Source organism: Wyeomyia smithii, chromosome 1, assembly GCF_029784165.1.
Source record: "Wyeomyia smithii strain HCP4-BCI-WySm-NY-G18 chromosome 1, ASM2978416v1, whole genome shotgun sequence".
Classification (NCBI taxonomy): domain Eukaryota; kingdom Metazoa; phylum Arthropoda; class Insecta; order Diptera; family Culicidae; genus Wyeomyia; species Wyeomyia smithii.
The window spans coordinates 140,409,206-140,481,294 of record NC_073694.1 but is presented as its reverse complement, the minus strand read 5'-3'; the positions used below and the strand labels follow the sequence as shown (position 1 = coordinate 140,481,294).

Genomic DNA, 72,089 nt, shown 5'->3' with positions numbered 1-72,089 from the left:
TCGCATATTTTCAAGGTTATTACTCGTCGATTTTTTCTTAATCGGTATCACTTTAAAAACTTTCTATTGCGCAAACGTTTGAAAATTTCATGTTGGCTTTCTAGTTTAAACGTTTTCCATTTTTGGTATGCTATGTTTCTATCTACAATCGCTTTGGAAATTTCAGAATTGTACCAAGGATTATATATTGATCTCTTTTTAAATGTTTTCAGGGGAACGCTTTGGTTATAAAGTTGTCTAATGTTACTGTTAAAGAAATCTACAAGAATTGTGGAATCTTTTTCTCTATAGAAATCATCCCATGGTATTCTGTTGTATAAATTAATGATTGTTGATGGATTTAAAAGTTTGTAGTCTCGATATTGAATGAATTCATTGGTGGTAGTTGTATCAATGTCTAGTGAAGCAAACAGCATTTCATGGTTAGACATAAAAGGAACACTGATTTGATTGAATCGTAAAACAAAATCTTTTCGATTTGATAACATCAGATCCATGTGTGAAGAACCCGTCCTATGACAGTGCGTTGGAAGAGTCCCAGAAGATACAAACGAAAAGATGGACATAAAACTTTCGAACCGTTTCGTTTTTTCTGAACTGGAAGGTTAGTATTAAAATCACCTAACAGAATAGTATTGGTATTGGTACTTGAAATCAGAAAAAAGATCGTTCATGTAGTTGGAGCAATCATTAGGAGGCGGGTTGTAAAACACACCTAATAGTACTTTGATGCTGTTTAAACTTATTTCTAATAAGATATGTTCGGTTAGCGTTTCATTATTGGACCTGTTCAAGACAAGAACTGCAATATACCTTTTTATATAGATGAGTATGCTGCCACCTAATCTGCCAACACGGTCATGCCGGATAATTGAATAACCATCGATTGTCAACACATCAGCTGGAATTTTATCATTTAGCCATGATTCATATATGCATACTATATCAACATTAGAAACAGCCATAATATTTCGTAGTTCTTCTATTTTAGAAAGCTTCCTCGCACAAATACTTTGGGAGTTAATACAACATAGCGAAAGTTTATTCTTCAATAATGCGGACTACATTACTATAGCCGGTATGCTCACATTTGTAGAGGTGTTGTTAACATTAGCCATTATAAAACAGAATGAATCTTAATACTAAAAGGGAACTTGTGTAGGGTATTTTTCTAATTATATATAACATCTCACTTAAACGCATTATTTCAAAAATTACTGCTTTTTACTATATAACCAAAATTGTATGATACAAGCTTCATTTTCAAACATTCTTCAACACTCCTCAACGATAATTAGTATCGGTAATTAGGCCGTTACGAATTTTATTTTCATTTTATGTCGCTCCCCCCCTTAAAAATCTTGAATATTGGAAGGGGAAGAAAAAAAAGCTCAAACCGTTTTTTTCATTTTATTGGTTTTCCGACAGCATGAATGCTTTATTTAGCAACAAACAAGTCCAGTGACAGTGAGAGTGTCGTCAAAAGGCAAGCGAAATATAAAATAATAATAATAAAGTGATATTTTCCAACATTTATTTGAGTGCAAGTTACAAACGTCATAACTTGCACACAAACTTTGATCAAAGATATTTCTTTTTTTTCGTCTCGGTGTTATTTATTTTTTGCCACCCCCTTTGCTAACTTTGATAACCTTGGACATAGAAAGAATTCGAATTTCGTATCAGCCTTATTGTAATTTTAAATTCAGCAGCAACCAACAGCAACAATACAAGCAGTAACATTCCTCCAAGTCAGTGCAACGAAGATTTGTTCGCTTTGCGCTCAGAAGACTTCCGTGGAACGACCCTTTTGACTACCTAGCTACGAACAGCGATGCAGACTCATCGACTTGGATACACTGCAAATCCGTCGGGACATATCCAGGGCAATATTCGTCGCGGACGTGCTTACCTCACGAATAGATTGTCCGGCAATTCTCGAGCAACTCAATATTTACGTTAGACCACGCATGTTGCGAAATAGCCTCTTCCTTCACGTTCAGAATAGGCGAACGAACTACAGTAGCTTCAGCACGATAACCGGTCTCCAGCGCCATTTCAATCGTTTCGCTACAAGCTTCGATTTCGACACCAGCCGCGAGATGCTGAAGACCCGCTTTCTGACTTTAGCACGTAATTTTTAGCATAGTATAATCATTTGGGCCACAAGGCCTGTTGATGTAATTTTTACAAATAAACAAATAAACAAATAAAAGAATAAACGATTTTCATCTGTAGCGATAATCCCAATAATCATAATTGATCACGTGTTTTTCAATTTTGACAACGTTCATTCTGTTACAGAGGCCGATTGGTGATTTAGGCCCGATGGAAACAACCCAACATGCCAGTCCGTAATATCTTGGCCCAGCAGCGGAACAAATTTAATATGCTGCTTACCTATGGCAATGAAAACCATCAAACAGCAAACCTGTGCTTTTAATGCAAAATATTCTAGCTTTAAGTGAGATTTAGTTTCAGCTCGTAGCCGGCAGCGAGGATAAAAAATTTGCTTTTAGTTATTAAGATACTTTAGAAAGTAAGCTACCAGATATGCTGAAAGCTGATACGCTGAAAGAATACCAGTAGTCTAGTTTTTGAAAAATACATTGAATCGGATAAATCGAACAGCTGGTACTCTTTGGATCTTTTACGTTTAAAACGTAAAAGAGATAAAAAGTACAAAAAATTTTGCAGAAGTAACGATAATAATGATTGGAATAGGTACACTGTCGCGCGTAATTTATATTCACGCGCCTTGAAAAAGGCCCGTTGTGAATATATACAGAGAAAGATCGATCAACATCAAAATAACAGCAAAGAGTTATGGAAAATATTAAAAACATTAATGAAAAATAAAGATAGTTTTCCGCAATCCATAACATTCGACGGTTTGAGAGAACAATCGGCGCGGGTAATAGCAGAGGAATTCAACAATTATTTCGTTGACAGTGTTCAATCGATCAATCAAAGCATTGATTCGGTCAATGAACCGGACGAAATAATACAGTCGATCAGTAATCACTGTAGCTTTGATGGTTTTCATCCTATTACTTTTGCAGAGTTAAAAGATATTTGTTTTTCTTTGGAAAGATCGGCTGGTATCGACAATGTCAACGCAAAGGTAATACAAGATTGCATTCATGTCATTAGACACGACCTGCTGGACCTTGTTAATGAATTATTACAAACGGGGCACGTGCCTGAAGTTTGGAAGGAATCGCTTGTGGTTCTTATCGCTAAGATTACTGGGACGGATAAAGCCAAAGAGTTCCGTCCCATTAACATGTTGCACACATTAGAGAAAATATTAGAACTTGTTGTAAAAGGCCAGCTGATGAATTATTTAAATAGTAATAACTTGCTTATCCCAGAGCAATCAGGTTATCGTGAGGGTCACTCTTGTGAATCTGCTTTGAATCTGGTGTTAGCAAAATGGAAAGAAAAAATCGAGGCTAAAGAAACTATTTTTGCGGTGTTTTTGGATCTAAAACGCGCTTTTGAAACAATTTCTAGACAGCATACAAATGGTTTGAAAGCTATTTGTGTGCTAGAACTCAGAAGACTCGTTTTAACGATTTTGATTCGGATTCCATTGCTAATACACTTGGTGTACCGCAAGGAAGTGTTCTAGGGCCCATTTTATTTATTATTTACATTAATGACATGAAGCGAGTTTTACGGTTCTGTGATATTAATTTATTCGCTGATGACACTGTTCTGTTCATTGCAGCGAAGCATCCGCTTGATGTTGTAGCACTTCTAAACCAAGATTTACATTATCTAGCGAATTGGTTAAAATTCAAGCAACTAAAGTTAAACATTAGTAAGACAAAGTACTTGATAATTTCTTCAGCCAACTCCAGACTAGACGTAAATATTGAAATTGATGGTGAGACGATTGATCGCGTAAACGAAATAAAGTATCTTGGAGTAATTATTGATGACAGATTAACTTTTAAGTCTCACATTGATAATGTCATCAAAAAATGGCCAGAAAATACGGTGTCTTGTGCCGGTTAAAGAATGAATTGACTGTTAGTAGTAAAATTCAATTGTACAAGTCAATTATTTCACCACATATAGATTTCTGCTCATCCATTTTATTCCTGGCAAACAATACGCAAATATTGAGATTGCAACGTTTACAAAATAGAACTATGCGATTAATATTAAAATGTAATAGATACACTTCCTCGAGTTTTATGCTGGACGCATTGCGATGGCTTTCTGTGAAGCAAAGAGTATATTTTTGACAATGGTGTTTCTATATAAAATTTTTAATAATATGTTGCCTCGATATTTGTGTGACCGAATTGATAGAGGAAGAGAATTGCACAGGTACAACACTAGAAACGCGGAAGATGCCAGAACACCAAATTTTCTTTTTGAAAGATCACAGAACTCTCTGTTGTACAAAGGAATGAACTTTTTCAATTCGATGCCCAGGCAAGTAAAACGTGCAGCAACAATGGCAGAGTTTAAACGGCTTTGTATTTCACACATAAAGTCTGTTTTGTAGACAGCATAGATTTTTTTTTTGTAAATTTATAAAGAAGATTGTAAAATTGAAATATTTTTTAAAATTTATTTGGTACATTAAGTTATTATGTTCATTGATGATGATGGATTTTTTGTTTGAATATAGTTATATAATATTAAATAGGAGAGTAAAAAAAGAGTCGGCTACACATGTTTGAGTCACGTGCGCGTAGACTGACATAGACAATCTTGATATTGAGTACATCAGGTTTAAACCCCTGAAATTGAAATAGAAAGCATATCGGGTTGACAAATTACTTTTTTGGTTTGTAATATTTTTGAAATTATTTTACTTTCTTTTTAACAATTCATCTGTTTTTACGATTTAAAATAGGGTTTGGAGCGAAAACTAAAAAGGCTTGAGTTTGCCTGTGATCTGTAGAGCTCGTTATCGAGAACTATAGTATCATTGGATCTCTCTCGTAGTTCTAGATCGTTATCTAGAACCAATTCTGATTTGTGAACGCTCTTAAACATTAGGTTCAATTCCTAATCAAGTCTTGATAATTTTCGGGTTGGAAACGTTCTGGATGAGCCTTGGATTGGATATTCGTCATATTTTTTTGTAAATTATTGGTATTCATTTGAAGGGTTACTATGTCTGAAATTAATAACCAGTCCGTTATTCGTTTGCCAACTGGTTACATTGCATGTTTTCAAAAATATCTCACATAGATAAATCGTCCAGCTCAAACTGATGTAGGGGTATGAGGTGGGACCATCATCATCATAATCATCATAACATTTAGTATCCGCGGAGGGCAGCAGGCAGCATCAGTGAAAAAAAAAATCCAGTATAGGGACGCATTGCATTTCAGCCCACAATGCAACTCCAGCAGAAACAGCTTCACCAATTATAACTTTCAGGAAGAGATATATGGAGAGCTGAGGATAGGAAAGGCGGAATTAGAGAAATATGCAAGGATAGGTTATAACTGATTGACTTTTAGGAGAGGAGACAAAGGAATATCAGGGACGGAACGGAAGGAACATTGACTATCATTAGGACAGGGGTTTTATGTTCTACTGTTTTTCTTTTAAGATGTATCTTGAACCAGCTCGTCTTCACAGTTAACAGGTTGATCTTGCTCAGCATTTGGCCACCTTACGAAAATGACACCCCCTCGAGAATAAACGTTTTGCAACTTTCCGTTACGCTTCAGTTCCATCGCCTTAGATTTTAGTTTTCTGGCAACCAGTGTTAGGTTTTCATTGACGTAGACTCATTGATCTGATTTGAAACCAATTTGTGAGAGGGTTAACGATCAAGCTCGTAAGTATTTTCCAAAAAAGTAATTTCGTTGATTGCTTATGGCAAACTGAATGAGAATAAAACTGGTACTTCCTTCTCGTACAGGTATTTTAGATAAACGGCGAGCATCAACCATCGGAATTGCAGCATCACTATAACCCAGTATTTGACACCAACAGCGAAAATAATGTAGCAAATCTTCATTCAACGTATATGGTACGCCACTAACGATGAGATCATTAGAAAGAAGGGCTCTGGATTTAGCATTTGTGTTTTCGTTCACTTTTTCGTTTGTATACGACAACCTCACATTCATTGTAGCGATATCTTCCTTGATCAAATCGAGTCCTTTGCCAAGCTCGCATCGAAGATCCGTGCCAAGTTTATTTAGTTGATCTTGCATAGTTCGACTTAGGTCAGCAATTATCGCAGCTAATTCATTATTTGTCAGCTCCTTTTGCGGAGAATCATGATCCGGCTTATTCCGTTTGTTATCGTTTTTTGACATTCTGTTGCTTTCTTCACTTCGGGACCACAGTTGACTAGTTCAGTCAAAAACCAACAAAATAGACTGTGGATTAGGCAGTAACACAAATAAACAATAGGCTTATACTGGCATGTGGCAAGACTAAAATATACGATATCCTCAGCTAGCAGTTGCTTATAAGCATGGATAACACTTGCTCAATATAACTCATATGAGTGCATTCCAAGCACATTAGCACAGCGTATACCGTACAACGCACGTGGTGTTGAAATAAACCGTTGCGTAGTTCAATCAATGGTCAATTAGAAAACAACATTCGAATAGTTGTTTAACACATGACATTAACAGTAGGGTGCCAATGGAAATCGACTTTTCTAGTTTCGTTCAGCGAGAGATTTAAGAACTTTCGTCTCTTCGAAAGGTCTTATCTGGCCTCTTTCCCAGAAACACATATAGACACAAATTTCCATTTCCACAGGCAGACAGACATTCGATACAACATTCCATTGCATAGTCTGAAATAGTATATTTTCCCGACATTTGGAATAAGGTGCTAATACTAGACACCTTGTTTCCCGTAGCAGAAACAACGACGATAAATATAGCATATTTTTTTCTTTTCTACGTGACAGGAACAATGCAAAGAAATTAAAAGTTAGAGTAGAACAGGGAAAAAAATCGGAGAAAATGTTTCTCTCCGGGGCTTAAGTAGAGTTTGTTTGGTAAAATCAATCTGGATTCCAGACGACCGTTATTTTCTCGGCACGAACTGGGACTTATTACAAGCCTCTGGCAAAGGTGTAGAAGATTAACTTAGTCTTAGAAATCGAACTTCCGGAAGTCGTGCCTCAAGACAGTCGAAGTTCTACTTTTTTTAAACCAAATGTCTTGAAATACATGAAACTTCGAGATCTGGTGTTGTCTCTATTATTTCAAAATTGGGATTCAGAGAGTTTCCGAACAGGGAAACTCTCCAAGAAAGTCGATTTTTCAAAAAAAATACACCAGAAGAACTTAATTTTAGCAATTTCATGAGAAATACAGTCTAACTTGTTTTTCTGCTAGGGATGGGGACCGAACAAAATAAATCGCAAAAAAAATCATTTGAAACTTCACGTATAGCTATGAAACAATGTTTCCACAACATTTTTAAAAAAAAATCTTTGTTTATGCGGTGGATAGGGACCGCATAATAAAATTCTCATTAATAAATAACTCGAAACTCTAAGATTCTAATTTAGGAGATACCTCTGAAAACATCTTTGAACATCTGATTGATAACGTAACTTTTTGAAACATACTAATCTTCCCCACCGCTATCCTTGGTAAGCTAACAATATGTGACTATTCCTACGTAAACTGGCTCAAATAGTAATTGGCTGACGCAATAATTATGTAATGCATTAAAATTCATTTCGAGGATTGGCAAAACTAAATTGCTGAAAAACTCGTCGAACGTGGTCCTTATCCAGTCGCATATAACAGTCGCATATACATATACACATATACACTTTTTGAACATTTTTCCATCGTACAAAAAAGAGTGGAACTTTGACCGCTTCAAGGCTCAACATCCCGAAGTTTGATTGAGCTGAAATTTTACATGGGGAAATTTGAAGCCCAAATTTTTTGCACTCATTTAACAGTAATGCAGAACCATAGCAGTAAAAGTTCTGGTAAGTGTTGGAATAATTCAAATTTCATGCTGTATTCGAGAAAAAGTAGTTTGAATGTGATTTTAGAGTAAAGATTAAACTTGATTTCTTTTCACGAGAAATGGATAACTTTCATTTTGTCTGCTTTAGTCTTGATGATTGAAGCAATATTGATTGTATGTATTGTTAAAACAAAAAAGTTTTGTCGTCTTTCGTCGATTTGAAAAGTATGTGCACGGCTTCTGATTTTAATGAAGGATATACACATACTGTTCCCTTTATACGTTGTTCACCGTTCACGAAGCTAGATAGATAGTATCTATCGATTTCCAAAAATTAATGTTTCACACTATATTTCATCATAATAATCTATTACAAACAAGTAATAGCTTTCTTGTCGAACAACGGAACGGTTCAGCATAAGTATACACAAAGCATAAAGCTTCAAAGCTTATCTATCATTTCATACGATATCGCTTTCAGACCCCACTCGGATAGTATGTATTGTAATGTAGTAAAAGTGGAAGAAAATAAAACCTCCTCCTACGTGATCGAAATTGCCAAGCTTATTTCGCGTTGACGCATTGTTACTACATGCCAGTAATTTGTGTTAGCATCCACAATTTGGGGACACTTGTCACTGGCATTCCTCCCTCCTCGAAACATCAGTCCAACTATTCGGGGACGCCTTCCAGCTCTCACACTTCCCCGAGTGTGGGAACGTCCGAAACGAAGCGAACTTTTCCGAATCGGAATACGATAGCAAATCTCGGTCCATCGAACAACATCGGAAACAAACGGACGGTTAAACCGGAAGGTCGTATATAAACTGAAGTGATTAAATTTTACACCAGCATATCGTCAATTTCGTTTCACGCGATCACATCGAAAAGAAATCAGTGAGCTGAACAAGTGTTCTAACCTGTTTACAAGCAAGTCCTGCAACATGGCTTTCAAATTTGTTATACTGGCGGTGGTTCTTGTCGGCCTAGCTGGAGCAACCCCAGCAAACAAACCCGCCTTCTGGGAAGGAACCCCGATGGATGGCATGGTGGAGGAGATGCGTTCAATGTGCAGTACAGATAACGACAGAGGAGCCTGTCTTAAGTACAAAATAATGAGCTTCTTGGACACCGTTTTCAAAAAGGATAACTTTCAGGTAAATAGGTAAAATTATGAAAAATCAGTGATAACAATATACTTTTATAGCTCACCGACGATGTTGAAGTTCATGGCAACGGATACACCGGAAATGGAGCGCGTAGCGCCTCTGGACTAGTCGATAATGTTGAGCAGTATCTGAAAAGTCACGACGTTACCTTCAAGCTTCCTCTTGCTAACGCGAAGGTTACCGTGTCGCCCCGTAATTTGGACAATGAAGAACTCAGTTTGACAGTCAACTTCGCCAAGGTTGACAGCGCAAGAAGTGTGGGAGAAGCACGGAAGTCTAAACTGAAAAAGATCGTAATCCCAATCATGGTGTTCATTCTTCTGAAGGCCATGACACTGATTCCGATGGCTCTCGGTGTTCTTGGTCTGAAGGCTTGGAACTCGTTGCAGCTCTCATTCTTCTCGTTCATCGTTTCCGTTGGATTGGCAGTTTTCCAGCTGTGTAAAAAGGTATACATTTCTGATTCTCCGAACACGTGAAAAATTGATTTATTCATGTAACATTTGATTTTTTTTTCAGCTGGCTGCTGACAGCCATCACCCCCATATCGCAGCTCACGGTCCTTGGGATGCCGGCCGTTCGTTTGGTACCGTCGAAGCCGAACCTGAATATGCCGGACAGGATCTGGCGTACAATGCCTATGCCTGAATTCCACTGACACCAAAAACAAACGCTATCATTCCCCATGTTCGAAGTTGGTAGAGCACTCCTAAATTCGAAACAATGGGCTTCTCAACGACTGATTATGGTACAGTAGTAATTTATTTATTTATTTAACTTTCCCTCAGATATGCGCTGTTGATGCGAATACTTCTGTACAATAAACCCGAACGAATACAATCAACCGATAGTTAACACTATTTCCGATTAGTATCAATATCCCAATTATTCCGAACTGTCTTGAAAACATCTCATCTAAATTTAGATAGCCTTCACTGGAATTAAGATTTTGTCCACATGAAAATGCTTTGTTTATTCGACTTGCAGATCATTAGGTTCACTTGCCACATTATAAGATTGAAGTTTGAAATATATCTATAAATTTAGTTAAACTGTTACTAGTAAGGTAAAACTTTTACAAAAAAGGCTAACTAGCGGAAGACTATACGTTGCTATAATTTTGTTGATGCTTTTGGTTTTAATTATCTGTAACAAAATGTAAAATTGAATCATATGCAACACACATTAATTATCACTGTTTCTACCTTTCTCTGTATTGATTGTTGTAAAAATCCACCATTGCAATTTTAAAAAAATCGCTTTTTTATCTTGATTCACAATTCAGCTTCAGAATAGTCTTCTAAATTGGATCTCGCAGTAATATCCTAGTTCTTCTTGCCACTCTCGTAAAAATCCTTTTCCCACTTCATAATGCACTTCAAAATTTTTGAACATTTCTCGAATTTTTCATTTTCCGTCAGATAGACACCAATTTTTTAAAAAAGCTCGGTTATAGCGTATTAAAAGCTCACACGTAGGATTTTTTCTTTATTTAACTTAAAAATTTATTTGTTTCATCGTTTAATCGGAATACCGTTCGCTGCTAAATGAAAATTGACTGAAGATCTACATGCAAGCGTAAAATGCGCTCTGATAAAAAGGTAGAGTAAATGTTGTTCTAAGGCAAAGTGAACACAAGTTATGTTTTATGCTGGTTTTGAAAATATCATTTTACGCTTTTTCAGAAATCGGTCATCGTCAACTAGAAATGTTAACGCATACAGCCGGCGTCTAGGTCCTATGAGCTTCATGCGTTGCGAAATTTCGCATTTATATATAAGATAACAATTTTTGAATCTAGATCAAGGATGTTACGGATATGATTTTTCTGATTTCTGAGTTGCGGACGCGCATATTGTAATCGTGGTACAGAAATTGATGTCTTGATTTGTTCAATATGTAAATGAAATGGTTGCAATGCGGATATTTAAATTTGAGTACGGGCACAGGTATTTATATTCGGACAAAATATAATCGAAATGCAGTTCCAGAAATGGGTATCGCGGTTTACATCAGTCAGTCGGTTTGGCTGCAGCAGTTTCTCGTTAGTAAGCCGGCCTCGAAACGGGTCGCAAATCTGGCCAGCACTGGTGAACAGCTGCTCACTGGAGATACTCACTAGAGGTGGAGATAAATATCTTCTGATTAGAATCTGATCACTAAGTCCAAGTTTTCCCTTTAATGTGAAACGGGATTTCTTTGAAAACGACGCGTTTCTCTTTCAGATTAATTGTCATCAAATCTTTCATTTTCTACTCATCGTGAATTGAAATATCTTCTTTGCGGCTTAAAGATTCAAGATATGAAGCCATGGGTTGCTGAAAGCATGATCTGCTGTTTGTATTTTGCATTTGAAAGTGGTTCTACTACAAAATTTTTTAAGCGATTTAATTTTCTATATCCATATTGATTTTACAACATATTCATGCCAGATGCGAATGCGGATAGAAATGCAGATATCAATTTCCATCCGGATGTTCCACATTTACGAATGCGAACACGGTAATCATCCCTGATAGGTATACATTTGTGTACTACAAAAATCGATTTTGTGTAATATAGAAACAAAATTGAAAACCTCTCAAAAATCGCCTCTCAAATGATTCTTGCACCAAAACACTTACAGACTTCAAGTTTTTTTACTCAAACGTTACTTCGAACTAACTAAAATACATGGAATACCTAAGCCTAACACTAAGCTGCAAATCAAAAATATTTGGAGTTGTCCGATTGTACTAACCTTAACTAGAATGCGGTCAAAGTTTTATGACATGGTATGCCCGAGTTCTCAAGTTTTTACTCTCAAAGTGTTGCTATTTCTGTTACTTTTGGATACTATGGTAAAAAGTGAATTTCATGTTTTGATTAAACATTGATCCCGCTGTGAAAAAAAATGTTCATGTGAAGCTTAATAGATGTTACATTGCTGGTTTGTTTGATTTCGTCATGGTCATACCTCCAAGGCATTCCATGGAAAATGAATAAAAAAAATATTTTTAGCATGACATTTCCGAATTCGATAAAACTTTGTACAGTTGTTCTTTTTTGATAAAGAGGTCATTTTATGGCATCAGTTTTCCATTTGTCAAAATTTGGTGATGGTAAAATGAAAAACAAAAAAGTTATGAACGTTTGAGTGTTTTGATAGTTTCACTCTGAACTTTTTTTACGAGTGTTTTTTTCTAGCTACGCATTACAATATTAAAAAATACCGCTTAGAGCATGAGATCAATCCAACGTGCTGATTTTGTACTATAACCGATCATTTTTTACTGGCCCTAACTCACAGGCAAACCCTGTTATCAGATAATGTTAAAATTAGACGAACTCACAGGGAAACCAAATTAAACAGTACGTGTTTGTTATATATACAAGTGAATCAAGATTTAGAGGACGGAGAGTTGCGAGATTGAGCAAACACAAATTTGGCAATCTTGCGCCTGAGGCTCGATACTTTCAGAATCCGCTCTTTATGTGTTCCTTTTTGATAAAAGTTTATTTTCTGTTATCAGATCTTCATGTAGACTCACGACTGCTCTTCTAAAAGAGCCTATCCAGAAATGTGACTGATGATTAAAATATTTATTCCTTCGCCGAATGCCTAATAATGATAAAATATATTTTTCAAAAAATCATAACTTTCTTAGTTCTTATTCTAACACGTTAAAACGAGCATCAATGTTTCGCTAATAGTGTGTAATTTTTGTGAAAAAATGTCAATTCAGATCTTGAGAAAGTGCACTTACGAGATATTTAGGTTTTATTTATTCTTATAATATTTTTTTTTTTAAATTGTTTCGTTCTTGCAGCGTATATTTTTTTCTGAAACAAAAAAATTACAATCTACAACTTTGCTAAAGAAATAACGTAAATCAAATAAATCATTTTGACTCAGATAAAAAATGCCTTTTTTATGTGTATGTGTATGTATGTGTGTATATGTGAATGTGTGTATATTAAGGAGGTGAAAAATCCTCGCCTATAGTTTGTTGTTGTTTCGTGATTAACTTGAGTGTAACCTTGTTACCCCCTGACACGGTGTGGTATCCGCTGGAGCGCTTCCCCACTAAGCAACATTTTATTATTCGTTTCCTTGATTCCCCCGAGACACTATTAGGCGACTATTTCGGGGGAAGGCTGTGTCCTTGCACTTCTCGGTTACTCACATCTCTAGCTTTTACCACTGGCTGGCAATTACTCCAGATTCTCTGCAGCTCTATCATGATTTGTGATACTGCACTGTTGACGGCATTCCAAGTATTTTCGTCTTCATACATTTGTGCTACTATATTTTCAACTTTTAGCGTTGAGATTCACGCTCTTACCGCTTCGGATCTTTGGCATTCAAAAACTACATGCTCCGGAGTTTCTTCAACATCCCCACAGGCCGCCCAAAAAGAAGTCGTTGCATGCCCGAACCGATGCAGGTAGTGCCGGAAGTGTCAGGTAAAAAATTCACCTGCGTCCAACGACCCTTCTCTGTCGTATCCCAATCTCGTTGCCATTTGGCCATTGACCCAGAGTCGTAGCATCTTTCGGGTTCCTTTGGGTTCCTTTTCTTCTATGGAAACACTCGCTGTCCTCCATCAGGGTAATACCAATTGGCATCATCCCAGCTATGACACATACTGCCTCCGACGAGATTGTTCAATACGCAGTTACGACTCGAATGGCCATGAGTTTGACCACACTGCACAGTTTCGCCTGATTCCTCTTATTCATTAATACCCCAAGCTAGACTGGACCTCCATATCGCAGTATTGAAGATGATACACTAGCCAGTAGACGCCGTTTACTACTGCTAGGACCGTAGCTCTTTGGCATGATCATGGCTACCGTATGGACGGCCTTTGCCGTCTACTCACCGGCATAGTCGACGTGACTATCAAAGTTCAGTCGGAAGTCAATCATTACTCCTAAGCAGAGTAGGCAGTGTGACTTTGCACTCGTATCCAAGTGAGTTTTAAAACTTGCTTGCACATTTATTTTCGGTTTGCACGTGAACCCTACTAACAGTGTATTACACTTGAGTTAGATTTGAGTTTGAATCTTGCATAACAACAATTGCATAAAAATCGAATTGCGATGAAATTCGCGCCGCGTCTGCTGCAACAGTTTGTTGCATTGTCCTTTGAAAGCATAAATTGAATCTAAAAACAAAACTCATCGCGTCACATCATCGCCTGCATCGTTGGATACATCGTGCACTGCAAGCATTGCACGCATTTAAACTCAATCGATCAGAGTGTGCGGTGCAAAAAACTCAAACTATCGAGAAGAAGCAGATTCAAGTTGGATTCAAATCTGGAAAAGTGTTACTCAGTTCAACTTTGCACGAGTTCATGCCATCACTGCTCCTAAGGTATTAAGCGCGTGCTTCGAAAGTATGACTTTGTCGCTGATGGTGATTTCTGCCCGTATGGGCCGCCTTACAGTTGCTGACCAATAGCATCTCCGTATTGTGATGTGCAATCTTCAGCTTCACTTCCTGCATCCAGTTTTCAATAATTCCGATCGTCTCGGAAGCCAGTATTTCGACCTCTTCCAAAGACTCGCCCGCCACTGATAGCACAATATCATCTGCAAAACTCACAATCACCACCCCTTTGGGCAGCTTCAGTGTCAGTACTCCATTATACATTCCGTTCGAAAGTGTTGGACCGAGAATTGAACCTTGCGGAACTCCAGCTGTGATGTTGGAGCTCTTCTGTTCATCGGCAGTGGTGCATACCAGGACCCGGTTCTGGAAGTAACTATCTATAATCTTACACAGATAGTCTGGTACTCGCATTCTGTGTAGCGACTCGACGATGGCCTCCCAGCTAGCACTGTTGAAGGCGTTCTTGACGTCGATCGTAACTACGGCATAATAACGATTACCTCCGAAGGCCTCGTTCGCCTTCCGTATACTGCGTCAGCCTGTTGAGAATAATCCTCTCCAAGAGCTTTACAGCTGTATCCAGCAGACAAATCGGCCTGTACGATGGATCCCCTAGCGGCTTGCCCAGTTTCATTTAAGATAAAGTGTAGTGGGCCACGTCACCGGATTATGTGTCGGGAAAAGTCCCTCAACGTTCGTTTTCAACTTTTGGCCCTTTGACCTTCGACATTACGATTCGGTACGCTTCACCCCAAGGGTGAAATGCATGTCAGCTCATCCGCATTTTGGCGAAACGGGCCCTCTATCAATAACCGATCAGAAAGAAAAAACAAAACTGTAACAGAAGTTGTTAGTTTGTTACGGGGAAAACCATACAGGCTGTGTTTTCAATTTGGTCCCGTTAGGTGTTAAAATAACAGAAATTATAACAGAAATGATTCTACTAGTATCAAAGACATATCAAAATTTGTTACTAATATATCAGCTTTCTAACAAAATAAGATAGTATATAGAACAATATAATAACAAACATAATTAGAAACAATAGGTTTTGATAAAAACGAAAAATTAGTTAGACTTGTTTCAGAACTACTTCATTACACGTTTTGTTATTATAACTCATTCAGATTCAATTTTGTTATCAAAATTATATGAATAAATACGAAATTGTATCAAAATATGTTATTTGTATCTCACGTTGATAGAATTTTGTATTTTCTAGTTATGCTCTTCTGATCGGGTACGCAGGGCCTCAACAAAAAGGTCTTCATCAAAAGCCCTCGTCTTCCACTATCGTTAGCAAGATTTCGACAGGTGGTAGAAGGTGACTTGAACAAAACCTTCTCTCTCGAATTTGAATGACCTATTCATTGTTTTATTGCTCACAACCAGCGATGCACACCTTATTTTATAAAAAGCTGGAAGAATTCAAAATAAAAAAACTAGAGAAAAGTGGATATATAAATTTGAAGCTTTTACAGAAATTTATTTGATTTTCGGTTCAAAAATGCTGCACCGTATTATTGCATGTAACTAAAAAGGCTGAAAGAATTTTTTTTACTGATGGAGATTATAGTCATTGGCGTACTTGAAATTGAGTGGATTTCGAATAAAATCTTACAACCGAGAGGCATGAATGCACAAATAACTGAATAGACCATACATGTAATGGGAATGAGTTCAAGAAATGTGGTGATGAACAGAAAACTGGATAAAACTGGAACAATTTTCAAAAAACTGGAAATATTCAACCTTCAGCTGTTTCGCTGGCGATCTTCAAAAAAACTGAAGATATCCAGGAAAAACTGGAGGGTTGGCAACGCTGCTCACAACGCTAGTGTCAACATCGCAGATGCTAGGAAAAAACGGAGCAAGCAAGTGTTTTTTTATTGGAATTGGATAATTAACCGTCATTTTTTACCAACACAATTGTGTGCGCTCAGTCGGGAAGGGATATATGTATGAATGTGTATGTGTGTGGATGTGCGAGTGTGTGTATGTGCATGCAAAAGTTCAAGCCTTGTGCAATCAATGTGTCTTCTCGATTTGCACAAATTATTCACTAAAATCGCACGATAAATATGTGAAATGCATAACGCAACAGTTGACTGCGAATACATTGACATAGATTGAAATCAGAGTATATAGCATATACACGAGAATCGTGATGTTCCAGTAAATTTCAGCTACGGGCGACCGATCATTTTGGGGCGCTCGAAAAATCGAGCTTCATTGTAGTGCGCTGGTTCATATGAACGATTTGCTCATCCCTAATAATACTCTGCAGTACTACCTACAATCGCATACCATATATGGATTTTCATCGTTTTTGAGTTAAATATCAGATTCCATCTATTTCTTGCTTTGCTATCGGTTAAGGAAATAAAAAAGTTTTATTTGGAAAATGTGATGTCAAATTGTCCCATCTTAAAAATAATCGCATATCAGTCCCACCAAATTTTTTTCCTGAGTATGGCCAATTTTTTTTTCTCCAATCCATATAACAAATATTTGGCGTTGTTTTTTAAGCTTTTTATTGCTGAAAAATCATTGTAATAAAATCGTTGTAATAAAATTGGAAACTTCTCTTTCTCAATACCACCTTTGCAAGATGCTAAATGCACGGGCTATTGCAGAATAGTTTTATTCAGCACGTATTGCGAAACACTGAAGACGTAAGAAATGGAATTGTTCAGTAGCATATCCAAGACTTCAACCTCATGTTTTGCTAACTCTAAGACGGCTTTAAAGTAGGGGTTAGTGATGGGTGAACGTCTCCGCCATTCTCCATGCAGCATAGAAGCTGTCTACGACCATAAACGTCTGCCCACATCCAAAATACTTGAGAAAAATATGACTACTCCTACACCAAGCGTTTGAAAGTGAGACCGGTTTGCGATCATTTTGCTACTCAATGGCCTAAATAATCGCACATCAGTCTCTTCCTTATTTTTCATCGTAATTTTCACGAAAAAGGCAATTGTTTGATGAAGAAGTTATGATTAAGGTCTATTTTATTACATTATGTCGAAAAAATGAGAATGACCCACCCCAAACAGATGAATTACCCTAAACTTGAAAAATATCTTTAAGCGCTGTTTTCTCAACTTGATGATTTTCCAGATGGGACTGGTATGCGATTATAGGCAGAGAGGCAGATAGGAAAAAATCACCTCTAGTGATTTTGAATACATATAAAGCAAGCCTAAGATGCGTTGACATCGTCGTCAGTATGCGAATAACAAAGAATCGGTGTTGATGCTATTCTTTCTTATAGGGTATAGGTTCCCTACTTTCTTACGATATATTTTTTGTCATTAGTGTACACCACAAAACGTGGTTCTCAATGCGCTCCTACTCTCGCTCAACTCAACCGCTGCCGAAGTAGTCCCTTCCACCACACTTTCCCTCCACACCACACCACACCTCTTCTGCTGCTCAGGCGACATGATATTCTCCTGTTGCTATTGAGACAAACACAACGAGTGAATAACATGACACCAGTGGAAAGTTTTGTCGAATCCGTTCTCGCGGTGTGGCTACACTTTTCCGGACTACACTTTGCAGCTTCAAATGGAACATTTTCAGTGTAGTTGCATTGGTATGCGTAATAATAGGGATAGCTGTCAATTTGTTTTATTTTGGTCATTATCGCCATCGTCATTTTGTCTCGTTTCCATTTCATATGTCCGATATGTCCATCTTGCAATTGTGCTGAAAAAAAAAATCACAAGAAGGTTGTATGCAAAGCCACGACCGCAAGGTTGAAGTAGAATACTTTTACAAGAAAGATAACCCGGCTGCTTGCGTGTCAGTCATTTTTTCTAGTAAATAAACGTTGACCGTTCATTGGCAGTATTGTAATTTCTTTTCGTCTGATATTTTGAATGAAGTTCATTGAATATTTTTAAATTTTTTGCAAATGAGAAGTTGAAGTGCTGCCGAATTGTAATATGCACATTTAATGCAACATCATTAAACAGGAACGGAACAAAGGCTACGGTTATGCAGAACGCGAATGCCGCCGCGATGCGATTCGCCTTACCGTGGTGAAATGTATAGCTCTTTTTAAGGCGAAGTAGAGCTATACATTTCAACAGATTTCGTCTTGCCGAATCGCATCGCGCCGTTATTTGCGTTCTGCATGACCGTAGCCAAACACCGAGCGACGCAAACACGCAATAATAGTCACAGTATGCATGTAGATGAAGATAATTAACTTTGGATTATAGCGCAAAAGGAGAAAATATTAACTCTTCAAATAATCATTTGTGTTCTTCAAATTTCAGTTGTTCAATTGATTATCCGATGAAATGTTTGTTTATTATCTGATGAAGCTCTTATATAGGCCAAATGATGCATTCCCAATTTACTATATCCATAACTCTGCCGACCGTGCTTGGGAAAGCGCGGTATAACGACCAATCAGAGGTCGAATTTTGTGTTTTGACAAGGCTTAAGAGTTTTCAATAGTACAATAGTTCGAATGATAAAAATGCAATTTCATGCATTTGGTAGGAATCTTAGAAGATTTTCTAATCGATTGCTGCAAAAACGAAGGAAATCCATCGAAAACTAACCGATTTATTAGCATATGAAATTTTTCTTACTTTTTTCAGTTTTAGATTTTCATTTCACATCCCTATGTAGCCGAACTTCCTGAGAGAAGTATTCTAATTCAAAATTAAATCTTCATTAATTCATTTGTTGTCCTTATAAGGACAATTGTTCAATTTATCATAGGATGTAGTGTTTATCTTACATCTCTGTGTTACCTTGATAGCGAGGACTAAGGCGCACGGTCAACACAATGAGAAAGGTGTTTTCACAATGAAAACTAGACACGGCTTTACTGGAGGAAGTGTTGGCAAATGCATCTACCACTAATACCACCGCTATCATACGAAAATCAACAACGAAAAATGACGCGCGTCTAAGCATTACCCGAACAGTTTCGCCGTGCTGCTCCCATTTACTTCCACATCGGCCTCAGGGAAGTACCGGCTGCATCTGCATCTACCGCTGAGGCTGTCACTTTACTGCTATTAGCTATTTACTCTTCAAATAAGTGTTTTATTAGTTCTCAAAAGAACAATTGTTCAATTCAAAATCGGATTCACGCAATCGCATCTCTGTAATATACTGACAATAATATTCTTCTGAACAAAATGATACACCTTTCCCATTGGGCCTCTGCTATAATAGACGCGAAAAGCGACGCGAAAAAGCGTCTACTATGGCAGAGGCCTTAGAGAAAGATGCTGGCTGATGTATTCACTTCATGCAAGCCTGCTGCTGATACTTCCCGCTACCACACTGAAACAGCATTTTAGTGAAGGGAGTGTCATTGCATCAGCTGACCCTGCTACTATCGATGCTGATATACCCGCTGCAACAGCTACGCTATGCATAGCCATGCCACAGTTGTGGCCGCTATACGCTGGCCCAACTGCTGAGCAACTGCAACGCTATCCGTAGCCATGCCACAGTTGTGGCCGCCATTGGTATCCGCTGTACCTGCATCTGCTGGCCCTGCTGCTATCGATGGTGAGATCCGCTGAAACTGCTACGCTTATCCGCAGCCATGCCACAGTTGTGGCCGCTATCCGCTATTGATGGTACCCACTGCTCGCTCCCGCTGCTGCTAAGGGAGGACTGCTGTCCTCGCTGTTCAGAACTGTTATGAGCGGCTTCGACTAAAACAGGCTCTTATATAGGGATGAAAATAGGAATGAATTATTTTTCGTACGTGGTGGAATGATATAACTTGAAAAATATTTGTGACTTATTCTGGCTCAGAGCAATCATTTGACAAGCTCCACCTCTTTTTTCAGTTTCTAAAGTTTTTCCTCAGTTTCGTAGCACGGATGCACAAAAATGATTTCTTGTGAACATTCTGTCGAGCCGGACCGATAGCACTCTCATTGAAGCAACAAAATAACATGTTTTGTGTCGTGTTGTGCAGCTTGGTTGAAGAAAATGTCCCCGTCTCCGTGTCGCATGTAAGCAGATTATTGCGTTCAGTAGACAGTAGATAGTGTATCTAGCGAATAAACACCGATGGTGCTCTCACACACGCAACGGTTTTAACCCGTATCTTATTGCGGTTTGTAACATCAAACGATTTCGTTTGCTCGCTGTTGCGTGTTGCATCATGTTGCAACTTGGCAGCTGGGAGACGACGAAATTCTGTTTATGCTGATTGATTGAATCGACTTCATATTAGCTCTGCATAGTCGAACTAACTGCTTTTGTGAATGCGTTCTAACAGGGCAGTTTATTATTCAATGTCGGTTATGCTGATCGCAGCCTTTGCGCTGCCCCTACAGTGGGGGGTTTACTAAATAAAGTAAAAATTAGACAACTACAACAGAATTTGATTGCATCCCGCACAGAATGTCTGCTTGTGTTGATGCCAGAAAATTATTAACCTTCAATAATTTTTTTATTTGCCTTCAACAAAGCATTTTGCGGTTCAAAATCGGTTGCTAATTACAACCTTTGAGCTGCCCTATCATTGGGGGAATTAAGATACACGGACAACATGCACTGTGGAAGCTATTTCACATTAGTAAATTAGACGGGTGCGACAAATTTAAATTGCTAGGATGCAACACAGAATGCTTGCTTGCGTTGACAAAAATTATTAACTTTCAATGACTTATTTATTTGCCTTGAAAAAGGCACATTGATTTCCAAAATTGGATTTCCTGATGGCAATCTTCATGTTGCCCCGACAGTGGGGGAATAATGGCTGTCTGGCGACACACGTTGAGAAAAACCGCGCTGCTCCTGAGACGTGGTGACCAACCACAGGGCTAATGCTGCTGCTAAGGAAGGACGACTGCTGTTGTCGCTGTCTAGAACTATTATGAGCGGCTCCGGCTGAAACAGGCTCTTATATAGGCCAAATAGCATGTTTTCAATTGCAAGGTATATGATCCTGTCGACCGTGCTTGGGAAGCAAGCATATAACGACCAATCAGAGGTCGAATTTTTCGTTTTGACAAGGCTTGACTATTTTCAATAGTACAATAGTGTGAATAATAAAATTACAATTATCTTATTTTGGGAAGAATCTTAGAAGATTTTCCAATCTATTGCTGCAAGAACGAAGGAAATCCATTGAATACTAACCGATTTATTAGCATTTGAAATTGGACATATTTTTCACTTTTTTCGGTTTTAGATTTTCATTTCACATCCCTATGTAGCCGAACTTTCTGAGAGAAGTATTCTACTTCAAAAAAACTGAAAACCACGTGGAACGAGAACCAAAACAAAAACCTTTTTCGGGTGTAGTTCGGGACCGAAAAAGTGTAGTCAGAGAAAGAAAAAGTGTAGTCCGGAAAGTGAAATAGAACAATTACAGTGTCAAAAGTGTAGTTCGAGTATAGCTACACCGCGAAAACGAAAACGACATAAGTGTAGTAGTTTGGAGCTGCCAAATACATCGAAAAAACGCTAGAACATGATTTGCATTATGACCAACACGCAATACGCACTGGTTCGTACGTACAATGGTACTAGTTCCAAACTACATCAACAATTGCGCTAGAAACGCACAATTTTGTGCTGGTTCCGCACCATCCAACTTTTGCGTGTGCGTTTGTGTGTGAGTATGTTTGTGACCCACACATTTTTTTTGCTCACATACTAACAGTGACCTACATTGAAAACAGCCCCTCTAAAGGGTGTCCACGATGAAATTGCCACACACAAAATTGATTCGCAAAATTCGAGTTTTCATCCGATTGCCATCAAATTTTCAGGGATTGAAAAATAACTAATAAATTTCATTTTAGCATTGTACTCGTATTTTATTTACAGTCCATACGCAAATGTCCGCACCTTGGCCTTAACCCCGGCCATAAGATTGCGCACAACCTGTGAATCAACCGTTTTTTGCATGTAAACCCATACTTTCTTCAGTTCCTTCACTACCTTAGGTCGTTTAAGAAGGTGCTGCTTCATAATCGCCCAGTACTTTTCGATGGGGCGGAGCTCCGGAGTGTTGGGAGGGTTGAAGATTTTCGGCACGAAATTGACCTTATTGTCCGCATACCACTTCAGAACGTCCTTGGAGTAGTGGCATGAGGACAAATATGGCCAGAAGATTGTTGGGACGTTGAGGGCCTTCAGGAGAGGAAGCAGCCGCTTCTGGAGGCACTCTTTCATGTACATCTGTCCGTTCATCGTGTCCTGGGTCACGAAAGGTGCACTCCGCTTCGGCTTGCCAAACCAGGAATTTCTTCGCAAATTTGGACATCTTCTGAGTGCGGACATGCTCCGGAACGCTGAACTCATCCTTGGCCGTGAAAAACAGGTTGCCGGGGATCTGTTTGAAGTCGGCCTTCACATATGTTTCGTCGTCCATGATGCAGCATTCAGCTTTCGTCAGCATGTTGAGTACAACTTCCTGGCACGGGTTTTGGCGGACTTGTTCTGATTCTCGTCGCGATTAGGGGCCTTTTGCACCTTGAACATTCGAAGCCCAGCCTTAGTTTTGGCCTTCTGGATAAAACTTCGGCTTAAGTGCAGCTTCTTAGCCACATCCCGAACGGAGGCGTTCGGGTTTCGGTTGAAGGGCCAACTACGCGGTTGTGATTTTTGGTGTTGTACGAAATACTTTTTCCTTCACTTCTGGGCTTCCGATCGGTGGTCAATCGTTCCTCGAACCGCTTAATCACTCGCGACACCGTGGAATTCGCGATACCCAACGTTTTAGCGATGGAACGATGCGAAAGATCCTTGTTCTCGTGATGAATGCGCAAGATTTTATCACGCACGAGCTGTTCTTTCGACTCCATTTCCGCGAGTTTTGATCACAGGACTTTAAAACTTGCAGGATGTAAATAATGCACTATGAACTAAATCCACCTCAATTTTCATTAAATTCTATCCAACGGTTAAAAAGTTAGAGCAATTTCATGGTGTGGCAATTTCATCGTGGACAGCCTTTATCTTGCAAAAGTATTGGTATTGGTTACAAAAAATACTAAAAATCTTGTCGCGATTTTACGCACAATTCGATTCAAAGAAGGGTAAATGCGTACAACAACAAATCTATTACATATTAAACACGCACACAGCCGTTTAGTAGTTCGCTGTTTCTCAGAAGAGGTTTTGTTGTTACTGTCGCCTGCTTTTCGGCAGATTTGCCAGTCTATATGAACAGTCCATTTTTTGTGAACGGTTTCTAATATACAGAATCCTGCAATATGCATAATTCAAACAATTAACATGTAAATTAAAAAAAAATATGTTTGAAAAAAGAAATTGAGGTAAAATCAACGTAAAATCGAGGGTGCGTATAATCTAGGTATACCTGTTTTTTCCTGTGTGGACTCATCACTGCGACCAGAGATTAGATCTATTGTGATATTGCCCAGGTGTTTTCTGTACTCCGCGCTTTATATTATTGGCAGTATCACTATTGAAGTAAGTGATACGCTTATCATTCATATCCGTGCTTGTGTGTAAGTTTTACCTTTCCGTTTCAAGCTTACTACTCTACTATACCGAGCCTCTGTCCATCCTAACAGGTATACCTGTAGTAGTGAACATTGTTGTGTTCAATATTTAAAAAAAATTAATTTTCAAGAAATTTAGAGTTATTTGATATTTTGTGACAATTTGAAACATTTGACACAGAATAAAAAAATTATAGTGTATATTTTTTTCTGGAGCCACAACTTTAGTGACCAGAATTTTGCTGAATGCTCCCTTTTAATCAATTAAACCGTTTTTCTGATATAGATTTTTTTACTCATAAGTCATATTTTTGGATAGACATAAAGGAACAACTGAACAAAATTTCAGCGAAATCTAAAATGATCGATTAGCATTGATATTCTAAGTAGCGTGGACTGCCTCAGGATATAGAGACAGGTTTCGCTTTTAATATTTAAGCGAAACCTGTCTCTATATCTAAATCTAGATTTACTTGATATAAACACGTACTGTTTAAATTGGTAACCTTGTGAGCTCGTTTTATTTTTACAACCTTTCGATAACATGGTTCACCGGTAAGTTACGCATATTCGATTTTAACAGGGCCAGTATAAAATGATCGATTAAGGTACAAAAACAGCACGTTAGATTAGACTTATTCTCTTAGCCATAATTTTTTCACATTGCAATGTGCAGCTAGAAAATAAAACACCCAAAAAAATAGTAAAAATATTAAAATAATAAAACGTTCATGGCTTTTTTGTTCATCATTTTACCATCACCAAGTTTAGACAGTTAATAGTTCATATTGTCTACTTAAATGTGTAAAAAATGTTCAATATTCAGTGACAATTTCAATTGTTTGGCCCAGAAAATAATTCTCACAGGGTATATATTTTTTTCTAGAACTGCAATTATTTTACCTACAATTTTGCTGAAAACACTATTTAAATTAAACATCACCAAGTTTAGACAGTTAATAGTTCATATTGTCTACTTAAATGTGTAAAAAATGTTCAATATTCAGTGACAATTTCAATTGTTTGGCCCAGAAAATAATTCTCACAGGGTATATATTTTTTTCTAGAACCGCAATTATTTTACCTACAATTTTGCTGAAAACACTATTTAAATTAAACAAGCCGTTTTTCTGATAAAGATATTTTTATCCATCTGTCAAATTTTTGGATAGGCCCTTTCGAAACAGCGGTCGTGACTCTATACGAAGAACTGATATCATAAAATGACCACTTCATCAAAAAGGAACAACTGAGCAAAGCTTCAGCGTAATCGGAAACGACCAATCAGCACCGATTTGTGAAGTAGCGTGGAATGCCTCCTCTACAAGCAATCCACTATGTTCAGGGAGATCAAACCAGGCAGTCACTCCGAAAAGTATCCAAATAAAAATCGTAACTTCGTGCTATATGATCGCGAAGTAAAATTGAGCGAGCTAATTAACACAATAAGTATCTTAAAGAAACTCGTTGGTCACATCACTCATGAATGTCTACACATGACGAAGCTGTGTGCACGATGGGTGCCGCGTTTCTTAACAATTTATCAGAAAGACTAACGATTCTAACTTTCACTACACTTTTAAGTCCAAACGACAGGTGAAAAAGTGGTTTTTGTCTGATGAGAATCATTCGAGGCGCCCAAAAATGCACCAATCTGTTGGTAAAGTGTTAGTCAGTATTTTTTGAGACTACCTTGAATAAAGTAAAACAATCAATAAACAATATCATTATACATTATTCGATAGATGGGACGTTGAACACAAGGTGAAATGCTCTTTTACCAAGACACTACTCCGACTCATTCTGCTCGCGATTCGGCCGATAAATTGAAAAAATTGCGCTATGAATTTGTTACCCACCCTCCGTATTCGCCATATTTTGCTTCTGACGACTATTTACTGTTTTCCCGATTTAAAATGTAGCTCTCAGGCAAGTGATTTCACTATAAAAATTCCCAGAGTTATAGCTTCAACCAAAATGTGTTCCGGAATAACATTAGGATTTCAACATCGATATCGTTCTTCAGTGGTACTCCTAACTTCTTTCGGAGCTTTATCCCATCTCAACGTTTTAGAGATGTAGTGTGGAGAACATTTCCGGACTATTTCGTGATAAGGGCGGATCGATGCCTTGAAATCTTGCGTGCGGATAGCTGGCGAGGCATCAGCCGCGTTCGTAACGTTGGATGGACTGAAGCAGGGGGATGCGCTCTTTAACTTACTATTTAACATCACCCTTGAAGGTGCAGTACGAAGAGCAAACGTGCAAAGAAACGGTACGATCATCACGAAATCTCACATGCTCAATGGTTTCGCGGACGACATCGATATCATCGGTATCAACCGTACTGCCGGTACCCAGATAACTGTCCCATAATTAATATCAACATGTTGAGAAAACGGCGATTTAATATTACCCGTGAATTTTCGAATTTCCAGCAATTACATCCAGAACCAATGCCCATAACAGTTTCATGGCACTACAAGTTTATCGTTGAGAACAATCTTGAGAACAACTCCACATATACGGTTATTTAAACCAACGCAACATTGATTTTATTCCGGATATCGATAACCATAGCATTTTACTTCCAATTATTGGCGAAAATGAAACGCTGCAGCTTCTTTTTGATAAAACCTCTAGTCTTGGCCTTAATCAAATAAATCAGGTGAAAAATGGTCAAAATTGTTATCTAGATCTGTTAATGTCCAACATTAGTGAAGACTTTTGTGTGACGAATTCATTACAACCATTATGGAAAAACGAAGTTTATCATACAGCAATAGAGTTTTCTTTATTTGTGCATGTGAATAAAAGACCTGACAAATATGAATTCGAAGATGTTTTTGACTTTCAGTCAGCAAACTATGATGAATTAAAACATAAACTAAATAGTATCAACTGGCAAGATGTATTGTTTGAAGACGGAAACGTCGATTCGGCTATAGAAAATTTTTATAAAGTATTATCTGATTTATTTATTAGCGAAACACCATTGAAAAGAAGAAGGCGTCATGGCAATTCAAAATACCCAGTCTGGTACAATAGACAAATTAAAAACTTAAAAAATCGCAAACAAAAAGCATACAAAAAATACAAAACTCATAATAATCGTGATGCTTTAACAACTTATCTTAACATTTGCGGCGAATTAAACGATGCCATTAGTAACGCTTTTGAAGAGTTCACACTAAAAACTGAGCTTGAAATTAAATCTTGTCCAAAAATTTTTTTCAAATATGTTAAATCAAAGTTAAAATCTGAAAAATTTCCTTCAAAAATGCAACTGCATGACAAAGTTGAAGAGAACCCGGCATACATCTCTGATCTATTTGCTGATTTTTTTCAACAAAATTATACAAATTTCTCAGAATCTGATCGTGACTATACAGTCTTCACCAACTTTTCTGCGTTTCCCAACTATTTCAGTATTGACCATGTCAGTGCACGCGAAATTAAAGATACTTTAAAAGCTCTGGATGCGTCTAAAGGTCCGGGACCAGACGGAATACCGCCAGCATTCATGAAACATTTAGCTAAAGAGCTAACTTCCCCACTGTTCTTGATTTTCAATATGTCGCTGGAATCCGGTTGCTTCCCGTGCCTGTGTTCAAATCAGGTAAAAAATCCGACATTAGCAACTATCGAGGCATAGCCATTCTTTCCTGTATACCTAAGCTTTTTAAAGCAATAATAAACAAAAAGTCATTCCACCAAAAAAAAATAGGATTACTCCAACGCAACACGGTTTTTTCAAAGGGCGCTCAACAACAACTAACTTACTCGAGTTTATTAACTTCTATTTGAACGCAATGGATAAAGGTAATTATGTTGAAACCTTATATACTGACTTCAGTAAAGCTTTTGATCGCATTGATATACCCCTGCTTCCCTTCAAGTTACGAAAAATTGGAATTCATCCACAATTACTCAAGTGGATTAAATCGTATTTGACAGAATGTCAACAAACAGTCAAATTTAAAGGTAGACTATCGAAACCTATTCAGGTAACCTCAGGAGTTCCTCAAGGCTCTCACTTGGGCCCTCTTCTATTTATATTATTTGTAAACGACATTTCCTTTATTCTAAAACATGTAAAAACTCTTATTTATGCCGACGATATAAAACTTTTCATTGAAATTAAAAACGCTGATGATGTTAACATTTTTCGTAACGAGATAAATTATTTTTACATTTGGTGTAAAAAAAGCCTTCTTCAGCTAAACGTAAAAAAATGTAGTTCGATGGCTTTTGGTAGGAAAAGAAACATGCCAAGCAATATTATTTCCTTAGGAGATCAGGTAGTAGAGAAATGTGAACGAGTTAGGGACTTAGGAGTCATACTCGACTCAAAATTAACATTCACTGATCACTACAATACAATTATTAATAAGGCTAGTAACATGCTCAGTTTTATAAAATGTTTCTGCTTTAATTTCCAAGATCCATACACAATAAAAACACTTTATAATTCCTATGTCAGGTCACTTTTAGAATACTGTAGCATTGTATGGTCTCCGTTTTCTGCAACACATGTAAACAGAATAGAATCAGTGCAAAAACAATTCCTGTTATATGCACTTCGTAATCTACGATGGACGTCATTTCCCCTACCATCATATGACAAACGCTGCAAAAATATTGACATCCAATCATTAAAAGCCCGTCGTGAATTCGCAATGATTTCATTTGTTAACGATATCGTATCTCAACGTGTCGATTCACCCGAAATATTATCAAAACTCAATTTTTATGTACCTTCTAGAAATTTGCGAGCTCGGACTTTGTTTTTTTTTAAATCATCAACGAAACAATTATGCTAAATACGGGCCTATTGATCAAATGATGTTAGTGTATAACCAACACTGTGAAGCAATTGACTTTTCTATGTCGAGAACTAAATTAAAACAATATTTCAATTCAACGCGCAATTTAAATCGATAGAAAACATTTATTGTAATAATCCGTCAAGTAGAGAAATTATTATTCAATTATGTATAAACTCTTTTTTTTTTGCTTCCACTAGTATAAATAGCATATAGCATGTAAGTTAGTTTTAAACATATGTAGTCTACTTTTGTTTGACGAAAAAATAAATAAAAATAAAAAACCATGGATGGAATTGGTTTTACGTTATATAACTTGAAAAAAAGACAAAATGGGACAAAATATGCGGGTACATTTCGAAAGTACTCGCATATTTTGTCCCATCACATATAAATTCAACCAGCAACCGGCAGTATCACCGACAACGTAGATTGTACTACAGAAAAACAACATTAGTCTTGTTAATTAAATGATATACCGTGGAATGGGGTGAAATTGATCAGTGGGGAGAAAATGATCACCTGAAAATTCTTGATAAAAATACTAATCAAAAGATATTGCTCTTACAACACTAGGCAATGTTAACGTGTCCCTAAACGCAACTTTTGTATGATTCACATACCTGTCAAAGTTCACCCTTGCATGCCCGGTGCAATTTTACATATTTTCGAAAAATTCTTCTAACTCACTCAAAACTCAATCAAATTTGATCAAATAAGTTTCCAAATATCATAAAAAGTATTGAATTTACTTAAAGTAATCTTAGTTGAGGGTTAATTACGTTATATTTGGAGAAGTGAGTAAAGTTTGATAATAGCTCAAAAAGTGTAATTCTCAACAATGATCATTCCATACCATTAAAGAAATACTGATGAATTCGCAGGAAACCACAAAGATTTGATTTTTAGAGTTAGTTTTTGAGCTTTTGCAACAAACCGAATTGAAATCGGTCTAACGACGATCAAATAAGAGCAAATTTAGCACAAGCAGCTCGCGAACCAAAATAAACAAATTTGAACCTGAAATAACGTTATTTTCGTTTCCAAACTAGCTGTAAATGAAATTTTTCAGCACAGAAATTATCATTTACCTTGAGCTTGTCGAAAAAAGCACATTGCCAAAAGAATGTATGGATTTCAATGGTGATCAATTTCACCCCATTTTATCTCATAGTACCTTTACTGGAGCACATACCAGTACTTGTTTTAAAATTATACTATTTCGAGAAAAATGTACATGAAGCTAGTTAATTAGAAATTGTTATAAAAATTGATCAATTTCACCCCGTTCCGAATCCGCACCAAACTGTACCATCATGGAAGCATGCGATTCGTTAGTTGGTATCGACCCCCATCATCCAACGCTGCCTGTATCATTGGCTTGCCCTCAGCTAGTTCGTTTTAAAGAACTGTCTGAAACTGAGTAATTTAACTTCAGTAAAACCGATTTCGAAGGTCTTCAGAGGGCTCTACTCGCAATTAATTGGGAAAATTTGCTGAGCGGAACTGATATTGATAGTGTAGTAGAAATATTCTCACACACACTGAAGCAGCAATTTAGCAACTTTGTTCCGTTGTTTCGCAAACGGCCGAAACCTGTATGGTCCAATCGACGACTTCGAGATTTATGACGACAAAGAGCAACTGCACTTCGCAACTACGTTAGACGACGAAAGGCTATGACCAAGCTATCCTTCACTACTGCTAGCAAACAGTATAAAACTTACAACCGTTTTCTTTACTCTCAACACGTTCTACGCACCCAATCACAACTCAAACGAAATCCAAAACGATTTTGGTCATTTTTTAACAGTAAGTGGAAAGAAAGTGGACTCCCTAACAGCATGTTTCTTGGAAATGACAGTGCGGGATCACTTGACGGTATTGGCTCTTTATTTAAGAAACATTTCTCGAGCGAATTAGTTCGACTTCTGCAAATACGTCTCAAATACAAAGTGCCCTTCGCGACGTTCCTCATGACGTAGTTAATCTGAATAATTTAAGTTTTACTAACGAAGATGTTCTCAAAGCCACAGAAAAACTGAAACCTTCTTCTTCAGCTGGGCCTGACGGTTTTAGTCGGCAACGTTTTATCCGGTGAATTCAAGCCATAGATTTCAACAGTCCAACATGGTTTTTACCCAGGTAGATCGACCACGACTAACTTACTGGAGTTTACGTCGCACTGTATCAAAAACATAGAGAACGGGAACGGGGCAAGTGGATACCATCTATACAGATTTGAAAGCAGCGTTTGACCGTGTTGATTACAATATTCTGTTGGCTAAAATCGAACGCCTTGGTGCATCACACCATTTTACTAAGTGGTTGAAATCGTACCTCGTAAACCGCACACTGTACATTAAATTAGGCAACACTGAGTCAGATAGCTTCGTTAACCTATCGGGTGTCCCTCAAGGAAGCAACCTTGGACCATTGCTTTTCAATCTTTTTTTCAACGATGTTTGTCACGTTTCACTTGGCTGTAAAGTAATTGATGCTGATGATCTAAAGCTGTTTCGCATCATTCGATCTATAGTTGACTGCAAAGAATTGCAAAAATATCTTGATGCATTCTTTGATTGGTGTAACCGTAATTTTCTGACAATCAGTGTTTCTAAACGCTCCGTAATTTCTTTCACACGAGAAATTAAGCCGCTACCTTGGAACTATAGTATATGTGGAGAAACCCTCGAGAGAGTATCGGTAATAAAAAATTTAGGTGTTCTGCTTGACTCACAGCTGTCCTTCAAGCACCACTATTCTCATATCATTGCACAAGCAAACAGAAATCTCGGCTTCATGATGAGAATCGCCAAAGAGTTTACTGATCCGTTTTATCTGCTATCTCACTAGTTCGCTCTGTTTTGGAAACATCTGCCATCATATGGAACCCTTACACTGACATCTGGGCCAACCGGATTGAATCAGTACAGGTCAGGTTTCTGTGTTACGCTCTAATATCACTTCCATGGCGTGATCCTGCCCAATTACCACCATATGCTAACCGAGGCCGTCTACTTGGCATTGATACACTAGCAAAAAGAAGAGACGTGTCCAGAGCTGTATTCGTGGGAAAACTACTAAGTGGCGAAATTGACGCTCCAAACATTTTGGCTCAAATCAACGTGAATGTTCCCCTTCGAAACCTAAGATTGCGAAACTTTCTGCGTCTCCCATTTCATCGTACAGAATATGGTCAAAACGAACCCATCAGGGCGATATGTGACGTCTACAACAATGTATTTTACCTATTTGACTTCAACGTATCTAGTGTTACTTTTAAACATAGACTTAAGCGAATGTTGTAATTTGTTAGCCTTATGGTAAAATTGTGTCTTAGCTAGTTAAGTGATTTCATGTGTCATATTTTACAATAGTATATTTATTTGTAGTTAAACTTAGTTTCAAAAATGTTCAATCAAAAGACGCGCATTTGAGCTTTTCTTAAGGAATTTCTCGAATGGGCTTTTCCCCCAACCCACTTCATTAAGACCAAACAGGTCAGATGATATGAATAAATAAATAAATACATATACAAATACAAAACGAAGTACATGGTAGCTGGCAGGAAGCGTGGGGTTCCCGTGATTTGGTGCTGAGGTGGAGATGGATGGGGAACGATTTGAAGTGGTTGAATTCGTTTACGCTTGTGACATGTGACAACGATATGAGCCGTGAAGTGAAACGACGAATTGCAGAAGCGAACAGGGCCTTCTGCGGACTACATAACCAGCTAAGGTCCCGTAGTTTGCAAACTCGCACAAAACTAGCGCTGTATAGGACGCTGATACTCCCGGTGGCCCTTAACAGACATGAAGCATGGACGCTGAAGGAAGCTGATCGACGAGTGCTCGGAGTTTTTAAGCGTAAAGTTCTGCGATCGATACTTGGCGGTAAATTGAAAGATGGAGTGTAGCGCAGACGCATGAATCCCGAGTTGTACCAGATATACAAACATGCTGATATAGTGAAGCTAATACAGCGGGGCAGGCTTCAGTGGGCTGGACATGTAGCCAGAATGCCTGACGAGAGAGCCGCCAGAACTATCTTCAGTAGAGAACCAAGAGGAGGCTGTCGGCTCCGTGGTAGGCCTCGCACGCGGTGGATGTGCGCGGTGGAAGAAGGTGCACGATCTGCTGATGTACGAGAAGACTGGAGAATATCTCTTATTTTCTGGATATCACTTATTCGTTCGGCCCTAAACCGGTGAACGGGACCATTAGCCAACAAAGTAAAGTAAGTAAGTAAAGTAAGTCGTGCGAGTTGTTGCTGAGATTTGCAGAATATTATGCACCGTTCTGAGAAACAGAATATTATGCACCGTTCTGAGAACTTAAAATTAAATAATAGAGTCGAACAGATGAAAGGGAATGAATCTTTTTACGATATTACTGTACTATACTTTTTATCGACTGTTAGTTTACTCAGAGGAGTTTCTTTCGGCTTCGCAGTCTTTAAAATGTGAAAAGAAAACGATATTTTTCCCTTACACCGACGTTTCGAATAATATATATTCTTTATCAAGGCTCGAGAGGACCATTTTCCTGTGAAGGGGTTCTTCGGCTAGAGCATTAATTGTCAAAACAGATAATAATAATCAACATTATGCAAATTAAAAAAATAAAAAAATAAAAACTATACACTTTAACGAAGCGGAACTCGTAGCACTATGAGTATGATTGGGAGTGCTACGAGTTCCGCTTCGTTAAAGTGTATAGTTTTTATTTTTTTATTTTTTTTATTTGCATAATGTTGATTACACAGTGCAACAAAAATTGACTTTTTTTTCTGCCTTGGCTTCTATATATATATTTTTGTGTATTTTTATGCAAAACTAAATTGACCCGAGTTTGAACATATTTCAACTTAAGGGGCAACAATGGCGCCATTTTGAATGTTTGAGAAACCGGTAATTTTTAATGTTTTTTCGACGCCATTTTGTTTCAAGACCAAATATCAAAATTCTAAGAGTTTGTCCACATATTAGCATCTTTTTACCCATCTTTTAAAAAAAACAGATCTTAAAGCGGACAAAAACTGAGCTCAAAACGGTGATTCTACGAAACCGGTGTTGGCATGGTTTTAGTGTATTTTACAAAGCAAAATAGTATCGATTATTTCTGAGCATTAATGGTAATTCGCTAATATCTGTGGTAGTCAAATTATATCTTTTCTTGAGTAAAAAAGTCTCAGAAATCGAATGGTAGGTGTCTGATCTACGTAAAAAGTCAGCAGATAAACCTATTTTTGTTTTGTAAGGGAATTGGGGCAAAATCGACATTTTGCTGAAATTTCATCAAAAAATCAAAAAATCAAAAACTTCATCAAAAAATCATACATAGAAGCCAAGGCAAAAAAATTGTTGCACTGTGTTATTATTATCTGTTTTCACAATTAATGCTCTAGCCGAAGAACCCCTTCACAGGAAAATGGCCCTCTCGAGCCTTAATAAAGAATATATATTGATAAAGTATGAGAAAAATATCGTTTTCTTTTCACATTTTAAAGACTGCGAAGCCGAAAGAAACTCCTCTGATATGACTGTAAGTGTAAGATTGCTTATTCTGGTATTTTTTTGAAGAACAGGTAGGTACTAATATAATTTTATAGTCTTCACAACCATTCTAATTTATTCGGGTCTGTTTGTGTACTTCATTTGTTTCATTTGGATGGCAATAAATAAACATAAACAAAAAAATTTACAACCCATAGTTAAAGCATGCAAAACCATATGTTTTCTAATGTTTTGGAATTATCTACATATGTGGTAAGTGGTTGTCGTCGTAAGCATATGGTGCAGCATCGCGGGCCGGATATCAGCTAGTGATCTACGTTTTTAAGTTGAAAATCTCAAATTTTGAGTCATATAAAACTATATTTTCTCGAAAAAATACATAACTTTACGTTCACGAACTTGCTATGGTTTTAGGCAACACCACATAGAAATCTCACATTATCCGATGAAATGGTTTTGAGTAATCGTGTATACCGGAAACGATTCAAATGAAGAAATGTTTTGCGAAAAGGGCGAATTCGTGAATAAACTATGAGCTGTTTGCATTTAATACATATACAAACATGTACCTTTACAGTATATCCAAATGAAATTATAATAGCACATTGAAGAAAAATCACAAAAACCAATTAAATGTTGAAGTAGTAACTCATGCCATGTTTAATATTTAACTGCATTTGCAGAAAATGTATTACAATTTATTCAATCTGTCCACATTGTTCACCGAAATGTGGACACCGTGCAGCTCATCAGTGTCAACTGAATTTATGTACATGGGCACAAAATTTGCTACCGGTTGCATCGACTTTAATGACCCCTCGTTTACGTGATCCTAGTACAAACCGAAGGACATCCGCATCTTATGCAACGGTAGCATTTACTTAATTACCAGGATTTGCAACCGCATCACAGGGAAACTTTCATCAGAGAAAGTGATTCTCACTAATGCGGTCAAAATTCTTTCGACCATAAGCGCATAACTATGCCATTGAAGAGGGCCCTACCAGTCGTTCCGAGGTGAGGATTCCGCACCCAGAATACTGATGAGCCTAATAAAGTGGAACATTTGCGCGCTCGGAGCTGCGTTTTTGAAGACGATGAAAATCGACAACTCTCCTACACAGTGGGTGGAACCAACACGATGAATAATCGGGGACCAATAGTAACACAAGTCGGTTTTAATGGTTCGGTAGTGGTGCGAAAAATATGTACTCGCCAGCCCAGCTTAAACAAAAGCATCGCCAAAAACGGCTTCCGATGCTTATTTAGTGTTTCGCTTTTCGGTTGTCCGGTAGTGTTACAACCCAATGGGGCTGTTTAGGTTTCGCGTACTTTTTCGTGGATACTGAGCCGCTGCCTGAACCTAAGGAATCATTCAATCACTATCATACGGAACTGGAAAGTCAATAGGGAGCAGTGGTATAAAATACTCGCACAGTAGCATACACACTATCATTACCTTGCTGTCATTTGTTTAATCAACACGCATAGATTAAAATAAATTGACCGAAACGTTAGTAAGTTAGTTAGTTAGATCCTCCGGCACTTCCTACAGTGCGAAAGTGAAATTCGATTATTTACATAAACGAAGAAAAAACGGCAAAATGAAATCTGCCACATGTCTGTTAGTGCTAGGCGCTACCGCCCTACTCGGTGCAGTGTCCTGTGCATCGATTGCATCCAATTTAGTGGAGGCTGCCACCCCGCGAATCGCAACCAGCGAGCAACTGCTGTCATCGATCGTGAATGACTGTTTCGAGCAAGACTCAGTGATGAGTTGCCTCAAGGGCAAAGTACTCATCTATCTGGACGGTGTGTTGGGATTGCACGAAGAGCAGGCCCGTGCATTTGAAGATCAAAATGTGGATAAGGTCATCTTCGACCGGGTTGCTCGTGTCCTTGCCTCGCACGAGTTCAAACTGCAGCTGCCGGAGGATACCGTTGTCAGCTACCGAGCTGACAAGGGAATAAATTTAGATTCCCTGCCTTTAGGATTAGGCGCCGGTGGGTATTAGTGATAGTGCTGCTGTTTTTGCTTCTATATGATGAAATTGGAATCTTTTGGGTGAAAACCAAGTGCAACTCTGACAACAGAAACTCTACTAAGAAAACTAAATTAGGTGCATGAAGCATGTGAAAAAAATATCCAACTGTGGATTTTATTTCCAAGACACAAATATCGTGAAAAGGTTCGCGGGTTGCATGTAAAAATAATTCAATGGCCCTGGATGAATATGAAGATTGCGTCTAGTTAAGCACCTTAAATTTTCAAAAATCATCATGGATTAACTTTTGAAATGGTTCGAGCTTCCAATTTAAAAAGTATAACTCTAACAAATTTTAATATAAGAAAACTAAATCAAAATCCTATTTTAAAAACAGTATGCGAAAAACTCACTGCTACTACTACTACTACTTATTTATTTGTTATTAGATATTTTCTCCTATGGTACCAACTATCAAAAAAGTAAGCAAACTTACAAAGCTTCTTTCACATGTGCGAAGACAGTTAAAATTTCAATATTTACATCACGCTGATTAAAATTCAATACTACATGCGTGTCATCAAACTAAGCCGAATGGAAAGTAACTATCTGGGATAATGAAGTGTATTTTATTTACACAAACAATTAGTTTTGATCTTACTATTTTAAAACCAGTAAGATAATTTGTTACAGAAATTTTCACTTATGAAATCTGAGTTGAAACTCCGATTATCAACTAATGGGAAAATTCAGAGACCAGATTTATATTTTAAAATATAAATCACAAAAAACCCTCTTCACAGAAACACTCTTTTGCAAACCGGGGCTCGAACATACGACGACCGGCTTATTAGACCAGCATTGTACCTCGATATCAACTAGAAGGCTTTAAACTATGTTGTATTGAAGATCATTTACGTTTTAGTTGTGAATTCCTGTGATTACATATAATATTTTTACGTTCGTAACTCAGTGCTAACAGAAAAAGAATGGTCTCTGTGTTAAACACTGACATCAAATTTATTGGTTGTTCATACATATTTATAATTGTATTTGTGCCAATTGCAACAAATGTGCAACATTTTACAAGACTCATCCCATATGTTGAAGATCAACTTTTCCACACTCGGGAACAAGCTAGTACTGTAATTGCGATGTTTACGTTTGCGATGTTTTTTGTGTGGTTCTGACAATATTATATTAAAAATATGGGTCATTCCATACGAAGTGCACATGCCACTTGGACACGACCATCACAGGTTTTGCTCATTTAGTGTCACTTTCTGAAAACCCAAATTCTGATGTCGATTGGAATACCCCCTCTGTGGGACCCCCTCTTTGTTGCAAGATAACGCATTTTTTGTGAAAAACATTTTTTTTTATTTCCTACAATTTATAGACATAAGACGTCTGAAAAATACTGATAGGTGATATTTAAAGAAAATGAAGCAAGGAATCTAGAAATACAATTTTTTGGCCGTAAATGTTGCCATTTTGCATTTTTCGGCAAATGAAGCCAATTTTATTTTGAAAAGTAGTGCTGAATACAACAAATACAACATTCGTACAGTATCAGTAGATTGAAAATTGTGGTCGCAGTGTTTGGTCCATACAGAGAAAAAAGGGAAAAACAGAAAAAAATGTTTTCAGAATGCCATGAAATATTTTCAATAAAATTTTGTTTGCCTTTCTCGAAAGTTGGTGAATGTATTGAAAGTTGTAATAATAGACAGTTTCTTTACATCTTCAAAGTATCATTGGATTTTGAGAGGTTGTTGCCAATCTCAAGGACATGTTGCTGAAAACTCGTTTATAAAAAATCATTTTCCATATTTTTCGCTTTTCGTAATCAATCCGAATGAAACTCAAACCAATTTGATTGTGGAGAGGTAATGTTAACCCCCCTTCCATTGCTTCCAATGGAATACAATTTGTTCTCATTATTTAGTTAAAGTCTTCAAATGAAACAATCGACAACAGCAACAACAACAGTTATTTAATAAACATAAAAAAAGATCAATAACTAAAATAAAAACAGTCTCATGAGAATTAATCTGAACGAAACCTATTTAACAGTTATTTTAGCACAATACAGTTAGTAGAACAGTAGCTGAAATGCATTTAATTCTAAAGCATTTTTCGCATAACTAAACTAACTAAAACTAATACAATTCTTTCCCCATGCACGTGCCTGTGTTCGTACACTATTTCTCCTGCCCATCGTAGAACCCCGTGGTCACTTATTGAAGAAGAAACTACTGCTTCCAGTTCTACTGCTACTCAAGCTGAAAATGAAAGCCCTGATGCCGATTATCGTCGCTCTGGTCGGTCTGAAAGCCATGAAAGCACTGATTCTGTCAAAATTGGCAATCACTTTGGTGCTTGGTTTCCTGATTGCTCAACTGGTCAAGAAGTCCGGGCTGGGAATGCCAATGATGTCAATGATGCCCATGATGCCACCCGCTGCTGAATACGGTGCCCCTGCTCCAGCCACCACTGAACCACCGTCCAGCTACAACCCATCTTCCTGGGAACCACAAACTGGAGGACCATACTCACGCGTATGGGAACCATCGACCTCGTCCTCGTCGCACAGTTTAGCGTACAGTTCATACTATCCGAGCTCCAGCGGCAACAGTGGGTCATCGTATAGTTCCACGGGCTACAACTCTGGCTCATCGGGATCTAGCTCATCTCCTTCTTCGTCGTCATCATCATCATCGTCTACCTCAGCCCATGCCTACTAGCGATACCGAATTCTAAGCTAGATTGAATTGTTCCGACTAGAAGGAATACACTGATGTACAGTTAAATCTCCAAACCAAAAAGTATGGTAGCACTGAAACAATCTCATCGTCCCATCGACCCCACGGACAACCTTCTTGATTGGATAGTCTAATCATTCCGAAGAATGTCCAAGCCTTTGGTGAAAGAAAAAAACAAACCAACTAAAACTAATATTTATTTGCTTCACCTATCTATTTATTGTCTGAGAGAATGGACGTATTTAATAAACGAAATATTTTCACAGATTTCAAAACAATTGAACAATGAAAGAAATCCATTTTTTGGGAATAACATTTTTGAAACTATCAAATTTTTTCGTTCTAACCGTATCAATCTAGCTGTTAGGTTGAAATTTCCAGTTACTATAGTTTTTCTTCGAAAAAATAGGTCAGTTATAGTCTTAAGTAACACTTCAAAAACATCTGCCAAGAAATTTATTTTGCATTTATTTTAGTTTTTGCTTATTTAAAGGGCTATAATTTAGTGACATGTTCTTTGAAACTTTTCGCTAGCTCACCTGGTTGAGATACGGCCTATCTTTTATATGTTGTGTTTTTTACTTGATACTTACATGAGTAATGCTACATCACTTTTTGTATTGGCTGGATAAACAAAAAACAAATTAATATGTTAAGCAAACATATTTTTTAGATTTGCTTCAGAGCATGAAAAAGTTCTTCAATACAGAACGAAACTTCGTTAAGACGAATTCCAAACAATTACAAAATTACAAATTACAACTTGGCGCTTCTTTTGAAGCACCTGCATGTGAAACAAATCGCAAACAGAGTAATGTTTGCAATACTCTACCGCTTATGTTGAAATTACTGCAAAACTAGCTGAACTCATAAAATTTGCAAAACAAGTTAAAAACTATAGACTACTCTTTGAAATCTGTATAAATGCTGCCAAACCACATCTATTTAGTGTGAAATCAGCGTTAGGTTTAAAGCCTCAGCTGCGACGCATCTTCTATATGACAGACATCACTGGAATAATAAAATGCAATTCCACAAAAAAGTCCTAGTTTTATTTTTTTGTCATTTTTAATTGAGGTGGACTTTGAACAAAAATTTCCATAGTGAAAAGATGCCATTTTATTTTTGTTTGCTTGTTTTTCCTTTTTAAATCACGACCAATATTTTTAGAGCCAAAACGGTTTGTTTGATCAGTGTAATGCTTTTAGCAAAGCTGAGATTATTGTTTCGCCTTTTTGTAGAAAATATACACTCTAAACAAATTTTCTTTTTTGAGAGAAAAGGTGAAAGTAGAAAATTTTTTAAACCTAATTTTGAAACATCTCAAAAACAGATGCACTTAGAAAGTTAGTTGCCAAAAGTTTTATGATTCAAAATTTTACTACAATCAGATTGTATGTTTCTCAGAGATGTCTAGACAAATTTTCATAAAATCATGGTCGTATGGAAGGTCTAGTAGCCCAATAAGACCCTATTGATTTTTTTTTTCAATCGGACTTTTACTTTGTCTGCTATGTTTAAAAATGTGAAATCCAGTTTCGAAACGAAACATATTCATCTAAAAGCTTCTCCAACATGTCAGGCGTACCACAAGGAAGCAACGTCGGTCCACTTCTGTTCTCAATATTCATCAATGAGCTGTCGATTTTACTGCCATCGGGATGTCGGCTCTTTTATGCGGATGATGTCAAATTAAACGTAACTGTGAAACGCATCGATGATTGTCATGTGCTCCAACAATGGATCAACATTTTCGAAGAATGGTGCTCTAGAAATCTTCTAACGATTAACATCAATGAATGCAATGCAAAAACGTTCCATCGAAAACTGAACCCAATCACTTACAATTACAGCATTTCCAACCAACCTCTTGTACGAGTTGACTACATTCGGTACTTGGGAGTAGTACTCGATTCTGGATTCTCATTTCACCTTCACTACGACAACATAATTTCTAAAGCCAACAGACAGCACGGATTTTTGTTTGAAATATGTAACGAATTTTGCGATCCTCATTGTATACGGCCGCTGTACTGTGTTTTAGTGCGCTCGATTTTAGAGTCCAATTCAGTTGTGTGGTGCCCATATCAGCACCCTTGGAAAAACAGATTCGAATCAGAGCAGAAGAATTTCGTAAAACACGTTCTTCGACGTTTGCCATGGCGAATTACAGTGAACTTGCCACCATATGAACACCGGTGCAACCTGTTGGGTCTAAACACACTAGAACACAAGCGATTCGTTGCTCAGGCTGTTTTTGTCAGAAAAATACTGAAAGGAGACGCTGATTTTGAGCAAATTCTGACACAACTTAATTTTTACGCACCTGAAAGGGTTCTACAGCAGCGGGATTTTCAATCTCTCGGATGCCCGTCGTACGGAATACGGTCGCCATGAGCCGAACCGTTTCATGGCTACCAGCTTTAATGAGGTCTACCACCTCTACGATTTCAACGTCTCTAATGCGGCATTTCAACGGAAACTTCTGGATAGAAGGCGAGAACTTCAATGACGAGAATTTAACGAAATAAACTATCTAGGATCATTGACATTACCTGAAGTATTAGTGATAGCTTCATACTCACTGGCCAATCAACATGTAACCTGTTCGTTTTTTTTGTATTAGTTCTGGATTATGTTTTGTGAATGTTTTTGTAAATTAAAAAAGATATGAGGTTTTTATACCTTTTTGAGTAACAAACTGTGACACAAAAGGGCATTTCCTCATCACGAAAAATTCATTGAGGCATACTTAGCCAGATGAAAATAACAAATAAATAAATAAAATTAAAATAAGAATAAATATTCCGAGGCCTACTTAAACTCACTCACTTTTCGCAGAGATGGCTGAATCGATTTCCACAAAATTATTGTCAAATGAAAAGTTTAGTTGCCTCATAGCACCCTTTCTAATTATACTGTATTCGGACTGTAACTTCGTCAGTAATGTATCAAAATGATAAAATCACGAAACATTATTATCTCAGATACTACACAACCGATTTGAACAATACTGATATCAGATAAACGGTGGTTAAGGGTTAACTGATGAATTTTATGATTTTTTTTTGTTAGGGAATTAGAATTACGTTGTCCATTGATGTGAACTTTTGTAATATATCCCAGTCAATTGCTATACGTGTCCCCTTGCAAAATACAATGACCACTATTGTTGAGTGATCAGGTACCTGCATCGACACGCTCCCAGTCAGGTTAAATATGGTTTATGAAGCCAATCACCTGCCCAGGATTTAAAGACCAAATCTCTTTGGACTGTAAACAGCCACTGCCAAGAACCCTTGATCTGCGTTTAAATAATGCACCACAACTGCACAGCAGATGCTCCGATGTCTCGCTTTCTATATTACAGAAGCGACATAATGATTAAACACGTGATTCAAAAGTTGTAAAAAGAAAGTCATATTTGAAATAGAAAAAAAATCTACTATAATTAATCGAATCAAAAATGATATTTTATCGAATGTATAATCGAGTTCAACCTAATTAAAAGTACAGTGACGTTTCGATTATACCACGATAATGTTATGTTTCAAATGTTCGGTATACTTTTTCATTCAGAATGAAATATAAATCAAGTAAATATTACCAGGGTGTATTTTTCTGAAAATTGAAGTGTTCGTGTAAACCTATTTAATTAAATAATAAGTTTGTATGAGAAAGGCTGGATCTGACCACTAGGTGAATTAATTTAGGTTTTGACTCGACATTTTTTTGTGTTTAGGAATTTTCGTCACTGCGCTCAATTTTTTATATTTTGTAACATAGCCTCAAAATAAAGTTTAGTGCTTAGTGCATAAATTAACAATAATTTGAAAACGGATGCATTTATTTTAATTAAATTATTAATTTTCGTTTTTCCGGCGGTATGTTTTTATTGGTTTTTTATTATTAAATCTTTCATTTAGAGTGTCAGATGAGTCTACCTAATTTACCGTAAACAGCTTATCTAGCTCGGCAATTTTTTTTTTAGCAAATATTAACCGAAGTTCCTGAAAATACTGCCGAACATTTGTAGAGCATTTATCTAAATATATCTGTTTATGTTCTCGGCAATAAAATCAGGGTTTGTGACCTTTTTATATTTCTCATGATTTTCAACTCAATTCGCTTGCGAAATAATACCACTGCTATTGATCCTTTTTCGAAAGAATTTGGCAGAAATGAATAAAAACGTTTATCAAATGAAGTTTTTTACGGGGATTTCGGAATTCACGCGGATTTCAGAATTACCGCGTTTTTACGCGGATTGTTTTACGCGCTACGTACTAAATCCAGTGTTTCTTGGAGAACTGGAAACAGAAGCTTTTTGACAGCCGAACGTTCAGGGCCGAAGAGAGTATTTCTGTAGAGAGCTCGGCAAATTTTTACTCAATTTGGAATAACCAATAAAATTTTCACAATCGATGTACGACAAAGACATGCCAAATGCACGCATTTAATATAAAAAAGGTGTACAGCAATTCTGACCATTCCCTTTTGATATTGATTATACTTACGAATGGGTGAGGATGGGGCAGATTCTTTTCATTCTGTTTATGTTCTCGGCAATAAAATCAGAGTTTGTGACCTTTTTATATTTTTTATAATTTTCAAATCAATTCGCTTGCGGAATAATACCACTGCTATTGATCCTTTTTCGAAAGAATTCAGCAGAAATGAATAAAAACGTTTATCAAATGAAGTTTTTTACGTGGCTTTTGAAATTTACGCGGATTTCAGAATTACCGCGTTTTTACGCGGATTTTTTTACGCGCTACGTACTCTCGCGTGAAAAAGACTTTAGTGTATTATTATAAATACTGAAATTGAAAAAATGCTTTAAAACTTAACCTTTAATAAAAAAAAACAATTTTTCCTATTTTCATCCTGGACGTTTTTAAAAAAGTTTACTGTCTACTATTTTCCGTTAAAACGGTTTTGTCTTTGCTCGTAGCCGCAATACTGACGGTTTTGTCTTTGTTAATGAGTGTGCACCATGTGCACTCTTGCTTATAGCGACATCAGTGGGATTGTTACCTACTGAACAAAATTCGTTATTTTTCGGGACGATGAAATCATCATCGAGGTGTACGTTAGGGTGCCAACCAATATTCTGTTTGAAAAATGTGTACTGTCGGGATAAAACCATCACACATCGGAATACGTTGAACAAAGTTGGCCAGAAGTTATTCTAATGAGGGTGTTTCCTGTGTCCAAATGTGTCCGAAAGTGGTTTTATTTTCATTAAGCATAATTAGAGACAGTGGTAATTCGCGGCAAAAAGTTGAAAATTCGCGGGTGGCAAAATATAAAATATTCAAAATTCGCGGTTTTTTCGCGGCATTCTTTTCTTTAGAAAACGCCAAATAAAGTGCTCTTAGTAATATAATAAAAAAAACTGTTTTATTTAATTTAATGTAGGTACTGTAATTTAACCGAACGATTCATGATTTCTTTGCAGTAAGGACTACTGTGTTGAATTGTCTTCAATCATATTTTGGTGTCGGCAGGCACATATTATTCAAGTTATTCTGACTCACGTTGCATTTCGCATCTACTGAGTTTCTAGGAATCGATAATTTTTTTTGCAAACTGGAAAAGTGCAAGAATACTTACCAAAATTATAATATCAATCTCACTGTTGCGTATTTTTTAAAATGCAAAAATGCTTACTACTTGAACTTAGTTGGTATCTTGTTACTTCGATTTTGCACACTCTGGGCTATCATGCAGGGCTAGACCTTCCATTTGACACTGATTTTGTGGAAATCGGTCCAGCCATCTCTGAGAAACATGAGTGAGATTTAACACTCTCCAGAACTTCTGAACCACACGTTCAATCTTCATGAAACTCAGAAGTTAAGGGTTTTTTAAGTAGCTCGTTCATTTAAAACCAATTTTGTTAAAATCGGTTGAGTAGTTTCTGAGATAATAATGTTTCGTGATTTTCACATTTTTAAACATAAGCTCTAAACTAAAAATCCGATTGCAATGAAATTCAATAGGGTCTTATGGGGCAACTAGACCTCTCATTCGCAATTAATTTCATGAAGATCGGTCCAGCCATCTCTGAGAAAATCGAGTGAGATTGGGAGAGCGTTACATACACACACACATACACACACACATACACACACACATACACACACACATACACACACACATACAGAAAATGCTCAGCTCGTCAAACTAAGTCGAGTGGTATACGATATTCGGCCCTTCGGAGCACTTTCATACCTTTGGTTTTTACAGTAATTGCTATACCTTTCTAGGAGAAAGGCAAAAAGGTGTACAGCAATTCTGACCATTCCCTTTTCATATAGATTATACTTACGAATGGGTGAGGATGGGGCAGATTCTTTTTATGGTACTCATTCAAAAATACACTTGCTGGGAGCCTTAACGAATTACTGTTTTGTGAAAATTTTGGTCCGGCTTTCGACTAGAATAAACTAAAGTCGCTTTTTACGCGGGGGATACGTGCCGCGGGAAAGGAAACCGTGTAAATTCCGAAATCCGCGTAAAAAAATACCGCGTACATTCCGGAATCCGCGTAAAAAACTGCGTAAATTCCGAAATCCGCGTAAAGACATTACGGAATCCGCGTAAAAAAATACCGTGTAAAAAAACCGCGTAAATTCCGGAATTCGCGTAAAAATAGCCGCTTAAAAAAACTGCATAAAAAGCGACCTTAGTGTACTCCTATGTGCGTCACCCAGTAAGTGTGGTGAGCCCGGTAGATTTGAGATTGGTTACATGTTACTGGCGCATTATCTATTACAAATGCTTCGCTGCTGAATAAATAAATAAATCCACTTGAAACCAAGAACTCAAGCTCTTCTGTGATTTGCGGATAAATTCAAGTGTTATTAGCTAAGACTTAGGTTATTAGAAGTGTCACATGCACTGATTCAAGTCAAAAAAAAAAACCTCTTCCCCAGTGCTATCTGAAACATGTTCCAACTGGGTCGACTTTTTTCTGGCTCTTATGAAATTTGCTGTTGAATTCAAATGTGATTTGAAGTATTCTCCAGAACCAACAAACCAGCAACAACCAAGTTAAACAGTAACGTATAGAAATTCAATATCTCTCATTTGGCGGTTTCCACATTTAAATTGGTTCAGTTGATTTGAGTAAATTTAAAGACAAATTTAGGTGACGGTGTTATCCGCATGGGATGCCGATTCCACCCTCGCTGGTTGATAAACGTGTTGTATATTTTCCTGTTGGGGAAACTGCTGGCCAGTATCCCATAATAAAATATTCATTCATTCCTGGGCTGGTACAATTGTTCATGGCGATAACAAAATTGAGGCATTGCTTGTTCATCGATAATTGAAGATATTTACAAACAAATTTTCTTGCTTGAGATACAAAAATGCTGTGAGTAAGGTTTAATCAATTTTTAGTAAAAAAATTAAGGAAAGAGATCATATTCTACTTCTACACTGCAAGCAAGTACTTGGAACTAAGGAGACGCATGGTTTCGTATGACGAGTATATTTTTAGATTTCTATGTACATAAATACAATATAAGTTGTACCAATGCAGCTAAGAATACTATTTTTCATTACCAGCCGCAGTGATAGAAACTATCGCTTGAATCGTTACGGATAACTATCAACATAATCAATAACTAACTTTTTAGATGTATTTTTCAAACTATCTTGTAAAAAACATCCGTTAGAATGTGCAACAACTATGATACTCCTCTTAGGCGACATCTATTATAACAAACGCTAAATTACAATTTTTTTACCTCCTCTCTCCGCTTTGTAACGTAACGCCACCATCTAGGTACTCTCCATAAAAATTACGTAGTGCTATAAGAAACAAACAGAACATTCTTATTTCTATGTAACAAATACTATTGGGTTCATTGCTTCATTCGGCAAGTTGTTCATTTTGTTCAGAACGATATATTCAAACATTCCTTCAAAAGAAATTATTTCAGGTTTATTTCATTACAGTTATCGAAATTTCTTGACAGGCTCTCGCTGACATTTGTCTGGTCGTGAACAAATCCCGTTGTCTCCTTTCTCTCGGCTGGTACCTATAAGTAAATAATGATACCTTTCCCATCCTTACTGTTACTAGTAGGATAATTAACAGCTGACTAACTTGTCTTTTTTCTCGAAATAACATTGCATAATGTACAAGCAAGTACCTTATGACCACTGCTACCAATAGTTAGATATATTGTGGTGGACCAAGCAAGTACAAAACGTTATTTGATTTAATTCACTACGATTTTTACAGAAAACAGTAAAGGTCTAATGATGAAATATTTATTGCAAGCAATCCGCTTATCGTTCAGCATTCCAAATAGCAAACAACCAACAACATCGAAAGAGGTTTTTCACAAACTTCATACCAGAAGGAGGCAAACCAAAATAAGTAGTAGTTATATGAGGTCATTAAACCACCTAAACTAATAAAGTACAACGTGTTCAACACCGCATTCGCAATCATCGTTCTTCAAGTACCCATTATTTCACCGCAACTGTTCCGGTACAACTATGAGCAGTCGAGTCAGAATTGGTTCTTATCAGAGTTTATTGTTTAATATAACTGGCATCATTTTTATTACTACACAGGTATTGCACTACTAGTAAATTACTGATCTACAATAGGGTTCTTTAGAAATAACAGTTAACAAAATATTCTTCAGATAAAGAAACATTGTTGATTGCTTGGAGAACAGTAATGAGCACTAGGTCACACGGTGAACGTACTAACTACACTACACTGCTGAAACTATCAAAAATCCTTGTAAATCACCACACCCAGATTTTTAATCATTTTTATTTAAGAAGTTGCTTATCGTTAGCTAAGAAAAGACAGTTTAGTTTCTGCAATAAATTAAAAAAAAAATACAATTTTTTTCTTGAGTTTTTGCACTTTAAGAGAATTTTGAATAGTTTCATCCTATATACAAGTTGTTTTCATATATTTCTGATTATTTTAACTAGATTTTCCGCTGAACTTGCTACACTTGCTGCCAGCATTAACCTGTAATCCGAAACGAAACAAGCAGTGAACCGAGTAGCACACTGATAACACTTGCCACAGTAACAGTTGCAGTTGAACTTTCAGTTGTTGTACTCGGAATGGTTTGAGTGCTTGTAGAGCCAACGGAGGTAGTGGTGGGAGGTTTGTTGGTAGTAACTTCAGGAGAGGTTGTAGTGGTCGGTTCTTCTGTAGCAGTTGTAGACATTTCCGTAGTTGTATATCCTGCTGTGGTAGCCGTCGACGCCGCACCAGTTGTTGTTGACTCTGGGGTGCTTGACGAACTTTCAACAGTCGAACTTCCCGTAGTTGTTAGAATTTCTGTAGTAGTTATGGGTGCCGGAGTAGTCGTTATGGCAGTTACAGTTGTTGTTGATTCTACAGGACTGCTTGAAGTTACATCAGTGCTGGACGAATGTTCAACAGTTGAAGAACTATCAGTGGTGGCTTGAGCTGCCGTGGTAGTAATCAGACCAGTAGTGGTTGTTATCACCACTTGGGTTGTTGTTGGCTCTATGGTGCTTACTGTGGTTTCTTCTGTGCTTGACGAATGATCAACAGTTGATGAAATTTCTGTTCCAGTAGGAGTAGTCACTGCTTCGTTTGTTGTCGACTCGCTAGTTATGGATGTGATAGTAGTCGTTATGCCAGTTTCCGGTGTTGTTGATTCAACGGTACTGCTTGAGGTTCCATCAGTGCTCGACGAAAGTTCAACGGTCGAAGAACTACTAGTGGTTGCTTGAGCTTCTGTGGTAGCTTCTGTAGCAGTAGAACTGGTTACTGCTTCGTTTGTTGTTGATTCGGTAGTGCTTGGTGAGCTTTCAACAGTCGAAGAGCTTCCCGTAGTTGCTTGAACTTCCGTGGTAGTTATGGGTACCGTAGTAGTCGTTATGGCAGTTTCAGTTGTTGTTGATTCTACAGTACTGCTTGACGTTCCATCAGAACTGGACGATTGTTCAACGGTTGAAGAACTAGTAGTAGTTGCTTGAGCTTCCGTGGTAGTAATTAGATCAGTAGTGGATGTTATTACCACTTCGGTTGTTGGTTCTGCTGGGCTTACGGTGGTTTCTTCTGTGCTTGACAAATGATCAACAGTTGACGAAGCTTCTGTGCCAGTAGAGGTAGTTACTGGTTCGATTGTTGTTGACTCTGCGGTGCTTGATGTACTTTCAACAGACAAAGAACTTCCTGTAGTTGCTTGAACTTCCGTAGTAGTCGTTACGCCAATTTCTGTTGTTGTTGATTCTACAGTACTGCTTGAGGTTCCATCAGAGCTGGACGATTGTTCAACGGTTGAAGAACTACTAGTAGTTGCTTGAGCTTCCGTGGTAGTAATTAGGTCAGTAGTGGATGTTATCACCCCTTCGGTTGTTGGTTCTGCTGGGTTTATTGTGGTTTCTTCTGTGCTCGACGAAAGATCAACAGTTGACGAAGTTTCTGTACCAGTAGAACTAGTCACTGCTTCGTTTGTTGTTAACTCTGCGGTGCTTGATGAACTTTCAACAGACGAAGAACTTCCTGTAGTTGCTTGAACTTCCGTAGTAGTCGTCACGCCAGTTTCAGTTGTTGTAGATTCTATGGTACTGCTTGAGGTTCCGTCAGTGCTGGATGATTGTTCAACGGTTGAAGAACTTTCTGTACCCGTATTATCTCCTGTGGTCTCTACTTCAGTTGTTGTAGGTTTTTTGGTGCTCGATGTATTTTCAATGATTAAAGTGCTTTCTGTTGTTGTGTAATCTTCCGTGGTAGTTAGAAGCTCAGTAGTAGTCGTAATCACAGTTTCCGTTGTTATTGATGCTGTAATACTGGCTGTGGTTTCATCAGTGCTTAACGAGTTTGAAGAATTTTCTGTATTAATATGATCTTCAGTGGCAGTAGACGAGTGCTCAACGGTCGAAGAACTGCCACTGGATGATTGAGCGTCTGTGGTAGTAATAAGTTCAGTAGTAATCGATATTCCTGTTTCAGTTGTGGTTGATTCTGCGGCATTAACTAAGGTTCCATCAGTGCTCGATGAGTCTTCAACGGTTGTAGAACTTCCCGTACCAGCGTTATCTTTGTTGGCAATAGTCACCGCTTCGCTTGTAAGAGGTTCTCTAGTGCTTGGAACTAAGGAGACGCATGGTTTCGTATGACGAGTATATTTTTAGATTTCTATGTACATAAATACAATATAAGTTGTACCAATGCAGCTAAGAATACTATTTTTCATTACCAGCCGCAGTGATAGAAACTATCGCTTGAATCGTTACGGATAACTATCAACATAATCAATAACTAACTTTTTAGATGTATTTTTCAAACTATCTTGTAAAAAACATCCGTTAGAATGTGCAACAACTATGATACTCCTCTTAGGCGACATCTATTATAACAAACGCTAAATTACAATTTTTTTACCTCCTCTCTCCGCTTTGTAACGTAACGCCACCATCTAGGTACTCTCCATAAAAATTACGTAGTGCTATAAGAAACAAACAGAACATTCTTATTTCTATGTAACAAATACTATTGGGTTCATTGCTTCATTCGGCAAGTTGTTCATTTTGTTCAGAACGATATATTCAAACATTCCTTCAAAAGAAATTATTTCAGGTTTATTTCATTACAGTTATCGAAATTTCTTGACAGGCTCTCGCTGACATTTGTCTGGTCGTGAACAAATCCCGTTGTCTCCTTTCTCTCGGCTGGTACCTATAAGTAAATACTGATACCTTTCCCATCCTTACTGTTACTAGTAGGATAATTAACAGCTGACTAACTTGTCTTTTTTCTCGAAATAACATTGCATAATGTACAAGCAAGTACCTTATGACCACTGCTACCAATAGTTAGATATATTGTGGTGGACCAAGCAAGTACAAAACGTTATTTGATTTAATTCACTACGATTTTTACAGAAAACAGTAAAGGTCTAATGATGAAATATTTATTGCAAGCAATCCGCTTATCGTTCAGCATTCCAAATAGCAAACAACCAACAACATCGAAAGAGGTTTTTCACAAACTTCATACCAGAAGGAGGCAAACCAAAATAAGTAGTAGTTATATGAGGTCATTAAACCACCTAAACTAATAAAGTACAACGTGTTCAACACCGCATTCGCAATCATCGTTCTTCAAGTACCCATTATTTCACCGCAACTGTTCCGGTACAACTATGAGCAGTCGAGTCAGAATTGGTTCTTATCAGAGTTTATTGTTTAATATAACTGGCATCATTTTTATTACTACACAGGTATTGCACTACTAGTAAATTACTGATCTACAATAGGGTTCTTTAGAAATAACAGTTAACAAAATATTCTTCAGATAAAGAAACATTGTTGATTGCTTGGAGAACAGTAATGAGCACTAGGTCACACGGTGAACGTACTAACTACACTACACTGCTGAAACTATCAAAAATCCTTGTAAATCACCACACCCAGATTTTTAATCATTTTTATTTAAGAAGTTGCTTATCGTTAGCTAAGAAAAGACAGTTTAGTTTCTGCAATAAATTAAAAAAAAAATACAATTTTTTTCTTGAGTTTTTGCACTTTAAGAGAATTTTGAATAGTTTCATCCTATATACAAGTTGTTTTCATATATTTCTGATTATTTTAACTAGATTTTCCGCTGAACCGTGTACACTTGCTGCCAGCATTAACCTGTAATCCGAAACGAAACAAGCAGTGAACCGAGTAGCACACTGATAACACTTGCCACAGTAACAGTTGCAGTTGAACTTTCAGTTGTTGTACTCGGAATGGTTTGAGTGCTTGTAGAGCCAACGGAGGTAGTGGTGGGAGGTTTGTTGGTAGTAACTTCAGGAGAGGTTGTAGTGGTCGGTTCTTCTGTAGCAGTTGTAGACATTTCCGTAGTTGTATATCCTGCTGTGGTAGCCGTCGACGCCGCACCAGTTGTTGTTGACTCTGGGGTGCTTGACGAACTTTCAACAGTCGAACTTCCCGTAGTTGTTAGAATTTCTGTAGTAGTTATGGGTGCCGGAGTAGTCGTTATGGCAGTTACAGTTGTTGTTGATTCTACAGGACTGCTTGAAGTTACATCAGTGCTGGACGAATGTTCAACAGTTGAAGAACTATCAGTGGTGGCTTGAGCTGCCGTGGTAGTAATCAGACCAGTAGTGGTTGTTATCACCACTTGGGTTGTTGTTGGCTCTATGGTGCTTACTGTGGTTTCTTCTGTGCTTGACGAATGATCAACAGTTGATGAAATTTCTGTTCCAGTAGGAGTAGTCACTGCTTCGTTTGTTGTCGACTCGCTAGTTATGGATGTGATAGTAGTCGTTATGCCAGTTTCCGGTGTTGTTGATTCAACGGTACTGCTTGAGGTTCCATCAGTGCTCGACGAAAGTTCAACGGTCGAAGAACTACTAGTGGTTGCTTGAGCTTCTGTGGTAGCTTCTGTAGCAGTAGAACTGGTTACTGCTTCGTTTGTTGTTGATTCGGTAGTGCTTGGTGAGCTTTCAACAGTCGAAGAGCTTCCCGTAGTTGCTTGAACTTCCGTGGTAGTTATGGGTACCGTAGTAGTCGTTATGGCAGTTTCAGTTGTTGTTGATTCTACAGTACTGCTTGACGTTCCATCAGAACTGGACGATTGTTCAACGGTTGAAGAACTAGTAGTAGTTGCTTGAGCTTCCGTGGTAGTAATTAGATCAGTAGTGGATGTTATTACCACTTCGGTTGTTGGTTCTGCTGGGCTTACGGTGGTTTCTTCTGTGCTTGACAAATGATCAACAGTTGACGAAGCTTCTGTGCCAGTAGAGGTAGTTACTGGTTCGATTGTTGTTGACTCTGCGGTGCTTGATGTACTTTCAACAGACAAAGAACTTCCTGTAGTTGCTTGAACTTCCGTAGTAGTCGTTACGCCAATTTCTGTTGTTGTTGATTCTACAGTACTGCTTGAGGTTCCATCAGAGCTGGACGATTGTTCAACGGTTGAAGAACTACTAGTAGTTGCTTGAGCTTCCGTGGTAGTAATTAGGTCAGTAGTGGATGTTATCACCCCTTCGGTTGTTGGTTCTGCTGGGTTTATTGTGGTTTCTTCTGTGCTCGACGAAAGATCAACAGTTGACGAAGTTTCTGTACCAGTAGAACTAGTCACTACTTCGTTTGTTGTTAACTCTGCGGTGCTTGATGAACTTTCAACAGACGAAGAACTTCCTGTAGTTGCTTGAACTTCCGTAGTAGTCGTCACGCCAGTTTCAGTTGTTGTAGATTCTATGGTACTGCTTGAGGTTCCGTCAGTGCTGGATGATTGTTCAACGGTTGAAGAACTTTCTGTACCCGTATTATCTCCTGTGGTCTCTACTTCAGTTGTTGTAGGTTTTTTGGTGCTCGATGTATTTTCAATGATTAAAGTGCTTTCTGTTGTTGTGTAATCTTCCGTGGTAGTTAGAAGCTCAGTAGTAGTCGTAATCACAGTTTCCGTTGTTATTGATGCTGTAATACTGGCTGTGGTTTCATCAGTGCTTAACGAGTTTGAAGAATTTTCTGTATTAATATGATCTTCAGTGGCAGTAGACGAGTGCTCAACGGTCGAAGAACTGCCACTGGATGATTGAGCGTCTGTGGTAGTAATAAGTTCAGTAGTAATCGATATTCCTGTTTCAGTTGTGGTTGATTCTGCGGCATTAACTAAGGTTCCATCAGTGCTCGATGAGTCTTCAACGGTTGTAGAACTTCCCGTACCAGCGTTATCTTTGTTGGCAATAGTCACCGCTTCGCTTGTAAGAGGTTCTCTAGTGCTTGATGAAAGTTCAACAACCGAAGAATTTTTCGTATTTGTAGTAGTAGTTTCAACACTCTGCGTAGTACTGCTAGCCTCGAAAGTGATTATTGGTTTTTCTGTACTGTATAATGATGCATTATTAGATAACTGATTCTCAGTATCTCCTGTAAGGTTGTCCATACTGGCAGCCAAAGGTCTTTTACTGCTACTCGTTTTTAAAACATCAGGCGTGGTTTGCCAATCGACAGCACTTTTTTTGGAATCATATTCGTTTCGCTGCACATCATCTGTACCTATATCTGCAATTTCATTTTCTGCTCTACTCACAGGAACAGTTTCTGTTACATTCTGTTCTGGCATATTGGTATCCAACAAGTTGCTAATCCTACTATGATCGATCATAGAATCCATAAAATCCACTTTATTTACCACTACTGTTGACCTGTTATATGACACCGAATAAAAATATTAAAGATTAATCCCAAATATTCGATATTTCAAATAACAGAACACTCATACTTGTCATAATGCAAAGGATTCCCGATGACTAGAACGATTAAGGTCAGATAACATTTTGCAAGCACAACTGCCTTCATTTTACTTCACAGTCAAGTATTCTAACTATAGATCACAGTTCAGTTACAACCATCAGGCACTATATGGCACTTGGTAGGTGTTTACACCCGAATCGTTCAAGAACAACTGAGCGTCCGCGAATATCAATCGAACCCTTATTAACCCAGCCGATATGGTTTAAAACACTTCCTCTACGTAATTGTCGTACCCGTCGTTACTGGTATTAGTTGCCAAACTGTGCCAATCCATAGCACTCTACCCCGCATAAAGCGGCAAAGCAGTAATCAATGCGGTACTTGTCACACCATCTCGTCAAGTACAAATGCTAAAATGCAATTTCCCGCCTGAGTACCATTGGCAGTACTTTCGTCTGGAGCATTTGATGGAGGTGGCGTCGTACCTATTCTGCCTGCGTTCACAACTCAATGGTTATCAGGTAGAAAAGCCTATCCGACCCATTGCCGTCCCCCGCATTTGCAGAAACCGGCCGTGCGGAAAGTCATTGGAGAAGGCACCATAAACAATGATTCACCGTCCAGTTGCAGATGGCAGACGGTGGAGGGGGATTTTCTTATCGTTGCTTTCTTCGTACTCGTCCTTGCGGGTCACAGCCTTCAGGTCAACCAACCAACCAACTGTTGGTGCCGTTTGCCTGTTGATTTAAAATTCGAAAAATCATGAAATATGGTCAAAAAATAGATGGATCCTTTCCAGGCACAGACACCTTTCGAGCTCGACGCTCGCCAACCCGCTACTGACCATTCGGTACTTAACGTACACAGCAATCAAATTCTGGTGAATGACGGCTGCGGCTAACCAATAGAAGACGACCGCGACAGTCATTTATGTATAATAAATTATGAGCTGAATGTAACAATGCAAATTACCGGTCTCATTTGGTGCTGACCTGCCATGTGCGACAGACTGATACAATCACATCACACCGAATCGATTGGTGCGATTCGGTTATTTTACAGCCTTGGACTACATATATCGATTGACATTGATTGCGTGAATGCGGTGATGAGTAATTAGTTGCCGAATATGAAATACTCTCTTTTTACTTGCCTAGACAACTCGGTTGCACGAAAAAGTATTTGTCAAATCGTTCGTCAACCCTACTTCTATTATGTGAGGGTATTTATCAGACATTTATGTAATCCTTATAATAATAGTTAGGCTTGTAGACAACGGAAATGTCCTAGTAAATAGCATTGAATTTTATCCTAATTTCTTTGTCATGCCACGTGTACGTTCTATATTTGAATTAAGCATCTAGAAGAGGTAGAAACTGGGTTTTGTAAAATATTGGCTAACTATCCTTCAGAAATATTCTTGCGAATCTGAGTTATTGGTTTCAACATTGCTCGCCAACACGGTTATGTTCGCTGCAACTTTATCTCTAGTTATGTTATCCTGCAACTTTAACTCTAGTTATGTTATCCTTAGCGCTGCTTATCGCCAACCAGATAACCAAAATTGCGATACCGATAAACTTTGATCAGGACAATTACCAATAATCGCTAATGAGTTGTTTCTAAACAACAAAATTATATTTTGATAATTTTTTCACAGAAGGTGCTATTTTCAGCTACTCCTTCCGAAATCTTAAATAGATTTGATTAATCTTTGCTATACCTTCATATTTCAACTTCATAAAACCGAAAACTGAAAGTCACAGTATTACTTTTCTTGTAATTCTAGGTTCTGCGTTAAACACCCAAATCATTTGGATCTTTATACTTGAATAAAAAAAAACCATGCCCTTTCGTTACGCCTTACTCCTAACCTTATGAAATCAGAGGAATTTGAAAGTTTCATACGAAATTATACTGATCGAGTCTGCTTGATAATTTCATCATTTAAGGAATTGCTCATATAGAAAATGAGGATTCTTAAGAGAATTCTAGTTTAAAAATAAGGTCAGAGGAAGAAAAATAATTGAAAACAAAAGAACGAAAAAGTGGATAATAAAAACAGAACGAGTAGGAGGGTAGTGTTTGAGACACTACGGTCTCAACTACGGGAGAACTATGCAAGTTTTATATTTGGTTTTGCAGCATGTAATCAGAACAAGTGGAAAACGAAATCGGGGCGCTTGGTTTTTCTTACAGTTTTGGGTAACATCAAATTGTTTAATCACTGATTGCGGTTTTTTTTTTCCAGACTTATATTAAGGGGTAATATGCAGCAAAAAAATTTTAAGCTAGTAGAAGTTACCAATAAACAATATCGTGTTTCAAATTTAAAGTATAGGGGTCGCTGCATCAAGTTTCGACCGTTACAGCGTCTCTAAAGCACGTGTTTATTCACAATTTCCCTTTGTTTAGTCGATCAGTCGTTCTCGTTGTGTACGTTCTTTGTTTGAGTTTTTCTATACTTATTAACTGTGAGTTATATTCAAAAGTACCTAAATATGAGTGACAAGTTTGAGTTTTGCGTGGGTTCGGACACCAACCGCGTCAAAGTCGCTGAGCATCGCATATCTGATATTGCGAAAAAGAGTAGGCGCAGCCTTACATCAGATAAAAAAAGAAAGAAGAGGAAAATAAAGCCAAGTAAGGACAACTTTACGGCGCAGGGATAGCTGACTGAAGGTAACATTAGGTGCTTTATCATTGCGATTATTAATATTTATAGCATTTTGAAAGTTTAAACGCGTTTTTCTAAAAACCATGCTTTTAACCGTTCTGTACTCGGCAGGGTACCCGGGTACCTTGTCGACGACTTCCGGTTTCCGGAAAACAACCATAAATGGTCGGATACCACCAAATATGGGTATTTCAGGAATCGAATTGATGCTGAGATCAAAAGTCAACTCCAGAGGATATTTCTGAGTTCAAAATGGTGACTTCTGGTTTGTGGAAAACAGTACCAAATACTACCCCATATGAGTACTTCCGGTATCGGGATGATGTCCAGAAACATTAAAACGATCCTATATGCCATTCTAAATTCTGTAACCTTCGGTTTCATTGCATGCGCTGGCTCCGCTACAATTAAAACTTAATCCAGACTTGCTCGACTTAAATCCCCCATCCCCTAGATCCTACCCTGGATTCACGGCACATCTACATGAGTGATATCCCTCCAAGTATGTCGTTTAACGTCTAGGACGGAGGGGTCACCCAAGCAAGAAAGCTCGTCAACAATATCACCATTACCATTTTAACAGAGTTAGGTGATATCCCTTCAAGTCTGTCGCTTCGCGTCTGGGACGGAGGGGTCACTCATACGGGGTCGCTCACAGGCACACTGACAGAGGCGACCAAGCTATTCAGCTCCACAGGGTGGTTCAAAAGAAAAGGGTAGCCCAGGGAGCAGGTCTATTGCGGTTCGGGGGTGTTCGGGACAGTCGCGATTCTGCAATGACAGCTCACATAAAAGGCGAAGAACCGGTACCAAGCGGGCTTTTTTTGGCGAAGCCCGCTAAACATCGAGAGGTGCGCGCTTATAGATTTGATGTACAATTACTTACAATACGCTGGGTGTGAATTAATGGATTTGTCAGGAGTAAAAAAGTGTAGTGATAGTGCTTAGCAATTAAAAGATTTATTGGAAAACTACACATGGATTTGTATAACAAGGAGAAAAAAAGGTCATCGAAGGGCCTTTTATTCTTGCTTCCAGAGCTTTACGGTCGAGGCGGCGTCCTCTATTGAAAGGGAATACAGAAATCTTTCCCACCATTTTGCGGCGTCCAAGCTGAAACAGCGCCATTTTGGGCGCACCTGTCAGCACCTTTAGTTACCAAGTACGAGCCGGGAGCCATTAACAAGACCGTATGAGCTGCTAGTGAGCAGAGGATCGCAAAAGTTGTCAACAGCCACGATGTTCGGGACGCCGACTCGTGCTCAGCAGTAACGGAACGGAATTTAGCCACTTGTGAACGTCGTCAAGAGAGCAAGTAACTTAGTAATAAGGACAGAGCTATGTCGGGAAGGGAAATAAACTAGATTTTTAAGATGATTTATACCTACTTTCAAGCCCGAGATTCCCCTTAATTTTCACCTAGCTTCGCATTTCGCTCTTTCGTTTAGTTGGTTTCGAAGGAAAAGTTCATTTCGATACGATAGTGTCGGAGTCGTTAGGCAACGTACTGAAATTTTGTTCACCCCTGTTAAATGGTTCGTGCCCCGGGTGTGTTCTGTAAGTGAAGTACTAGAAAGTGGTGAATGTAAGACTAGCTGTGAGCTCGTTTCCAATAATAAGCATAACCTTTCCCCACCCAACACCCCCTGAGCAAGCGGGGTTATCAATTCCAAGATGGTGACTTCCGGTTTCCGGCAAACAACCTAAGACGACCGAATACCATCTAATATGGGTATTTCAGGGATCGGATTGATGCGCAGAGAAATCAACTCCGAATGCGATTTTTTAATTCAAGATGGTGACTTCCAGTTTCCGCAAAATATCCAAAATTGACCGAATTTTACCATATGTAAGTACTTTTGAAATCAGAATGATGTTAAGAGACCTGAAAACGACTCCTTACGAACTGGAAGTCACCATCTTGAATTTAAAAATAGCACCTGAAGTCGACTATTGCTCTTGGGGTATTATTTTTGAAATCTTAAAGGGTACTCGACCATTTTAGGTTGTTTCCGCAAAACCGGACGCTCCATCTTGGAATCCAAAAAGGCGTCTGGGGTCATTTTATGGTCTCAGAGCAACATCGCGGTTCCGAAAATACCCATATTGCTTGGTATTTGGAAACATTTTGTTGTTTTCCAGAAACCGAAAGGTGCCTCTTGGAATCCTTAATGGTGTCTGGGGTCGTTTTCCAGTCTCTAGGTATCACCTCGATTACGGAAATACACATATTAGGGGTTTTTAGGTTGTTTTCTAGAAACCGGAAGTCACCATTTTGGAATTCAAAATGGCGTCTGGAACATTTTCCTATCTCTAGGCATCACTCCGGTTGCAAAAATACATATATTGGCATTTAAATAGAATCTTATGTGTTTACATGTATGATAAACTGACGTTATAATGCTGCAAAATCATACAATGTTGTCAGTTTTTTTGCTCGTATGTTGCGAAAAGGCTATTGTGTACTTTTGCCCTGTGCGTACTCTCGTACTCAATGGCCGTGCAAAAAACGAGTTATTTGAGAAAATGTCGAAATAAGCCGCGTTATTTGAGAAAACGTCGTAAAAAACGCATCATTCAAAAAATCGTCGTGAAAAAATTAGAAAAAACATTTGAAAAAAACTCTGACTGTGCCTGAACCAACACGCAGCCGGAAGCAAGCAAAAACGAAGCGAGCTTATGATTGGTGTTCGAAATTCAATCAGAGGTAGTATAATTATATGCATTTGAAAAGCGCACATTTTCAACAACAAATTGAAATTTTTTACACTTTAAATTTAAGTTGCCATAAAAAAATAACTGAGTGCCAGTCAATGCTGTATAAATGTAAAATTGAATATCGCAGGGATTATCAGTCTTTAGAATAACATTTTCAGAATGAATGTGAACGTGCTAATCCATTTTAATAAACAATAAAGATCGTATGAAGTAGATCAATGCAAATTTTCGAATATAATTTTCCAAAATTAGAACTTTCACACACTTTGCATAGTGTTATACATATATCAATACATATAAAAGAGCTTTGTTTTTGAAAAGCATAGCTGTGATGACGACTTGATGTTTATCAAACGGGTAGGGTTTTGCTGTGTTAGGACGGTTCTTGTCCTTGGCTCTAAGGTACCATCTACACGTTGATGACGGTATATTACTCCATGACTCTTATTCTGATATAGCAGAACGCCAATCAAGCATCGTATTGCTTCAGTAGTTATGGACACGTAAGTTTCGCGGTTTCAATAAAAATGTCGCTTTTTAAACCAGATTACATTGATATTTGCGGTGAACTTTGAGTTCGTGTGCATTAAAATGTCTACCAAATTCCCTTTTCCGCTTGCTGTATGAAACATCTATGATTATGCATCGTCCATCAACATGCAATCGAACTTCAAATAGTTTGAAAGCGCTCACCATCTTTTTGTCATCATTTTGGTTCACGGTATTGATTTTCCTCCGATTCAGGATTCCTGACGAACGATTGATTTAGCATCTTTTACCAATTTCTACAACTCGGCAAACGTACAAATACCAAACACAACAATCCATGAACACTTCACAAAAAAACACATACAACTGTCATAAACCATAGCATACAAACTAATAGGAAAAATAATTAACTTGTTGCCTATAAAAGTAATTTGTTATAAGACGTCGTACACAAATCACGTAACGCTAAAAACCTAGATTTCAGACCCCCTCACCTCTATGTAAGAATAAGATACACACGCTAACGCTACACACGCATACACACACTAACGTTACACGACCCTACACACGCTAACGCTAAACACACACATACACGCCAGCGTTACACACACTAACGCTAAACACACATACACACGCTATCGCTACACACACACCTACACACGCTAACGCTACACACACACACATACACACGCTAACGCTACTCACACACACACACACATACACACACGCTAACGCTACTCTCTCACACACACGCCAACGCTACTCACACACACACACATACACACGCTAACGCTACTCACACACACACATACACACGCTCACGCGACGCACACACACATACACGATAACATTACTCACACACACATACACACGCTAACACTACTCACACACACATACACACGCACACGCTTGATATACGACACATTATACCTACACAAATTACTATCGGCAGCATCCAAACGGCTTCCAAGTCTTCCAATGGTCCCAAGTGCCGATCACGCCCAGTTTCGGACTGTACTCCAACAACGATATCTGAATTAAATTACCACTGGTGGGCTCCAACTCAGAACGAAGGGAAAACGAACTGTTCGCTTTGACGGTCGACCAGGGAATGAGCTAGAGGTGGGCAATCCGCTCACGAACTGATCTAAAGAGCTGGTTCTTCAAAGTGAATGAGTGATCTATCGCTCTTTTTTTAAGAGCGGTAACTCACCCCTTACTTCAAGCAAAAAGCTGAAGCCGATTTTGTTGATCAGACACTGCAATAGAACTTCCAGAAAATAGCTGCCGCCGGCTGCCTGCTCTCCTATGCATAACCATCCACCCGCCGCGGGAATAAAAAATAAAATCTACTTGCCACAGTTCACACACAGCACACGGGCTGGCTAACGCCGGGACGTAAACGAAAAGTGGAACGAAAAGAGCGAAAGAACTGGTTCACTGATCTTTTGAATCTATGCAAACAACCCGCTCCCGAGCTGATCAGAAAATCAGTTCTTTAAAAGATCGAAATCTTCTGATCGCGAGCGAATTGCCTGCGAGCTGAACAAAAGAGCCATCGGAAGAACCAGTTCTTCTGAGAGCGAAAGATTTCGCTCTTTCAAAGAACTGAATCTTTTGATCAGCCTGCGAGCGGATTGCCAGATCAGTGAATCAGTTCTTTCGTTCTTTTCGTTCCACATCCATTCGTGTGCGTACTCGGCGTTAGTCAACCCGTGTATCTGTGTATGGACTGTTGCAAGTTTTGCCAATTGGCTGGCATTGCTAGCCTGAATGCGTGACTGAATGCGTGAAATCATTCCTTCTATGTTTTTGAAGTCTGCGTTAGGGAAATATACCAATCGTATGAGAAATGTATGTGGATATTCGATCTTCAAACTTTTCCGCAATTTTCATGGAGTAATAAGAAAATGGTAACTAAAATTATCATGTTATACAAATCTTGTATATTTTAGCTTTCCAACGGTATTTTAACTATTGAAATCGGAACAGTTGTTTGAGCGCTATTGGCATCTAAAATCTTCCATTCAGCCAACCAAAAACGTTAGGGTAGTTTGGGGTAATTTGGACCCCCTAAGGAAAACTCCTGTTATTTCGTAACCTGTTTTTTCTATCCCATAAACGTAATGTACTATAGTAATATTGATCTGTTTTCTATGTTTCTACACGAAAAAACCCTGATATTAAGATCAAAATAACAAAAAAAATAACGAAACTAAAAATTATGATTTTCGGACATAAAAAAATCGTTTGGGGTGAAAATGGACAGCTATTGGGGTAATATGGACAGTGTTTGGGGTGATGTGGACAGGGTAAAAAATGTGAGTTTTATAGTATCAATAGTTGCTTAATACACAGTAGAAGGTGGTATCAGGCATACGGAATGATAACTGCATTTCTTAGGCATTGCACAGTGGTTCCACAGTAGGCCAAAAAAATTCCCCTTCTCCAATTATTCATACTAGAAACTGAGTATGCGATCGTGTGTCGCACACTCGCGTTTGTGTGTGTGTGTGTGTGAGAGTGTGTGTGTGCGTGTGTATGTGTGTGTGTCAGTGTATGTGTGATGTAAGTTTCATGAGAATCGGATGATATACCAATTTTTGGCAGCACTTTGAATGTTGCTGTGTCAGGAAATTTCAATGATTTTTATGTTCGAAAATCACAATTTTGAGCTTAACTTCGATTACCTAATTCCCTCAATTTTGATCTGATTTTGAATCAACGAGTTTCGTTTTGAGGGGAAATTTATGTTATTTTTCAGAACTCTTGTGTACCGTACAGTCTCGTGAAACAGTTCGGAATGATCGGATAATCAACAGCCTATATGAAATTAACCGTATTTTTCAAATTTTTGGGTTCCGGCTTGCATATCGTCGTTCCAAACCCGTTAATCCCGAATTCGCGAAACGGAAAAATATATAACGAATGTACGTTGACGTACGATTTCTTATTTTTCCTTGAAAGGCCTATCAAATTCCTTAGATTTTCCATTAAATCTTTTAATCGGTCAAACGGCTCAAAAGTTACAATTTTTTGAAAAATGATTGCCGATTTTTGGCAACTTTAATCCAAAATGGATCACACTAAGGACCAAACAAAAAAAATACAGGTATAAAGTTTTTCGATAGAGAAAGGTATACCAATGTTGAACATGATCTGAACAAAAAAATAAATCTGATAATAAGAAAGGTTTAACGGCATTTTAGGGGAACAACATTTTCCGACATCAGCACCCAAAAATTGGCATTATACGTCATTTTAAAGAATTTTAGAAAAAAAATAGGTTTTTCCAACTTTTGTTCAGAAACCCGCCACTCTGCGGGGCATTGAAAACACTTTTTGTACAGAAAAATCATCCCAGATTGCCTGCAACACTTTTTACAGTTCATTGTTTGTACACCGCCGTCTATCCGTTCGTTTTTATTTGCCCGCGGCATCAGTCCGACAAAAGAATTTACTTCAAACTCGCCTGACCATAATACCCCAAAAAAACTGTCCATTTTACCCCAAACAGGACGCCTTTCTAAAAACTCATTTCCTTCCACTATTTTCGATCAAACTTATCGCAATCTTTCATTAAAATGTACTCTTTTACTAGACAAACACGGCTGCAAAGCTCATTGGACTGAAAACAACGAAGAAAATCTCAAAAAACCTTAAATACACAAGCGTAAAACTTACAGCAAAATCAACTATTGAGGTTTCCTTTGTTTACATTGGCACTGCGATGCACCTGTCACAGCAAACCATGAAATTTTTATATTAGTTCAAGGAAAGGATGAAGTAGTACATGGAACCCAAAAATGTAATACTTTCCAAGATAAAGCACCTGTCCATTTCATCCCAGGGGTCCAAATTACCCCAAGCTACCCTACATGTTCAATCCAGTTTTCACAGAATGTACCATAGTGTAGTGAAGAAAGACGTAGTCTCACGTCAACACTGATCAGACCGGTAGTCCTCTACGGCCACGAAACCTGGACTATGCTTGTGGAGGCCCAACGCGCCCTTGGGGTTTTCAAACGAAAGGTGTTGCGTACCATCTGTGGTGGAGTGTAGATGGAAGATGGATCGTGGAGAAGGCGGATGAACCACGTGTTGCATCAGCTGCTGGGAGAACCACTCATCGTTCAAACGGCGAAAATCGGGAGACTACGGTGGGCTGGGCATGTCGTTAGGATGTCGGACGACAACCCGGTGAAAATGGTTCTTGATAACAACCCGACTGGAACAAGGCGACGGGGCGCGCAGCGAGCAAGGTGGCTCAATCAAGTGGAAGACGACCTGCGGGGCCCCCGCAGACGACATGGCTGGCGAGCTGCAGCCATGGACCGAGTTGAATGGAGACGACTTCTTCGAACAGCAAGGGACACTTCGACCTGGAGCTGACTGGTAAGGTAAGTAAGGTATTGAGTTTCTTCCGATTCAGGATTCCTGACGAACGATTGATTTAGCATCTTTTACCAATTTCTACAACTCGGCACTCGTATGCCGAGGATTTTCGAAATCATAATAAAAATATTTTAGAAAAAGAGAGAATTTTCGGATACATAATCACAGTGTAGAATGATGTTGAAAAATAAATTTTTACTAGCACACATAAATTACCTCATTATCGTATTGATGGGTACCGCTGAACCTTCCAGTTGGTCTCGAGGTTCGATGCTGTCCTAAAAAGCCAGTCGCCAGCCAGTAGGATCGTAGCGCTAGCCTCACAATTGTCCTGTACCTACATCGAACAGTTGGCTGCGAAGTCTGTGTATAATAAACGAAGGTTGAGTTCCGAATCGGAATTTAGCACCAACTCTTTGCTTTAGGTACAGCTAATTGCTAAACTGAAAATGACAATTTTTAATGACTTCAAATCGTTGTGTAATAAAACTAAACTTGAATAACCAAACGAACAAGTTGAGGAAAGGATTACTTCAGAATCAACAAAAGTTACATCATCCCATAATATTCATAGAGAGCAAAGCTTCCAGATCTTCTTCATCGATCGTTGCGGACTGAATGACTCGCACGGGAAATATTATCACACTGCTAAGAAATTCAAAGAAGAACTTGCACGCATATGTAATCGGGTTAATTTAACAAGCACTTTCCAGCCAAAATGGCCAGAAAATGTGGATTGATTGTCCTCGAGTCTGGAAAATGTCTCCATTAATTTGTTGAGCAAATATGAATAGAAAATTTCGCTCAAATTGAAAACCCTTGAAATTGAACGATAGGTCATTTGGTGTGAAACTACTCTATACTGATTGCTATATCTGCACGCCTCAATGAAGGATGACGATCTGTGAAGCCGGGAGACTCCGTTTGCTTCCGTAACAGCAAGCCGCACTGTGCGGGTCTAGCAAACGCGCGGCTGTTGTCTACGGCGTAGTGAAACTTGACCTTCTCGCGTGGGAAAATATCCTGATAACAATACATAGAAAATTTTTCGATCTGCAGTCTGAATTTCTGAATTTTGACGAGAATACACATAGTTTCTAATCGGTTCAAGTGAATTTAATGACTTACAAGTTGACAGTCATTTTCATAATCTTACCTGGATCACAGTTGCCGCAGTTATTTCTTTATATTACCGTATTTACATGTACTTTCAATAACCTATATCAACTATTCCACATATTTTCCACATTACAGACGTTAGTGATTTAACTTAAATGAAGTTCTGTTAATGCTACTACTACAAGCGATTTACGTACCCCCCAGAACCCCCAGAACCAAAAACAAGCTCATTGAATTGAATAACAAACAAATGCTTACTGTTATCAGTTCCGTAACAATTGAGTCATAACGATCGGTAGTTGGTTCATCTCATCATTCACGTCATCATTGGGAAAGCCGCTTGTTAATATTTGTATTGGTGAGCGACTACACGCTAAAAGTTGCACGTAGGAACAAAAATAAGATAGAGAGCACTATCTCAAAGAACTCAGCTGGGGTTCTCGTACGTACCGAAAAGATGCTACCGCTATTAGAATCAGGAACGATGGCTCTCTATCGGCACACTCGGACATCTCACGGATCGGTGTGTGCTCTGTGCTGTATACGCAGCCTCCGAGCAGTATAAAACTCAAACCGGAGCAGGATCAGCGATCACAAGTATTGCAGAGTTGAGACCGTAGCTATCGCGTGCAGCCTGCCTGTTTTGTGAGAGCTCTTAACAGTGTCAAGTGTACCGAGTGACCAGCCAACACGAAAATGACCGTTAACGAGAAAACCCCACTAGTGCCCCAGGAGTACCAGAAAAAATCCTACGTCATTTCGATACCACAAGAAGATTACAACAACAACACCACCACGAGTCTAATTAGTGAATAGTGAGTTTAGTATTGTTTTTATTACACGTGGAAGGCGTAGCAACAAAAGAATTTCGCATTATATACGCTACATGTACAATTTGAAAATCTCATCGACTGGATATCGATATTGGATCAGTGTGGTGCTTGGAGCGAACGCCTTTATATGCGCTCTTTTGTTTGACTTTTAAAAAAATTGTATGCAGTGTATATGGAATGGAATTGTTCATCTTGATACAATGTGAACATAAAAGATCCTAAGACTTTTTTTTCGTATTGAATATCGCCAAGGTGCACTAATAGCAGATTTTCCAACTCTGTGATGTATCTTGTATACTTACAGTTTTAGAAATTTATTTCTATTTATTTAAAGCGTTGAAATTTCAAGAGACTTACAAAACATGACTTCAAATTTTAAACTCTTTTACTATTTCAGTATATTTTCGTTTCTGTGCCCTTACGTGGTGATTTTGGTAGAATGGAATAACACTCATAAAACGGAAATGTGTTTTTTACGCAGTTCTACTTTATTCAACCAACATTTTCACAGCCGAGTGTTCGTCAAACACTTTTTGAGGAATAAGACGTGACAAGTTTTTCGAAAGCTAGTAAAATTCTCAGCAGATATTAACAATGATAATGTTTCAAGTATATTAAAATACCGAAGCCCGGCATTTAAAAATAATAAAAATAATTGAAACTAATACCTGCCGAAAATGAATTTTTTCTTCGTTTTGAAATGTTTCTCGCTAATGTGTGTTATTTATTTTGTAAACGTCTACTCAAAGCATTATGAGTTTTTACAAGTCAGTCTTAAAAAGTTTTCCTATGAAACCAAAGTTTACCGAACAACAAATCTACACTGATACATAAATGAAGCCAAAAGTGTGTGTAATATTTTACCTTAAGTTGTTTTAGCCTAATCGATTCTTCATCTGACATGCAGTTTCTTGTTTTTTCAAATTTCGATAGTGAAATTTAACTACAAAATAGTGTCCATTAAAAATAATAGTTTGCAGATAGCAATATATTGAGTTGCTATCTGGACTATTGTTGAATGATTTTTTTTCACCAAACTTTATAATAACTTTATACTACTTATTGTCGTCTTCGCAACTTTACAGTATACACTTACCGTAACTATCAAGCAGAGAAACTGACTGAATAACTGAAATGCAATCCGTCATTGACAAACGTCATGACATTTCTATGCTTTTTTTTTCATCCAGGCGGTAATTTCCGGCTGAATGTATTTCCAGGTTATAATTTTGATTCTACTCTGTGACGTCGGAGAGAATCGCGACCTGTGGTTAATTTTGCAAGCATTACAAGAAAAAAATTTATTTTCTTTTGCTTCGATTTTTAGAAACAACTGTAACTTTCTTCCAAAGACAATTGTACTCGCCATGATTGTGAGGCTGAGAAAAGGTACTGACTGGTAATAAATAAATAAAATACATTGAGTGAAAAAAATGTGAATTACATTTTGATTTTTTTTCTATATGAAGCTTCCTGTATGTTCTGTGTGTCATTTTTCGTTACTTGTAATTACATCGAAGGTTCTTTTCCCATTAGACTCCAGATCAGACTTTTCCCGGTCCGGTGTCGATAACTAGAATAAATGCACGATGTATGTTCTCGGTTTATCACAATTTTTCCGTAATGTTTAGTACTTTTTCGGGCTAAGTGCTGTTGTTGAAAGTAAAAATGTACAGCACGACTTGTCGACACACCTTTCATTCTATTGCCAATTTTATGTACCTAAATATCCCATTATCGAACATCAAAGCAGCAAAATATATTGCTATTCCACCGATTTTAGGTTAACTGAGGCAAATCAGTTTTGCTAATAAACATAGCCATTGGATGTTTACTGTACTGCCCTTGTTTACATAGTTGACGTAAGAGCCAAAATGACCAAAATGCACTTTTTCGTTGATTCAGCTTCCTTTCCCTAAAATACATACACTACAAACAAAAAGAAAACCATTTTGTTCTGAAACTTTTGAGAAATATTTGAAAAACGTTTTGGCGTAACTGCCAATTGGTTGCAAAAACTGGCGTCACTATATACAAGGTGCAATTGTTTATGTTAAGTCGTTTTATTCGACTGTCTTACTACTGTCTGTTTGTCTAAGCTAAGTCGTTTAATTCGACAAATATTCCATGGAAAGGGGTAAAGGGGAAAGTGCGATAGAATAATTGTATTGTATATTAATATTTTTACAAAACACTCAGCCTCAGGAAGGTGTAAAGTCACCGTGTCCTTTCCCCCCTACTAGTGAATATTTGCATCAGATGAAATAATTAAAACGTGTGTGTATAATACGGTGGGTGAACTTAATCGATTTGCCAGAACGATTTTAAGGTTCTATTTGGGGCCCCAAACAATCCGAGTAATCCATACCCGGCAGATTTAACATTGTCTGGGGTCAAACCAAAGAAAACATTGTCCTGGCTCTGTGCTGTCAAGTTTGCATTTTCCCATGTAACGATTACCCACCTTAGCGTAAATGTAAGTCTTTATGCATGTGTTTGTGTGTGTGTTTGTATGTGTGTTTGTGCGTGTTTGTCTAATTGAAACTGCCGATGGACAATAACTGACGTTTGACCGAAACACGATTGATAAAACTGAATCAACTGCGAGGCAGAGTAGGAAGTAGTCAAGTTTTTTCGCCAAACTATGCGAACAATCTGCGTGAAAAATACATGTTTATTCGCATAAACTGGCGTAGCAGTTTTCCTGGATCAATTACCACGGGCCGACTCGTATTACCATGGGGCCTCTTTTCAAGCATCAATCTTCATAAAATTGACAGACTATTTTGTTGAAATTGTATCTCAATATAATGATTTGGGTTAAAATAACAAAAACGTGTTTTTCTCGCAATGATGGTGTTGGTTGTTACGTCAACTATGTAAACAGGGGCAGTGTATAGGTCTGCTTATCTACCTCGTGCTATACGGGACGCTATCGTACTTTGAAATAATGTGCAAATTCTCCGCCGCCAGCTTGATGCCCTCGGTGACAACGACTCTTGCGTCTATCACTAAGCAAGCAAGGCCTGGCAGTTAGAACTGATAATGATGCGTCGTATGACGACGAGTTCAAGTTCAATACCTATGTCGCGATCACGACCCCAACATTTTAGACTCGCTGTTATAACGCAGTTTCCATGGTTCAACGAAATTCGTCTCGCTACCGGGTTACTGATTTGCACGTTTGTTTACAAACACGTGATTCTACATTTTGCGCGTATCAATTATTTCAAAAATGCCTTTTTTTTTGTTTTTACAGTGATACGTACGCTTTGACGAAGGACGAATTGGCCAAGTTCATTGACGACCCGTTCTGGAACCGCGTGCGGCAAATTTGCTTCTTCTTGTACTGGTTAATTTGTCTGGTAGCGTTGGCAATATCATGTTACATTGCCGCGTCCGCCCTGGAGGCCGGGTTTTGCGAAACAACGAACAACGGAGCTTTTTCGGAGAATATGACGACAGTGGTAAATACGGTTGCGGCCGATAGTGCCACGCAAACAGCGACGGGAGACATCGGTATAATCTTGCGTCTGCTCAGTCAACCGTCCTGAGACAACAGTCTTGCATAAAAAGCAGAGCATCCGATAGCTGTGATAGCACTTAGCCTTACTCTAATTTCTAACGACAAGATTAGTCTCTCAATCGCAAAATATTTATTTTAACCGAGTCGCATAGGCGCATCCAATCGGACCATCTGGATCGTTTATACGATTGCATTATCAAGCTAGCGAAGGAAAAAAACACAACGCACAGATGAGCAAACAATGGTTCTCGGTACATGCGTGGAGTGTTGGACCCCTCCTCAGATCGCTTATCAATTTACCTTAGCGCGCATGACTGAACGATGAAACTCGAGATCGCCTCTCGTTCTGGGCCGATAGCGACAAGCCGGTTCGAAGCGCATTTCCAGTCGTAAACAGTGTGTTGGCACAGGGACGATTAGAACGATTGCATGTGGAAAATAACTGATGTAACATTTGGGGAAAATTTCCTCATCCTTGTCGCCAATGGTGGTTTTATTAATCAGTGATGACCTTTGCTATGTATAAAACGAAGCAATAATACATTACAAAGACCTGTAAACTTTATCGTTTTAAATTTTTCGTTCAGCCCAATTTTTGAAGAATTCCTGCTATGTACATGCAATACCCTTACTAAGACTTCAAATAATGGCTCTCCAAGTCAGTTTAGATGCAGCGACATATCTATCAATAACTATAATTTGTAAGTAACCTTGGAGTCAACGGTTAGTTAAGTTACTCTAAAGCTCAAAGAGTTGCCCTAAAAAGATTATGGCTTTTAAATCATTCCAATATTGGTACCCCTAGTAAAGGCAGAAGTGAATCAAAAGATCGCAAAGTAGTTGCTCGCTGGGTTTGTTTCTTCTACGTTTGCTTATGGGAAAACGAGTTCAAGTCTCTCGAAAATTTGTCCTTGCTGAGGGCACCAAAATTCAGTAGGGTGGTAAAAGAGCTATAATATTTTAATATTCAATATTTTTTTCTATTTTGAGTTCTAGAGCGAAACCTGTGTTTACCAGTTTTTTTAGAAAAAAACTAATGCAAGTTGGCCGGATGAGTCCACCTGCAACCCAGATTCGGTTACACAGTAAGATTTTTTTACATCTTTTTTACGGCGAGTTTAAAAAACGACAAATTGAAAATACTGCAACGTTAATAGCCCTTGCGGTTGTATGTAATAGTGACGTTAACAATGTAATAGTCTCAGGTTCGAATCTTGACAGAATCAAGTCATTTATCCAATAGCGTACACAATGCTACCTCCGACGTTAAGTATAATGTAGGGCATAAGAGAAAAATAAACTGACGCTAGTCGAGCAATACGATTATAATCGAGGTGACAATAACTGTAGGTAAGATGTAAACTGCTGGTACCCGGATAACTGTCCCATAATGAAAAACAACGTGTTGAGAAAACGGCGATTTAATATTATCCGTGAATTTTCGGATTTCCAGCAATTACATCCGGAACCAATGATCATAACAGTTTCATGGCATCACAAGTTTATCGATGAGAACAAAAAACCACGGATGGAATTGGTTTTACGTTATATAACTTTAAAAAAAGACAAACGCATATTTTGTCCCATCACATATAAATTCAACCAGCAACCGGCAGTATCATTGGCAACGTAGATTGTACTATAGAAAAACAACATTAGTCTAGTTAATTAAATGACATACTTCTATATGCCTAAAATAACCCGATATACACTAATCTGTAGCAAAATTATATATTTGCAGTTTGTACCACTATGCAGTGGGACTGTAATGCGAGTACTTTCAATATGGGACAAAAACAAAAAAATCTAAACTTACACCTAACTTACTTTAAGGTGAGCTATTTGTTGTAATTGAAGATTGCAACGGTTTTTGTCGGAACTTATTGATAATTTGGTTTGACGTATTTTCTAATCTCTCCACATTAGTAAGCCTATGTACTGCCACACATAACATTTTGGAATTTTGGAAATTCGAAAATAATAAGTCGACCAATTTTTTTTTTCTTTTTTGACATAAGGTTCTTCCTTGATATTTGAAAAA

At 38.0% G+C, this 72,089-nt stretch overlaps 5 protein-coding genes and 1 long non-coding RNA gene across 7 annotated transcripts; 3 read left to right on the top strand and 3 right to left on the bottom strand.

Annotated features, from left to right (window-relative positions):
* Positions 1-8,794: 8,794 nt before the first annotated feature.
* On the top strand, positions 8,795-9,967 carry LOC129733459 (uncharacterized). The gene is made up of 3 exons (XM_055695214.1): positions 8,795-9,095; positions 9,146-9,556; positions 9,627-9,967. The coding sequence occupies exons 1-3, from the start codon at positions 8,883-8,885 to the stop codon at positions 9,753-9,755; spliced, it is 753 nt and encodes a 250-aa protein (XP_055551189.1). The 5' UTR covers positions 8,795-8,882; the 3' UTR covers positions 9,756-9,967.
* A 25,616-nt stretch (positions 9,968-35,583) lies between these two features.
* On the top strand, positions 35,584-39,321 carry LOC129732223 (uncharacterized). 2 transcript variants are annotated; one of them, XM_055692886.1, is made up of 2 exons: positions 35,584-36,308; positions 38,558-39,321. In XM_055692886.1, the coding sequence occupies exons 1-2, from the start codon at positions 35,909-35,911 to the stop codon at positions 39,034-39,036; spliced, it is 879 nt and encodes a 292-aa protein (XP_055548861.1). In that variant the 5' UTR covers positions 35,584-35,908; the 3' UTR covers positions 39,037-39,321. The 2 variants fall into 2 exon arrangements, with proteins under 2 accessions (XP_055548861.1, XP_055548853.1); XM_055692878.1 differs by having other exon boundaries at positions 38,516-39,321.
* Positions 39,322-46,539: 7,218 nt separating this feature from the next.
* On the bottom strand, positions 46,540-50,276 carry LOC129717242 (mucin-2-like). Its single transcript, XM_055667097.1, has 2 exons — positions 50,249-50,276; positions 46,540-50,173 (listed from the first exon to the last, which is right to left on the bottom strand). Exons 1-2 carry the CDS (start codon positions 50,274-50,276, stop codon positions 48,063-48,065), a joined length of 2,139 nt encoding a protein of 712 aa, XP_055523072.1. The 3' UTR covers positions 46,540-48,062.
* On the bottom strand, positions 50,190-54,592 carry LOC129717998 (mucin-2-like). The gene is made up of 2 exons (XM_055668369.1): positions 54,320-54,592; positions 50,190-54,242 (listed from the first exon to the last, which is right to left on the bottom strand). Exons 1-2 carry the CDS (start codon positions 54,394-54,396, stop codon positions 51,713-51,715), a joined length of 2,607 nt encoding a protein of 868 aa, XP_055524344.1. The 5' UTR covers positions 54,397-54,592; the 3' UTR covers positions 50,190-51,712.
* A 10,198-nt stretch (positions 54,593-64,790) lies between these two features.
* LOC129718111 (uncharacterized) lies at positions 64,791-66,498 on the bottom strand. The gene is made up of 3 exons (XR_008726807.1): positions 66,140-66,498; positions 65,948-66,062; positions 64,791-64,933 (listed from the first exon to the last, which is right to left on the bottom strand). It is a non-coding gene; the product is annotated as an uncharacterized LOC129718111 (long non-coding RNA).
* On the top strand, positions 66,195-70,623 carry LOC129718110 (uncharacterized). The gene is made up of 2 exons (XM_055668532.1): positions 66,195-66,504; positions 69,782-70,623. Exons 1-2 carry the CDS (start codon positions 66,386-66,388, stop codon positions 70,074-70,076), a joined length of 414 nt encoding a protein of 137 aa, XP_055524507.1. The 5' UTR covers positions 66,195-66,385; the 3' UTR covers positions 70,077-70,623.
* Positions 70,624-72,089: the final 1,466 nt, after the last annotated feature.

Coding starts and splice junctions, on each gene's coding strand:
- LOC129717242 (XM_055667097.1), bottom strand. CDS start 50,276: ATGAAAAATAGTATTCTTAGCTGCATTG. Junction 50,174..50,248: donor TAGTATTCTTAGCTGCATTG/GTACAACTTATA, acceptor GCGTCTCCTTAG/TTCCAAGCACTAGAGAACCT.
- LOC129732223 (XM_055692878.1), top strand. CDS start 35,909: ATGAAATCTGCCACATGTCTGTTAGTGCTAGGCGCTACCGCCCTACTC. Junction 36,309..38,515: donor GCCTTTAGGATTAGGCGCCG/GTGGGTATTAGT, acceptor TGCCCATCGTAG/AACCCCGTGGTCACTTATTG.
- LOC129718110 (XM_055668532.1), top strand. CDS start 66,386: ATGACCGTTAACGAGAAAACCCCACTAGTGCCCCAGGAGTACCAGAAA. Junction 66,505..69,781: donor ACGAGTCTAATTAGTGAATA/GTGAGTTTAGTA, acceptor TTGTTTTTACAG/TGATACGTACGCTTTGACGA.
- LOC129733459 (XM_055695214.1), top strand. CDS start 8,883: ATGGCTTTCAAATTTGTTATACTGGCGGTGGTTCTTGTCGGCCTAGCT. Junction 9,096..9,145: donor TCAAAAAGGATAACTTTCAG/GTAAATAGGTAA, acceptor ATACTTTTATAG/CTCACCGACGATGTTGAAGT. Junction 9,557..9,626: donor TTTTCCAGCTGTGTAAAAAG/GTATACATTTCT, acceptor TTTTTTTTTCAG/CTGGCTGCTGACAGCCATCA.
- LOC129717998 (XM_055668369.1), bottom strand. CDS start 54,396: ATGAAGGCAGTTGTGCTTGCAAAATGTTATCTGACCTTAATCGTTCTA. Junction 54,243..54,319: donor AATCCTTTGCATTATGACAA/GTATGAGTGTTC, acceptor GTCATATAACAG/GTCAACAGTAGTGGTAAATA.